Source organism: Myotis daubentonii, chromosome 19, assembly GCF_963259705.1.
Source record: "Myotis daubentonii chromosome 19, mMyoDau2.1, whole genome shotgun sequence".
Taxonomy (NCBI): domain Eukaryota; kingdom Metazoa; phylum Chordata; class Mammalia; order Chiroptera; family Vespertilionidae; genus Myotis; species Myotis daubentonii.
Window position 1 is genome coordinate 28,847,591 of NC_081858.1, and position 70,128 is coordinate 28,917,718.

General features: G+C 60.3%; 1 protein-coding gene across 1 annotated transcript; it reads right to left on the bottom strand.

The window, feature by feature from the left end:
• Nucleotides 1-2,345: 2,345 nt before the first annotated feature.
• TMEM132D (transmembrane protein 132D) lies at nt 2,346-53,778 on the bottom strand. Its single transcript, XM_059677095.1, has 9 exons — nt 53,742-53,778; nt 51,506-52,379; nt 47,059-47,205; nt 27,187-27,370; nt 9,463-9,606; nt 6,013-6,218; nt 5,518-5,791; nt 4,881-5,072; nt 2,346-3,803 (listed from the first exon to the last, which is right to left on the bottom strand). Exons 1-9 carry the CDS (start codon nt 53,776-53,778, stop codon nt 2,622-2,624), a joined length of 3,240 nt encoding a protein of 1,079 aa, XP_059533078.1. The 3' UTR covers nt 2,346-2,621.
• Nucleotides 53,779-70,128: the final 16,350 nt, after the last annotated feature.

Genomic DNA, 70,128 nt, shown 5'->3' on the forward strand with positions numbered 1-70,128 from the left:
GGAGAATTATTTCCCTATTTTAAGAAAAGGGGAGGAGTTTGCGCTCTGGTGTGGGAGGACAATCTGGGTGTCCTGCCTGGAGGTGACGGCAGCAAACCCACCGGATTCTGTCAGGGATGCTCAGGTGTGAGCGCCATTTTGCCAGAGTGTCTGAACTTTTAAGAGGCTCACACATCCAGAATTTTTCCTCTTTTTTTGTGTGTGTGAAATGGGCAAAGTGCCAGCTATTGACTTGTCCTTTCTAACACTCACAGCGACCCGAAAGTGACCTTCTTTGCAATGACTCCCCTACTAGCTGCAAGGTGCAGAGAGCGGGCCTGGGCCTGTCCTTGTCGCAGACCGGCACACAGTAGGTGCTCAGGAAGCACCCCCGGGAAGAGGCGCTACTGTTCGCACCTGGCGAGCACTGGGCGCGCTGCCCTGTTCTATGGACCCGTCCGGGCTGCGTTATCTGAGGAACCCGAAGTCCAGCCGTTTCCACGCGGACAGTCACCCGGGCCACGGACACACACAGGATGGAGCGATGTCCGGGCCGCAGCCGGAGGGAGGCCGGGGACACCCCCGCCCCCCGCCCCCCGCCCCCCGCCTCCCGCCGCTGTGGCTCTCCGAACGCCATCCCTCAGCTGCGCTTAGCGGAGCCCCTTCATTTATCTGTGAACCCGCAGGTCCCGAAGGAGCCGCTGGGAGCAGGAGGGGGCGGTCTGTCATCCCCCCTCGCGGTGCAGGGCGCGGGGGTCATTGCCTGGCGCCGGACCCTGCAGCCGGAGGTCCAGCCGCGGAAGCCGCAGCCGGGCGGCCCTGGGGACCGCGGGAGGGAGGCGGCCCCTCGCAGGGTCAGCCGCAGACACGCCGGGCGGACTCTGCATGTGCAGCCGGAGGGTTTATAATACATGTTACACCTGTGACCTGGGTCCGACACATTGTTTCTGCTCCCAGATTGGAGGGCGGGAGGGGGGGCGCAGCGGCTGCGGCAGGAAACGAACAGCAAGTGGATGAGACGGGAGGAGCAGGGGGACCGGGTCACCCAAAGGGGCCACAGTTACCCCCCAGGCGGAGGAGGTGAGGCTGCAGGGGAAGGGCCTGGGGATGGGGCGGGGGGTAGCGCCCGTGGGGGGAGCAAGCGCAGGGGGTCAGGGTGTGAGCACCTCTCCCAGGGGAACTCAGCTACAGGCAGACAGAGAGCGAGGGCGGTGGGGGGTGGGAGGGAGACTCAGAGACACGGAGGAGAGACTGGGGGAACTGGAGAGGGAATTGGAGAGAGAGAGACAGCGACAGAGGAAGGCGGAGGGAGACAGCGCTGATGTGAGGCGTGGCCGGACCTGCTGGGCTCCTCCCCCGCCCCCAGCCCTCGCATCTGCCGGACAAGGACTCACCCCCTCATTCCCCCTCCACCTCGGTGGGCACAGGCCTCGCCTCTGACGGACGCACAGGTGTTCGGGGCCACCGCAGCCTCGGACCCACTGCAGTCCGCCCGCTCGCTCTCCAAGGTCACGGGCCGTGTGTTCTGCCCGCGTGCCAGGGGGCAGTGGGCACAGGCTCCCTGCCCGACCGCCTTACACACCCGGAGTCCCAACCCAACCCTCCTCCCCTGCACACGCCACACGGACGCCCACGCCGGCGTCCACAGCCCCGGCCAGGGACCTGCCGTCACCGCCCGGACGTCACAGGGCCGCCCTCTTCCTTCCGGAGAACCAGGGGCCGAGCGTCAGCAGGGACCCTCGCGGCCACTGTCCACCCTCAGACCAGCTCCTTCCGGGGCAGCCAGCCTGGAAGGCTGCCCGGGGGCCTCCTCGGGGACCCCCATCCGGGAGCCCACAGAGACCCCGTGAGAACTGCCCGCTGCCCACAGGGACCCGGCCGGGGAGAGGCTGGTGCAGGGAGGGCGCCGCTGAACTCGGTGCGGCGGCTACAGGAAAACCTCGGGTCTCTGAACCTGAGTGACGTTCTGGGCCCGCGTCCCCAGGACAGGGGAGGAAGCACTGACTCGCCGGCACGGAGGGCTCTGTCCGTCTGTGTGTCTGTGTGTCCTGGGCACCAGTTAGAAGGGGCCGTGGCCCCCACGCGCCCCGGTGCGCCACTGCCCGGCTCTGCAGATCAGCCGGCCACTCTGGCCCTGCCTTTGGGCGGTGATAGCCTGTGGTCACGCCTCCCAGGGCCGGCGGGGCCACGCTCATAGCAAGACGTGCCCCCCAGGTCCCGCCACCCACGTCCCCAGCGACCACTTCCGCTCATCCCAGGTCAGCGTTCCTCCCTCATCCACACCCTGAGCGGCGGACCCACGCGGACCTCACACCCGACCCCCTGATTAGAGAGAGGGGGGGGGCGCCCGTCCCTGGAGGCTCGCAGACGCTCAGAGATCCAGGCTGTATTTCTCTCCCCAGTTTCAAACATCCTGCCACGCGTGACGAGCGCCTCGCCACTGACCCTGGCCGTGGGGACACGGGCGTCCAGAGGGACCCGGCCTCCGGGTGGACCAGGGGTGTTTCCTGGGACTCTGTTGACAATGTCACCGGGGTCTCGTCCTGTCCTTCCTTCCTCCCCCTGGCGGGGCACCCTGGCCGCCCCTCCCCAAAATTAAAGGCGAAAAGGTGAGTGAGAACCACTGTCCGCGCGCGTGCGCGCTACACGTCATCCCGGAGGATCCCTTCCACGTAGCCGAGTGGGTCCTGCTCCCCAGGGTCCAGAGCCCGGCAGACCCAGCCCGAGTCTTCCTCGCCGCCCGACCCTGGGGCGCCCGCGGGGCCGCTGTCCTCCGGGGAGGAGATGGAGGTGAAGGTGGTGAAGGTCACCCTCCTCCTCTTGGAGGTGGGGGACGCGGGAGGCTCGCTCTTCCCCTCGCTCCTGGGGGCGCCCGCGGCGGGTCCGGACAGCAGCTGCCCGTTGGCGCTGTTCTGGGTGCTGAGCAGGAACTTGCTCTCCTCCAGGTCCAGGCCCCTGTCCGCGGTGCTGACCGTCTCGTCCTGGGCGAAGCGGAGGCGGCTCTCCAGCAGCTCCGCCCCCGGGCTCAGCCCCACCCAGTCGTGGGCGTGGCTCAGCCCCTCCTGCTCCTCTAAGGGCAGCTGTTTGCGCCGGTACCCGAGGGCGAAGGTGGCGCAGTTGACCAGGAAGACGAGGATGGCCAGGCAGAAGACGCCCAGCAGCGCGTACATGCCGATCTCCAGGTCGCTCAGCCCCTTGGAGGCCTGCGCCAGGTCGCTCGGGTCCGCGTCCGCGTCGCCATGGCTCCCGGGGAGCTCGGCCTGGGCTGGGGCGCCGGGGAGGCGGGTGGGGACGGTGTGCAGGCTGCCCCGGCCGTCGGAGAGGCTCTCCCAGCCCTGGTTCCTCCGCAAGGCCGACCTCTCCGTCGTGGGCGCTCTCCCGCCCGCGGTGCCCACGGAAGCGGACGCGCCGCTGAGCGCCTGGCCCTCCGGCCCGTCCCAGGCCGGCGGGGGCCTGCGGGGCCGCCTGTCGCCGCCGGGGGTCTCCAGGTGCGCGCCCGCCCCCGCGCGTCTGCTGTCGCTGGCGTTGGGGTGGGCGTCGGTCTGGCCGAATTTCACCCTCACGGCGGCGGTACCCGCGGCCAGCACGCTCTTCCGCTGGGACTTCTGGCAGGACTCGCTGATGACCATCTCCACCCTGACCAGGGCGCCCTGCCCCTCGGATTCCGCCACGAGGACGGGCCACTGGGAGGCGGGGTCTTGGCGGACGGAGACCACCTGCTGGTCCGCGGAGGTGGCCGCCAGGGAGAAGTCTCCCCCCGCGTAGATGTCCAGGGGCGTGACGGCGCCGTCGCTGAACTGCACCCAGCAGCTGAGGGCCGCCTCCTGCGGGGGAACGCGAGTCCGTCAGCGCGGGCGCCAGGCTCAGCGAGCACCGGTCACGGACACGGCGGACGGACGGCATGACCGCAAAGGAAATGCGTGTGAGCCGTGTGGAAACAGGAGGTGCGCAAAACTCAGAGCAGGAAAGAAAACTCACTCCCACGCGAGGTGAAGCGGAGGAAAACCACCAATGACGGCCCAGGGCGGGGGGGGGGGCCGGCGGGAGGCACCCCACAACACGAGGCCACCACCTGCGTGCGCAGCGAGGTTCACCCAAATCCCACGTTCCTCCCAAGAGGCAATGCGTCTCACCTCTGGGGAGCGAGGGGTCTCCCGTGTGCAAATCCTGTTAACAGCGTGACCTCTCCTGCACCGTGACCTCACCTGGGTGTGCCCTCACCTGGGTGTGCCCTCACCTGCACTGTGCCCTCACCTGCACTGTGCCCTCACCTGGGTGTGCCCTCACCTGCACTGTGCCCTCACCTGCACTGTGACCTCAGCTGGGTGTGACCTCACCTGCACTGTGGCCTCACCTGGGGTGTGCCCTCACCTGCACTGTGACCTCACCTGCACTGTGACCTCACCTGCACTGTGACCTCACCTGGGGTGTGCCCTCACCTGCACTGTGCCCTCACCTGCACTGTGACCTCACCTGGGGTGTGCCCTCACCTGCGCTGTGCCCTCACCTGCACTGTGACCTCACCTGCACTGTGCCCTCACCTGCACTGTGACCTCAGCTGGGTGTGACCTCACCTGCACTGTGACCTCACCTGGGGTGTGACCTCACCTGGGCTGTGACCTCACTTGGGGTGTGACCTCACCTGCACTGTGACCTCAGCTGGGTGTGACCTCACCTGCACTGTGACCTCACCTGGGGTGTGACCTCACCTGGGTGTGACCTCACTTGGGGTGTGACCTCACCTGCACTGTGACCTCACCTGGGTGTGCCCTCACCTGGGGTGTGACCTCACCTGGGTGTGACCTCACCTGGGTGTGCCCTCACCTGGGTGTGCCCTCACCTGGGGTGTGACCTGCCCGATGCGATCCCTCCCCCACCCTGCGGTGTCCCGGCCTCTGTACCTGGCCTGGCCTCTGCAGAAGCTCCTGAGCCAGGGCTGTGGCGAAGATGGCCCTGTTGCTCCCTGGGCTGAGCTGCAGGGAGAGCGACAGGCCTGCCACCACCTGCACCCCCAGGTCCGTGACGGTGACCTTCTCGTCCAGCACCGTGACGGTCTTCTCAGCCAGGATGGCGTCCGACAGGGGCGACAGGATCTGGAAACAGAGCCGCATGACAAGCGGAAACGGTGCTTTCTGGTGTCTTCTTCCCAAAACTGTGTCCTGCCTGACAAGTTCCTGTCTTTTTAAACAACAGCAAGATGGGAAGGGCTGGACAGGGCGAAGCGCGGCCCCTGCCCCACCACGGAGATGACCTGCGTGGCATTCAAGAGGTGGGGGGCGCCCAGCCGGCGTGGCTCCAGGGTTGAGCATTGTCCTGGGCACCAGGTGGTCACAGTTCCATCCCATCTCGGCACTTGCCCTGTTGCAGGCTCAGTCCCCAATAGGGGCCGCGCAGAAGGCACGATGCTCTCCCTCACTGATGTCTCTCTCTCTCTCTCTCTCTCTCTCTCTCTCTCCCCTCCCCCCCCTCTAAAAAACCAATACAACATATTTAAAATACAAAGAAAAGAGGAGCGTCCTTGATCTGGGGACGTCTTACCTGGAGGGTAGTCATCCCGAGCTCCTGGCCCACCAGGACCTGCCCCCCCTGCAGCCGGGCGATCCGAGGGTCCTCCACCTGCATGAACCCCTTCACCAGCTCCGTGATGTCCACCTGCCAGTCGGAGCCCAGCAGGTGGGCCAGGGGGCCCCCAGGCTCAGCTGATTCGGCCACAAACTGAGTCAGGACGCGCACCATGGCGTGCTGGTACTGGAGGGCGCAGCCCCGACCCCGCCTCTCCTCATCTTCCTCTTCCTCGCTGTCCCGAGCTGGCCTGGCAAAGGGTCAATTCCGTTTAGCAGGTCCTGACTCGTTGGGCCAGTGGTCATGGGCTGTGTGCGGAGGGCAGGGCTGTGCGTGGGGGCGGGGCTGTGCGGAGGGCAGAGGGAGGCAGTGGCGCCCCAAGTCGCCCCCCCAACTCGTCCCGGCTGCCTGTTCCCACTGAGCCCCGCACACTGACTTGGGTCCCTGCCGGGGTCCCCACGGACACGCCACCTGCTGTCGGGGGCGATGGGCACCCTCCAGCCCTTGATCTGGTTGAGCTCGGCGTCCGAGACCTCGATGTGCAGCGGGAGCCGGGGCGCCCACACCGTCATCTCCAGGGGGGCGCTCAGGTGCTGGTAGGTGAAGGTCACCACCGCCCCCACCTTGCCCTTCATCTCCTTCCCGTTGACGAAGACGTAGTCGCAGCGGTCAGACACCTGGGGGGTGGGGTGGGCAGGAGGCCGTGAGTTCCCATCGTGGCCCACGGCCCACGGGCACCAGGTAAGGCGTTTCTCTGGCCCGTGTCCTGGGGTCTTTCCCGGGAAGCCTCCTGCCAGGGGGCGTGGCTGGGGCCCGGGACTCGCTGCCCCCTGCTGGGAGGGCAGGGTAGCCCCCCTCCCTCCCCCCCAAGGGTGGCCGGGCACCCAGCACATCCTGGGCCGATGGTCCCCGCGGGAGCGGCGGGCAGAACGCCCGGTCCCCACCGACCCCTCTTCTCCTCCAGCCCCTGGTCGCCCCGCTCATTCCAGGGTTCAAGGCTCCAACCCGAGATGAGCTGGAGAAACGCAAGGTCTGGGGAGCCGCTGAGACCAGCTCCTCCCTCTTATTAAAATATGACCCGTTGTTGCCCGGCCGCGTGGTTCAGTGGTTGAGCGTCGGCCTATGAATCAGGAGGTCAGGGTTCGATTCCCGGTCTGGGCACTTGGCCGGGTTGCGGGCTCCGTCCCCCGTGGGGGGCGTGCAGGAGGCAGCCGGTCCATGATTCTCTCTCCTCACGGGTGTTTCTATCTCCCTCTCCCTTCCTCTCTGAAATCAATAAAAAAATATTTTCAAGAAATATGACCAGGTGTGCGAGCCGAGGGATTTATTCGCTCCCACTTCACAGTGCTGACGGCGGGAAGGGCCGTCCTTTCAGGCTCCCCACCCCTCCCAGACCCCGAGGCGGAACCACTCCGACGGGCACGGCCGGGCACTTATGAGAATTTAATGCCATCTCCTTTTTTCTGCGTAAATGCCGCACGAGTATAAATCTTAGTTAAATATCGCCAATACTTGTGGGGAAATTTATGTTCTCATGTTTTGCTCTTTTTTTTAAGAGCTAGAGCTAAGGATATTAAAATTCGTCCCCCCTCCCCCCCTTTGAATTGAGCCTCCAGGAATATTTATTTGCGTCCGTTTCTCCATCTAGGCATCGCCTCTTCGAAATTAGTTTTTATCCTGGGCCGAACAACAAGTCACGTGCACAACAGTGACAGGGAAATGCGTGGCGACGGGGTACCTAGGGCTGTGCCCACGGCCCCCCTCGGCATCTGATTAGATGCTTCGCCCACGGAATCCTCACCGAGAGCCTGGTGGGGAGGCACCGTCACCCCATTTTCCAGACGACAAACTGAGGCACCAGGTCCCTTCGCTGTCAGGGACGCGTCCCGCTGGCTAATGAATGAGAGACGACTTTACCTATCTCTGTGGCGTCTGTTAGCTTTTATATGGACACTAGAGGGTGTTTCTATCTCTCTCTCCCTCTCAATTCCTCTCTGAGATCAATAATATATATATATTAAAAGCATCATATGCTGATTAGACTGGACGTCCTTCTAAATGACCTTCTGAATGAAGCCGGAGCTGCGAGGGAAGCCCGGGTCCCGGGTGCCAGAGGGAAGCCAGTGCCGGCAGCCGGGGGAAGGACGGCCTACTCTTGCACGAATTTTGTGCATCGGGCCTCTAGTCGATATATAAAAACGACAACAAAAACGTTCAGGCCAAACACAATGTGTGTACTGGCTACACATACGACCGGAGACCCTCGAACTTGCAGCCTCTGACTCAGAACACAAGCGAACCTCATGGTATCCTTCTGTTTGGGGGCCAGGGGAGAGGGGGATGCAGGAAAGGCCTTGGGCTTTTGGACCCGTGAACTGGCCATAAAAACATGGCAACAACAAGCTGACAGACAGTCTCCTCACACGGCCATCGTCCATCACGCCGGAGGCTGGGCCGTGACATACGGTGATGGGCGTCTGCACTGCAGCTCCGCGCCACCTGCCCCTGCTCGGGACACACGGAGGCCCTGTACCAGCACACCCCTCCCGCCCTGCCCCTGCTCGGGACACACGGAGGCCCTGTACCAGCACACCCCTCCCGTCCTGCCCCGGCTCCGAGCCACGGGGTGCTCCAGGCTCCCGGACTGTGCAGGGAGCCGGAGGCCGCGTTCCAGTTCAGTTAGGCACGGGCGCGAGGGCGGAAACCAAATTCTCCGAGACTCGTTTTTCTTCCTCTTCTCTCGTCCGGTTCCCTGCAGCAGCCGGCGTTCAGCAAAGGGCAGAAAGAACAGCCCCGTTCAGGGAGGATAGAGCGACAGCTCCCGCTCACCGGAAGCTGCGAAGGCAGGAGGTTCTCGGGGAAACGCATTTTCTCTTTAGAGGAAAGGGAGGGCATTCGCTGGGGGAATTGTCAGCCTCCTCTGCGAGCTTCGACTGAGGCTTTTTGGGGGGGGGGGCGGTCAGAGAACACTGGTTTGTGAATCACAGGTAGGGGCAGTAATTCCTACAGGAAACGGCTCCGGACGCGAGTTCCAGAGGCAAAGGAAGGGCCCTGTGGCTGGGGAGGGAGGAGATGGTGACGAGCCTGGGGGGGGCGGGGGGGAGGGGGGAGGGACAGGCACAGGGAGCTCCCTGGACGGGGAGGCGCTGGGTCCTCCGTCCTCAGGGCTTTAAGGGGGGACTTTCGGGGAGGCCCCAGGGGTCTCAGTGGGAGCACAGCAGCTCCCAGGTGTGTCCTTCAGGGTCGGGGTCTCCCCTGACTGGCTGGCGGCACCAGGTGCGGCACCGGTGACAACATCTTTACCAGGCAGCACCCCCCCCCCCACCTCCCAGCTTCCTCAGTTTACAGACCATCCTCGCGGGCAACACGGCGCCCCGTCCCCCTCACCCCCTGGAATCCGCATCCTCACTTTCAGCATCTGCTGCCATCGCATCCCAGAACCTTCCAGAACCTTTCGGAGCCCCAGTCTCCCCCAGGCACCAGGGTGCAGGGCACGTGTCTGCAGAGCCCACAGCACCCTGGCCGGGCTCACAGGACAGTCACACCCCGTGGGCGACACACAGTGGCTCTGGGATCCCCCTGGGAGCGGCCACGTCCCTGTCACCTGGGTCTGGCTCCCCGCCCGCCCCTCCCGGCCTGGTGAGGGGGGGCAGGAACCTCCATGGGGTGCGGGTCCCTGCGCCCCCTCCTGCTCCCCAGGGGCTGGGAAGAGCCCACGGTGCTGGCAGGTCGGAGCATCCGCCCTCCTCGGCGGTCTTGCACCCTCTGCTCTCCCCCCCCCCCCCCCCCACGGCAGCGAGATAAGCAGACGGGAGGGGAAGGGCCGGGGACACAGGGGTCCCAGCAGGTCCGGGAGCGGGGACACTGACATGGCAGCGGGTCAGGGTTCGGGTTCCGTGGGGACAGGGAGGCGTCACTTGCCTTGATGACGTCCTCGTCGGCCGACCTGCACTCCACGGCCCGCAGCAGGTCCGTCACGGCGCCGTCCTCCTCCACCGAGACCACCGTCACCGGCACGGCCACCGCCTCCCCCGTGAGGCCCGCAGTGTTCAGCACCTCCGCCTCCTGGAAGACCAAGCACAGGACCCGGCCGTGAACCGCGACCCCCGGTTCCTGGTTTGAAGCTCAGTCACTGAGCCACGCTGGCTGGCGCTGTCCCCCTTCCAATGGGAATGGAAAGGTGTTACCAAGGTTACCGGGCCCGCGGGAACATGTGACGTTGGGGAAAGGGTCGGTCACAGTGCACACAAGGTCCCCCGCCCCCCCCCCCCCAAGCCCTCGCCCTCTCCCCTTGGCCATCCGTTCCGCTCAGGCAACACTTTCTACGCGTCTGACCACGTCCCGAGGGTCCCCGTGAACCTGAAGAACAGGCCACAGTGCACGTCTGGGGACGCCAGGGTGAGAGCAGCCCCTGGGGCTCGGGGAGGACAGGTGCCACCTGGCCCCTCACTCCGGGCCGCTCTCTCTCCTCAGCCGGGAGGGGTAGGCTCTGGGTGTGAGTCCTCCATCGGCCACTGATCATGTTAACACTGTCCTCCCATCAGGAGACCGTGTGCTGGCCGAGGCTGAGCCTCGTTCCGGCCACATCTCCTTCCAGGGCGAGTCCCTTTTGGAGAAAATGGGGGTGGGGGGGTGGGAAGGGGTTGCACTCTTTCCTCCTCGTCCGCACGCCCAGCGAGGCGAGCGTTTCCCAGGCCCCCAGCACCGCCGCCCGCACAGGCCGCCTGAGAGGCCTCCTGGCCCCGGAGGCCGGCGCCGTCCGTCACTCATTCCCGGTCCGACTGAGCTTCATTGGGAAGCAGGTGCAGCTGCCTCATCGGCTCCGTAAGCCGGTGGGTGAGGTGGTCTCAGACCCCCCCCCCCGCCCCCCGGGAGAGCATGCAGCGCGGGAGGCCCGGCCTCGGCCGTTTTGTTTATGAACTCAGTTTTCATTGCGATGCTTTAAAGGTGGCGAGCAGCTAAGCCAGCGAGCCCAGCAGCCCCGGCGCCCCAGGGATGTGGTCCAATCAGATCTGTATTTACTGCTCGATGAGCTGCCCCAGGAGGTCCCCGGGCCAACGGCACCACAGCGTCAGACCTGCCCGCAAACACGCACCGAGTGGGGCAAGAGGACCCACCGGGGTCTCAGAAGCCACTTCCTGGAGCGTGTGAGTGAGGCGTGCATCGGGGGAGGGGTCCGCCCGACCGGGGGCCCCACGCCCCAGGCCGCAGCCCCCTCCTGACCCGTTAGGCAGAGGCGTGAACGAGTGGGAGACTAACCCCATGTCACCCCGAAGAGCGGGGTCTTTAAAGTGGAATTTCCACGGAAGAGAGGAAACCACACCGTCGCCGGCCTTTAAGTGCACGGGTGGGGCTGGCGGGCATCCCAGAGCCGGGGAGAGGGCGTGAAGGATGGGCCCCCCCTTCCTTTTTAATCCTCGGCTGGGCCCCCCTGGGTAACAAAACAGAAGGTGGAGAGAGAAGGTCAGAGCCCTCAAGGGCGGAGAAGAGGCTAACGGGCCTTGTGAGCCACCACTGGTCTGAGATTTAAGAGACGGGACATTAACCTTTTAAAAATATATTTTTATTGCCGAAACTGGTTTGGCTCAGTGGATAGAGGTCAGCCTGCGGACTGAAAGGTCCCAGGTTCAATTCCGGTCAAGGGCATGTACCTGGGTTGCGGGCACATCCCCAGTAGGAGATGTGCAGGAGGCAGCTGATCGATGTTTCTCTCTCATCGATGTTTCTAACTCTCTATCTCTCTCCCTTCCTCTCTGTAAAAAATCAATAAAATATATTAAAAAAAATAAAAAATATATATTTTTATTGATGTCAGAGAGAAAGGGAGAGGGAGAGAAACATCCATCATGAGAGAGAACCATGGATCGGCTGCCTCCTGCGCGCCCCACACTGGAGATCGAGCCCACAACCCGGGCCTGTGCCCTGACCGGGAGTCAAACCGTGACCTCCTGGTTCATAGGTCGATGCTCGACCACTGAGCCACACCAGCCGGGCTGTGCGCATTTTTAAAACACGCTAATCCTCGTGTCAGAAATAGCAGAGCCCGTGCTCCAGGCCCCGTGACAAGCGACAAGGACGGCGTGTGTGCGTGCACTCAGCTTGTACCGGGGACCGACCATGGTCAGCGCTGACACGGTTCTTACAGACAACGGTGCCTCCTTCCCGACCGCTACACGGCGGCCTGAGGGTGCGAGTGACGGCTGCGTGTAGGGGCCTCTTTCCGCCCTGGGTGTTTGCCCTTTGAAATCGGGGGGCGCCTGCCTGTCCCTTCCCCTACATGGCTGCTCCCCCTTCCCCCCTCACCACAGCACAAGGCATGTCAAATTGTCAAAGGCGGCAGAACCGCCCCCCGGCCGGGAGCAGCCGGGAGCAGCCGGGAGCAGCCAGTTTTCCGTACACGAAAATGAGAAATTAATTCAACTGGCCCGGAACGGACAGCGGGAACCGACATCAAAGGGCTGCTCCTGCTGCACTGAAGCTCAGTGTGTGGGCCTAGGAGTGGGTGTCTCTCGGATCGCGGCCCCAGCTCCAGAGGGACTGCTGGGGTGCGAGCCCTCTCCTGACCGGGCGGCCTCAAGCAGCTCGGCGGCCGGTGGCTGGGAGCCGGGTCTGATTATCTATGCCGGCAGCCAGCCAGCAACGTGGACCCGGGACCGCGGAGAGTCCAGAAGTCACCCGTGGGCCCGCCCCGGAATGCTCGATGAGTTTTTTCTCTCCTCCACCGGACAACTTCTTAATGATGTTGTCCTGAGGCTAATGCGAGGATGGATTTGCATGCCTCGAGTTCACGCTAATTAGGAGGAAGGGATGCAATTAAGATTGCTCTGGGAGGCGGGGGACGACCGTGAGGGGCTTTAAGCCAGTCGCAGTCACCCTGCAACACTGGCCCCAGGACGCCTGGCCATGGACGTGCTCGGCGAGTCAGCCCTCCACCTCCTGGTGGTGGGGTAACGGGGTGCGACCTTGCAGAGGGACAGGGCAGAGTTTTTGCTGCTCCCCAGCTGCAGCCTGTCTGTCTCTGTCTTCTTGGTGGACAGGGCCACGTCTCTGTGAGTCCCAGGCAGGCTGGCCCCTGAGGCTGTCCCCAGGCCTCACAGTCAGACGGAGAGGGGTCACGGGGACAGGGGTCACGGGAGCTGGGCGGAAAGGAAAACCATTCCAGACCCTGCAGAGTGGCCGAGCTCACGGACACTGACCCACTATCTCTGTGAACCTAGAGGAGGTGTGTCCAGCAGAGCAGCTGGGTGACCAGTCGTGTGGGGGCGACGTCGCCGTGGAAAGTCGCCCCCCCCCCAGGTGTGATCTCCTCCAGCATCGAGGTGCCCAGCTCGGTCCTCGCCCCTGAGCACCCCAGGTGCCCCTGCCCGCCTGACCTCTCCGCGGGGTTCCTCCCTCCACTGGCTTCGCCCTCAGCGTCCCAAACAGTACGCGGTGCGATGGGCCCCCGGGGGCTGCAGACCGAACCCCAGGCGCCACCACCCACTTTTCCTTCCCTGGTCCCCAGGGCGCTCCCGGCACAGGGTCCCCTCCCGTCAGCACCACGGACAGCGCTCCCCCATTTCCTCCCCGCCACCTCCATTGCTGTCACCTTCAATCAGCCACCACCGTGTCGCCAGGGTTATGAGAAAGCCCGCCTCGTCATGTTCCCGCTCGTTCTGGCCGCTTTGGGGAACCGTTTTCCCCAGGAGCCCCCTGGCGGCCTGAGCACACGGGGTGCCAGCTCCAGGGGGCGGGGTTGGCGCTGCCCACGCCCAGCCCAGCGCTGACTACAGGCACCTGTAGCTCTGACGTCACAGTTCACATGCCCCACCCCCAGTCCAGTGCTGACTGCAGGCACCTGCAGCTCTGACGTCACAGTTCACATGCCCCACCCCCAGCCCAGCGCGGACTACAGACACCTGCAGCTCTGACGTCATCATGTCACATGCCCCACCCCAGCGCAGTGCTGACTACAGGCACCTGCAGCTCTGACGTCATCATGTCACATGCCCCACCCCAGCGCAGTGCTGACTACAGGCACCTGCAGCTCTGACGTCATCATGTCACATGCCCCACCCCAGCGCAGTGCTGACTACAGGCACCTGCAGCTCTGACGTCAGCACGTGATGCGCACCACCCAGGGCTCACCCGCACCCCCTGTTGTCGGTGTGAGGCCCTTTCAACCACTTCCCACGGCAACAGGTCACTGCCCGTGGCCGTGTCCCCGCTGCTATTCCGTTCACACTGACAGCGCAACACGCCACCCGTGGGTCCTCGTCGGCGCCTCCGGGCCCCGCGTTTCCGGGCTGGGATGGGGAAATCCCGGCGCAGTCACCGAGCTGGGGGTGAAAATTGAGCCCCACGTGCACAGGGGCCACGCTCGGTGGCTGTCTCGTTCCGAGCGGGACCGCGAGGGGGTGTGGCTGCCCCGCGGGATCCTCTCCGTGTCTCCCTCCCACCATCGCTCTCTCTGGTTTTACTCATGAAGCTGGGGTGCGGCCGAGGGCACCCCCCGCCCCGGCGGAGTTCAGTGGCCGGAGGGTGTCCGCCCCTCCGCCTCCCTCACCCCGGAGTCAGGTGTGTGCGCAACACAGGCTCGGAGATGCGGATTCCGCTACACCCACGGCGCCACGCGACTGAGGACCTGGAGCATCGAGACGAATTCATAAAACGGCGGCAGAGAAATAAACACACGCCCACCCCGCCCGGCCAAGCAGGAAGGCTGCCGCCAACGGGAGCTGGAGGGGACGACCAGGGAATTACAACGAGGCACAGGAGCATGCCGCGGGCACTTGCGAATCAGCCGAGGTTTGCACATCCAAGGAACTGCCCTGAGACATGGCCCGTCTTATGACGATATTCCCAGAAATGGTGCCCACTGGCTCCTCCGGTGCCCACTGGCTCCTCTGGGGCCGCGGAAAGCTGGTCTTTTCGGGCTGGTTCAGTTCTGGAGAACGGACGCCCCTGCCCACTCCCCAGGCTGGAGGACATGCATCTGGGCTCGGCTTTGATGTGCGAAGCTTGCGCCTTGAGAAATCTACGTTTCTCCAACACTTGCCGTCTAACGGTCTGCCACCCGGCCGCTCTTGCCTGCCCAGTCACTAACTCAGTCTTGCTTTACGGCTTCCTTTCCAATCCGAAGCCCATTTCGCGAAATTTCCCATTTTTCTCTAAAACTCTGTGAGGTACTGGCCGCACACACGGGGTCAGAAGCGCATAAAGAGCCCTGACTGGTTTGGCTCAGTGGATAGAGCGTCCGCCTGCGGACCGAAGGGTCCGGGTTCGATTCCGGTCAAGGGCCTGTGCCTTGGTTGCAGGCACATCCCCAGTAGGGGTGTGCAGGAGGCAGCTGATCGATGTTCCTCGCTCATCGATGTTTCTAACTCTCTATCCCTCTCCCTCTCTCTCTGTAAAAAATCAATAAAATATATTTTAAAAAAAACACGCATAAGGAATATGCTGGGAGTGGCGCCTTCTTAGGATAATCAGGTTTTTAATGACGGACAGACATACAGGGACTGCTCTGATGGTGGGCGAGTAGAGCGATTTTTACGCACAAAGGCAATGGGTGTGGGCGAAATCCGTTACGGTGCACTGCGTGGGCAGGCACACTGCGGAACATTCTGGTAAGAGTGTCTCTCTTTGTCGCCTGAAAGGGCTGTGCAGGCTCCTACAATGGTTCAAGTCCATTACTCAGGCTCCATAATTAGCCGGCCAGAGAATCTCGTTAGACACACATTAAGTGTGTGGTTAAGCCATATTGCAGACACTTGACTATAATAAAACGTCCAGTCAAATTAAAACTCAAATTTATGGCCGCTCTTACTTTCCTGGAGAACAGAACCCTGGATTGAATTCTTTCTTTTTTTTTTTCCTCCACAAAAGAACAGCCCTGGCCATGCTACGCATCTCATAACCACTTGGTTAGGTAGAAGTTACATAAAATGGAGTCAACTATTGTAAATGTATAACTCGACGCGTTTGAATAGAGTCAGACGGTTGTGCTGATATCCCCACCCACCGCCCAGGCTCAAAACATCCCATCAGCCCCTCGCAGTCCCCTCGTGCCCCCTGCACGCATGTGGCTTGTCCCTCGCGATCCATCACCCTTCCCGGACGTGGCGGGTTCGGTTTGACCAGATGTTGCGAATCGCGTCTGCACGGCTGTCCGTGAGGAATGCTGGCCGACAGTGTCCCGTCTTTAAGAATTTAAACAAATATTTTTTTATTGATTTCAGAGAGGAAGGGGGTTGGAGAGAGAGAGAGAGAGAGAGAGAGAGAGAGAGAGAGAGAGAAACGATGATGAGAGAGACACATCGATTGGTTGCCTCCTACACCTGCCCTGGCCAGGGCCCAGGATTGAGCCTGCAATCCAGGTATGTGCCCTTGACCAGAATCAAAACCAGGACCCTTCAGTCTGCAGGCCGACGCGCTATCCATTGAGCCAGCTGGCCAGGGCTAGGTTTGTGATTACAGAATAAATGCACAGCTCTGAGGTTTAGAACGTTGAGTTCACCTTGAAGAGCAAGACCTACTGACTCTTCAAGGTCAAGGTGCTGGCTGCTGTTTCTAAGACACTTCCCGCTCCACACAGGCCTCCCTAAGCCAATGGCCTCCCCCCAGAACTCCGCCCACTGCTTTCCCGTCTCAGAGAAGGGCGTCCACCCAGCTGCTGGAGTTCCCAGCCCAGGAGGCTCCCAGCCACCTCCTCACCCCCCTCCCCATCACCGTGTCTGTCCGCCCCCCTCTGAGCCGCCAGCCCAGCCCCTCTCTCCACAGCATCCCGCCCGTCCTGCTCCCCGAGCCCCTCGGCCAAGCCGCCGTCCCTCCTGCCCGGGTTTTGGCGGGAGAAAGAGCTCCCATGTGGCCCACCCGGCTGGACCCCACTCAGGAGCCTGTTCGCCCTGCAGCCAGAAGGGCCCTCCCTACCGCCCGGGCCAGAGTCTGGGGTGCGAGGCCCGTCACCCCGTCCTACTCTCTGGGCACAGATGTGGCTGCTGAACACATCGCTCTGCAGACCAGACCCGCGCAGCTGGGAGGGGCCGGCCTTGGGCTCGTCTCCGCGTTAACATCTGGGCAGATGCGATCCCCGTTGAATGCAGAGTCTATTAGAGCCTCTAATGGGATTCTCTCGGGCACGAATGAGGGGGAGAATGTCAATCCCGCACAGCAGACGACTCTTGATTAATTTTTTTATGGGTCAGCTCACCGCCGACGGGAGACATCTTAGATAATGACTTGTCCTGGGACCCACCCCTCTCAGGTTCTGCACGAAGCTCCGGAATGTTCTCGCGGTGGTTGATCTTGTTTGGCTGAGTCCACGGAGCGGGGACCTGGCTAGGGTTTCCATCTGGACCCTGAGCAGCCCCCCGGACGAAGGGCCGGGGGCTCCCACGTCACAGTCACTTTTGCACGAGGACGGGGACCGCCGTGCGCAGGGCGGGGCCTGGGGAAGTCACGGCCATGGGCCTCGGACAAAGGGCAAGCATTTCACGCGTCTGAGCTCAGGGGAGTGGCTGTGGGGACTGCAAAGGGACAGGAAGTGAACTGGACCCGGGGAGGCAGAAGCGAGCTCGCTGAGGAAGACGGTTAATAGGCATGTGGCTCAGGGGTCGGGCATCGGCCTAGGAACCAGGGGGTCGCGGCTCCATTCCCAGGCAGGGCACAGGCCCAGGTTGCGGGCTCCACCCAGTGTGAGGCGTGCAGGAGGCGGCCAATCCATGATTCTCTCCCATCATTGATGTTTCTCTCTCTCCCTCCCCCTTCCTCTCCGACATCAATAAAAATATATATAAAGAGAGAAAGGGGGGGGCGCTGACGGCCAATGTCCCCCATGAACCTGCACAGGATGCGGCGAGGGTTTCACGGCCGAGACCTGCCTCCCGTGGCCGCGGGGAGGGTGCCGTCACTCGGCCGGTGGTGACACGCACTCACTCCTTCGCTGGAGCCCGCGGCTCTCTCGCGGCCCAGAATAAAGTATTTACTCGCTAACCTATCCTTTCTGCCCGTTAAGCTGCTATCAAAGGAATGAAAGCCCCACAGGCGCCGACATGGCTTTTCCTAGTAACGTCTCTTTTTTCTTCACCGAAAGGGCCTTTTAAAAGCCTTCTGAGCAGCAGCTTTCACTCTCGCTCAGACTGCCCATGAGCCAATCGCGGACGCTGCCCCTCTGGGAGTCGATGAGCAGATTTCCCTGGGGAGTGTCCGGGTTCTGCCCACTGGTGTTTTGCTAACTCTCTGTGGGGGGGTTAGTGTAGGGGTCCCTCTGTGTGTCTTGCTTCAGAGCATGGAGCGGGGGGGAGGGGGGATGTATTTTAAAGGATGACATTAGCCCTGGCCGGTTTGGCTCAGTGGATAGAACATTGGCCTGCAGACTGAAGGGTTCCAGGTTCGATTCCCGGTCAGAACACAGGCCCGGGTTGCGGGCTCCATCCCCGGGGGGGGGGGGGGGCGGGGAGGAGGCAGCTGAACCGTGGTTCTCTCTCCTCATTGATATTTCTATCTCTCTCTCCCTCGCCCTTCCTCTCTGAAATCAATAAAGATGTATTTTAAAAAATAAAGGACGACATTTACAAGGAGCGCCTGGGCCAGCGCCCGGTCTCCTCCCGGCATCGGCATTCCCCCCGCGTGCGATGCCGTCAGCCGCAGACGCTGCGGGACCAGCTCGCGCTGGGGTTTGGCGGCTGACAGACATTCCCTGCGTCTGGGGGACCGCAGCCTGGAAATCTCGCGGGGCTTCCTCTTCAGACCTTGCTCTGTGGTTCCCCGTCCTTCTTCCCAGAGAGAGCAGACAGCCCGGCCGGCGTGGCTCAGGGGCTGAGCATCGACCGATGAACCAGGAGGCCAGGGTTCGATTCCCCGTCAGGGCACAGGCCCGGGTTACGGGCTCCATCCCCAGTGGGGGGCGTGCAGGAGGCAGCCGATCAGTGATTCTCTCTCATCACTGACGTTTCTATCTCCCTCTCCCTCTCCCTTCCTCTCAGAAATTAAGAAAAAAAAGACAGGAAACAAAGCTGGAGTGCGAGTCACCCTGGGCGACCGCAGGGCTGTGGGACAGAGGATGGACACACGTCGCCTGGAATAGCTGACGTCACACTCGTTCCCGGGAGAGTCCCGGGACGCGGAGCCACACCACTGGGCCACACCAGCCGGGCTGCCTGTGCCATCCGCCTAATAGCTACGATGACTCCCTATCTTGGTGTCGCCTGCTAGAGTTCCTGTGCGTCTGTGGCAAAGTCTTTTCACGTCGAGTCAGAAGAGCTGATCGCAGCGCATCGACCCTGAGACCCCGAAGCCGTAGGGGGCCGCGTCTGGGGACGTGTTTGCCGAAGGACACGGCGTCTGAGCGCCTCTCGCTCGGCTGCGGCCCAGGCGTCCCGCGTCCCCTTCGGCGGCGACATGACCTCATCGGCCCTGTGATCTCACCCCGTAAACTTGACGCTGTGGGTCCGGAGTGTCCCAGCCCCGGGGAGTCTGTGCTGCAGGTGGAGGGAGACGGCAGGGAGAGACGGGGGTGAGACCCGGTCCCGTCTCCCTGTGCACAGCAGACACCGCTGGGGGCCCCCAAAAGGGCTCCGTCTGACAGGAGGTGACACCCAGGGCGAACCCCTCGGGGAAGCGGCGAGGCCTGCGGAGCTCGGTCCCCGGGAAGCTGACCGCTGTCTTCTCTGAGCCGCACTGTCTCCCACCCCAACTCGGCCTCCGGCGGCAAACTGTTCGCAGATCGGCTGTTCTCCTCCCTCCCCCCTCCCCCCTCCCCCTTTTCCTCCCTCCCTGCGCCCTTAGGTAAGACAGCGACAGTGTGCCCGCAGCCCCTCACGCCCGCGGGGAACTCGGTGCCCGAGACACACCTGCTCAATCAGGGGTGTGTGTGTGTCGCGTGGGGAAAAGATGCACCTTTTTATTTATTTTTTAGTTACTGATTCCAGAGAGGAAGGGAGAGGGAGAGAGAATCATGGATCGGCTGCCTCCTGCACGCCCTACACTGGGAATGGAGCCCGCAACCCGGGCCTGTGTCCTTGACCGGAATCAAACCTGAGACCCTACAGTCCACAGACCGACGCTCTAACCACTGAGCACACGGGCCCGGGCGTATTGTGTTTCTTATTATGATCATACAAAGAAGCAATAAGCCCTCCCCCGGGCTCCGTGGCAAGACTCGGAACCCCGTCACGGGGTCGGCGCTGAAGGACGACCTGGTGTTTTTCGCGACCTCATCTCCCTTCTGCACGCTGGGCCCCTGGAGGCCGGCCCGGGAGGCCCCTGGCGTGGGGCGTGAAGCGCGGCCGTGGGCCCGGATTTACGTTCTTGGCGTGAACGTGCAGGCTGGGCCCATCCAGTGACGCCAGGCCTGCCCTTCCCGGAGAAGGATGCCCGGCTGGCCCCGGAGGCCGGCAGCGCGCGGGGAAATTAGCCTCCAGACAGTGCTAATCACGCTCTCCCCATTAGCGGGAGGGTAATCGAGCCACTCAGCTGCTCAGTAAAGAAACCCCCGCTGGCTCCGTAACGGGAAGCGACAGTGTTTAATGTTGTAATTAAGACGCACCAGTGTAGCCGGTAGACGGAGGGGAGGAAGTGCGGTGCGCACCGTGAATTAAGAGACGCGAACGCTCCGGGAACACCCCGGTCGGCCCTCGATTTACAAGGAGGTGTTTCGTGGGGCAGGTGTGAGGGCAGGGATGTCAACAGCCCCGAGGCGAGCCCTGGCCGGTGTGGCTCAGTGGGGAGAGCGTCAGCCTGCGGACTGAAGGGTCCCGGGTTTGATTCCCGTCAATGGCACGCGCCTGGGTTGCAGGCTCCTCCCCGGCCCAGGCCCTGGTCTGGGCACATTCAGGAGGCAACCAACTGATGTGTTTCTCTCGCATCGATGTTTCTCTGTGTCTTTCCCGCTCTCTTCCACTCTCCCTAAACATCAATGGAAGGACATCCTCGGGTGAGGATCAAACAACCAAACAAACAAACAGCCGGATGTGTCCAGTGCTGAGTAGCACTCACCAGGCACACGCACCCTGGGACCTCACAGAACTGGCTTACTGCTGCAGACACAGCTACACCCCTCTACTCCTGTTCACAGGGCAGCCAGAGACAGTATTTGTCTTTGTCCAAAACAAGCAAACAAGCAAAAAGAAAATGAAATGACTCACTTTCACAACACGCCCTCCGTAAGACGGGTGGGCGATACCGACACCCACTCCAAGGTGACCTGGAGAGCTACGGGGTCAGCCCCCACCCAGCGGGGAGCAGGGCTCTCCCCCAGAAACGACCCATCTGGGCTGCTGCTCGTGGTGGAAATAAATATTACTTTGTGTCACGTTGGAGATGCACAGCAGAGAGAGAGAGAGAGAGAGAGAGAGAGAGAGAGAGAGAGAGAGAGAGAGAGAGAGAGAGCTCGCCATTAGAGCCGCTAACTAACACTTGTTACAATTCCCCGCGGTGCCTTCCGCAGGCAAGGTCCTCTGTAAATGCCACCACGAACCTCAGAGCTCAGCCAGGCGGCCCCCGGCCAGCTGTCGGCCAGCCTGACCCACAGACAAGCTTCTGTTCAGCCCTTGCTGCCCCTCGACAATGTCGTCTCAGGGTCGCGGGTGGGAGAGCTGCCCCGCGTGGTCCTTCCGGCATAAACACGGGCCTGGGGTCGGCAGGGCGCTGGGCTGAGTCTGCCTCAGGTCTGTCTCCTGCCACCCTGGCCACGTCACGAGCGTTTGCTAGCATCCCCTCCTGTGAGGGGAGAGATGGCGGAGAGAGAAGCCACTTCTTCCGGTTGCCCCGTGAGGAAAGGCCCGCAGCTGAAAAGAGGTCGGGAAACCTCCGTTCTGTCAGCCCGGCCGGCGGGGCTCAGGGGTTGAGCATCGGCCTATGAACCAGGAGGTCCCAGTTCGATTCCCAGTCAGGGCACAGGCCCGGGTTGCGGGCTCCATCCCCAGCGGGGGGCGTGCAGGAGGCAGCCCATTCATGATTCTCTCTCATCACGGATGTGTCTCTCTCTCCCTCTCCCTTCCGCTCTGATATAAATTATTAAAAAGGAGAAAAACCAGCGTCCGCATGACAGCCCTTCTGTGCTTTACCCGATGCCACGTTTCTAATCTGTTCAGAGTTCACCTCTTTCCAAAGAAGGGATCGGAATAGAATTAATCGGTGGAGTGAGATACCCAGGACTGCACTCCATGGGGAACTGCCGAGGGGGACAGCCGTGGCTGCTGCACCGGGAAGGGCTCTCTCTGCGCGGCCAGCTCGCGGGGGAGCAGGGGGCTGACCGCCCAGGAAGGCAGTGGCTGCTGCACAGGAAGTAATGCGTTTCCCGACGCCTCTGCCCGTCTGTCGCCGTCATGTCTTTGGGAGCGGCCCTCTAGCATTTGCACTTTCTGAAGAGCTGTCTGCATACTGTGCTGGTCAACAGCCTAGACTCCGTTTCTTTTCTTTAAAACAATATTTTTTAAAATTACTTTCAGACAGGAAGGGGGAGAGAGAAGCATCAATGATGAGAGAGAATCATGGATCAGCTGCCTCCTGCACGCCCCCCACTGGGGATCCAGCCCACAACCTGGTCAAGTGCCCTTGACCTGAATGGAACCTGGGACCCTTCAGTCCACAGGCCGACGCGGGCAGATGCTCTATCCACTGAGCCAACCGCCAGGGCCCAAATTCTGGTTCCACAGTAGAGAGGACTGGCTGGGCCCTCCGTCTAGTCAGAGCCTGACTCCCGCCCGCCTCTCAGCTGGGTCACTGGCGGGGGGGGGGTGTCCTCAGCTCCGCAGGCCCCCACCCACCTGTGCAGCGGGGGACAGCGTGGTCCCCGCTCCCCGGGGTCGCTGTGGGGACGAAAGGCCTCAAACAGGAGGGCGGTGCGGAGAGCCACGCCTGCCACCTGACCCAGTGGGCACTTGGGGCCCGGGGCCTGCCCTTTGGGGAACACAAAGCCAGACTGAGTCTCGGAGCAGAGAATTTTCTCAAGGGCTGTTCACGGCACTTGGTTCCGAAGCTGCGGCCAGGAGAGCCCTGTGCTCTGGAGGGACCGCGGCCGTGGGAGGCCCGGGAAGCAGTGAGGCCCCTGGCATCTTCGTCAGCGGCCGACACAGGGCGGGAACGCCCTGGAGCGTCAGCCGCAAAGGAGCCAGGAGGCTGCTGTCCCGCCAAACAGAAAGAGAAGAAGGAGTCTCCCTGCGGAAGCCAGGAAAGATGGCCGCCCTCCCTCATGCGGGGGCCCTTTCTCACGTTCTGATCCCGGCGGGTGACTGTCGTGTTACCTGTGCCGTCTCCACAGCTGACGGGACACTATGACCCAGTGTGACCCGCCTCTCAGACACACGTGACGCCGGGGTGCCTGGCCCGTGGCCCTGTGCCCCCCCCCCGGCGGGGGTGCCCCTGGGTGCCATGCAGAGAGGCCGGTGGGTGGCGGGTGGCGCACATTGTGGGCAGCAGGCGACCCCCAGCCGGGGCGGCCCGGAGTCTCAGTCCTGCGGGCGCTGAGGACGAAGGCAGGGGCGGCTGGTGAAAGGGACGTTCCTCTCCCAGAAGCACAGAGGCGCGTTGGGCTCAGGCACGTTTATTGAACATGCGTTTGTTCCATCAGAAGCTTTTCAGGAGCAAATTACATGGTTATAAAACGGTGGGTGCGCTTCGTGTGCTGGGCTCGCAGGAATGGAATATTCCACCGAGTCAGAGATCGGGGGCCCTGACCGACGAGATTTAAGATGCACGTGAGACGAGGAGGAAAGAGGCTGCCTACTGCCAGGTTCCTGTCAGCCTGAGAGCCACGCGAGCAAAGAACTCGGTGTGCAACTAACTGAGTCAGCGATGGGCCTGGCCAAGCTCCCCGCGTTGCCTGGGTGATGGAGACGCTCCCTCCAGCCAATGGGAAGAGGCTTCGCACAGGGCATGCGCAGTCGGCGGGGTGATGCACAGCACATGCGCAGTCGGCAGGGTGATGCACTGGCGCTGGGCTACCTGCACTCTGGGAGGGCGCCGAGGTCGGGAGAGGGGGGAGGGGGGGTCCAGACAGTAAGGTGAGCCCAGGAAGCACGTGGAGGGCGCCGAGAGGGATGTGCTGAGCCGCGCCTCCCCATCACCCTGGGTGTGGCTCCTGGGGTGTCATCTCCACCAGCCACGTTAACAAGAGTGCATCCGGCCACTGGCCACGGGTCTGCTGTGCTCAGGGGCATCTCAGGGCCCCAGGGCAGGAGGGCCAGGCGTCGGGCTGCAGGAGGAAGAAGGAGCATTGGAAGAGGGGGCTGGGAGGCGGGCGACTGGGAGAGCTCTGAGGTGCGCGTGCTCGCCCACCAGTGTCACCTGGCAGGAAAGCCTCCAGATGGGACCTGGGGCGGCCCTTCCCGGAGAGAAGCGCACGGACGGGCCTCTCTGTTTTTGCTTAAAAACCGTCTCCAGTTCCTAAATCTGCAGGGTGGGTCTGGCACACAGGTCCGCACTCTCCCGTTCCCGACACCTTCGTCACCGGCCCCTCCGGGCGCAAGGCCTCTGGTTACGGTCAGTTATGTCCATCCGGACGCTGCCGGGCCTGACAAGTTCTATCCGGAGCTGAGAACCCAACTCAAGTCTAAGCATAAGCCTCCGCAGATCAGTGGATTCGGCCTTGCGCCAATCAAAAGGTTAGGATCGCCCGGCTGGTGTGGTTCAGTGGTTGAGGTTCGACCTGTGGACCAGGAGGTTGTGGTTCGGTCCCAGGTCAGGGCACAGGCCCGGGATGTGGGCTCGATCCCCAGTGTGGGGCGTGCAGGAGGTGGCTGATGGATGATTCTCTCTCATCATTGATGTTTCCATCTCTCTCTCCCTCTCCCTCTCTGAAATCAATAAAAACGTATTTAAAAAAAAAAAAAGAAAAAAAAAAAAGCTTAGGATCCCCTGTGTAGGGAACCAGGAAGTAGAGGGGCGGGGCGTTAGCGCTGGGCGGGCACAGCCTCCCGCTGGAGATGAGAGAAGTTTCTGGAGCTCTGAGATTGCACAATAGCGTGGGCATATTTAGCGTTAATGAACCGCACAGTGAAAGGCGGTGAACACGGCCCCCTTCGTCTCGTGGCTTTCAGCACAATGCTCAAAAAGGATTTTAAATGACAAAGTCATAAGAATTTGAATTCCCAATCGGAAAAGGAAATGGGCTCAGAACAAATGTTTAAGAAGGAAATTTAAAAACATATAATGGAACCAAAAGGGGGGGGGGCGAACCAAGGCAGCGCTGCGATGTGAATTGCCTGTAATCGTCCACTCTGGAGCCTGAGTGCTTCTTGCCGGCGCCGCGCAGGGCAGCGGGGCATTCTCCACCGCGGGGAGGCGGCCGGAGGACGGTTACCAACAAATGTTACAGCGCTGCCTGTCCTATGACCCACCCCCTCTGACTCAAATTTACGTCTGCAAGTTTCTCCCCGACTCCATCAGGGAGGTGTGCAAAGATGTTTGCTCAAACACAAACCCCGGGGTGTTCTGTCACAGAAAACCTCTCGAACATCGTGAGCCCGAGTGGTGGTACCATGGAGACACGTGGGGAGCTTTCTGGTTGGGCCTGAAACGAGAAGTCACCTGCCTTTCTTTCTTTTTTTAAATGTGTTTTTATTAATCTCAGAGTGTGAGAGAGGGAGAGATAGAGACATCAGCGATGAGAGAGAATCATCGATCGGCTGCCTCCTGCACGCCCCACACTGGGGAGGGAGCCTGCCACCCGGGCCTGTGCCCTTGACCGGGAATAAAACGATGACCTTCTGGATCATAGGCCGATCTCAACCACTGAGCCACGCCAGCCAGGCGCCTGCCTTTCTTATTTCTGCTCTGCAGACATGGACATGCTGGCCACACCCCAGTGGCCACCTGGGGCCACAGGGTGACCTTGAGGACAGGGTCCATGCCCTCCCTCGGCTGCTGACGCAGAAATAAAGCTGGGGCCTGGGCCTCGGGGGGCACCGTGCCGGCCCTGCACCCCATCCTCGGGAGTTTCTGTAGTGAAAGCAGCAGCCGATTTGCCCTGGAGCCACTACGGCCGGTGGGGTGGACTGGATTGGACTGGACAGCGAGGGGCAGTTCCCAGCTCGTGCAAGGCTCGACGTCGCCTCAGCCAAGGATGCTCCTAGCCCTGCCCTTACACAGCCCTGCACATCCCAGGAGTCATAGCAGGGAAGGGAGAGGCCTGGGGGAGCAGCTCCCAGGCCCGGGTGAGAGCAGGGGTTCCCTGGGGTGTGAGGAGCAGGGTCGGGGACGGGCCCGGAGCCTGAGGGGCATCCCAGGCAGAGAAGGGCTGAGGCAGGACACAGACCGAGCTCGTCAGACCAAAGGTGCCGAGGGGAGCAGGTTGAATTAATGACTTATTCGAGACAAACGGTCTTGTCTCGGTGGTAACAGACCCACTGATGGCCCCCACGGAGGCATCACTATCACCCGTGAAATGAAGGACCGGGAGGCGCCTTTGCAGTGAGAGAACAGAGAGGGAGCGCCCTGTCCACGGATTCCCCGCCCCCACCAGCGCGTTTCCCCACGGACAACCTCACCTGTCGTCACTAGGCAACCGTCATGGCGCCTGTCACTGAGAGAGGAACTCCTGGCGGCCTCTCACCCCCGGGGAGTCACGCCTGTCAGCATTTCCCATCGGACGCCAAGGGGACACGCCAGGCGGTGCCCACAGGCCACCACGCGCGTCACTGTCACGGGAAACGCGCGGTGACGGGAGGGGGACCGCTCTTCCCACAGACACCGCTGTGTGGTCCCCGGCCCCAGGGCTGGTCCCCGGGAGGCAAGCCCATCCGTGTGGCACACACACCCGGCGGCAGACAGACTGACGGCCTCAGCCTTTCCGATTGGACACACGGCCCACACCGATGACCTGGGGGCGCCAGGAGGGGCGCAGCCTGCAGCGTTTGATTAAAAAGGGAGTTCCAGCAGGAGTGAGAGGACGCTTCCATCAAATCAAGATCTGAGGCTTCTCTTGGAAAACCAGGAGATCCTAACAATTCAGAACATGGGCCTCCTGCAGGGCAACTGGGCAGGTGCCTGCCACGCCCCCCACGCCCCGCCCCCGCCACACCATGCCACACCCCCTCAGCCACGCCCCCGCCACGTCGTGCCACGCCCCCTCAGCCACGCCCCCGGCACGCCTCCCCTGAGTGTCGCTCACAGGCTCCAGATGCTTGGTCTCTGCAGGTGCGTGTGTTTGAGGCCCCTACGCAGTCACATTGCGGGATGCAAACATCCCGTTATCGATGCTTTCCGGATAACGGGAGGCCCAAACCTAACACCTAGAGCAGCGGTTCTCAACCTGTGGGTCGCCATCCCTTTGGGGGGTCGAACGACCCTTTCACAGGGGTCGCCTAAGACCATCGGAAAACACACCTATAATTACATATTGTTTTTGTGATGAATCACTGTGCTTTAATGATGTTCAATTTGTCACCATGACATCGGGGGTCACCACAACATGAGGGGCTGTATGAAAGGGTCGCGGCATCAGGAAGGTGGAGAACCACTGGCCTAGAGTTTGGTTATTTTCCTCATAAGGAGCTGTTATTCCGCTGTAGGGTAAGACCACTTTGCGAGTCGGCTATTTGCAGCTGACGTCAGGGTGCCGCGGCCCCCGCCTCCCCGTTTCCCACGGACACCTCCGCCCACGTCTGGGTCACCGGGCGGAGCCTCCCGTCCCCGCGGCCCGTGGGGTCGGCCCGGGGACATGCTCACCATGGCCAGGGGCACGATGCCGACCAGGTCCTTCTGGCTCACGTAGATCCTGGAGACGCCCAAGTCGGATGTGATGTCCCCTGGATACTCCACCTGCCACGTGACGAGCTGCGTGGCCGGCGGGTCGCTGGGCGCTTCGATTTCCACGTCAATCTGCATGACTTCCTCCGCGGCGCCGGTGGCCCTGGGGGGAGGGGAGGGGTTCTTAGGTCGGGGTGCCAGCTCGATCCCCAGTGGGGGGGGGGGACAGGAGACAGCTGATCTGTGATTCTCTCTCATCATTGATGTTTCTCTCTCTCTCTCCCTTCCTCTCTGAAATCAATAAGAATACAAAAGGTGGGTTCCTTCCCGCCCCTCCCTCACTTACAACTGCTCTTATGCTGACCTCTAGCCTGTTTCCCATGGACGGGCATCAGTGACCTTTGAAAGAGGGGGTGTTCTCAGTGAGAGAGGCCCCAGCATTTCAGGGTAACAGAGAGAAGGGACTAACGGGGGGGTGGGGGTGCAGAACCAGGAGACGCGAACGGCCGCTGTGCGGGAGCAGGAAAAAGGGCACAACTCTGTTTCCCTGGCGCTGTCCCCACCCCCATCCCATCCCCACCCCCCACCCCCCGTGGGATCGTGTCTCCCCCCCACCCCCCGTGGGATCGTGTCTCCCCCCCACCCCCCGTGGGATCGTGTCTCCCCCCCACCCCCCGTGGGATTGTGTCTCCGCTCGTGAGCTGGAGCATCTGTGGGGGATGAAAATAGGAAGGGAACGAAGCTGCTCTCAGCTCCACGCCCTGACATTTCCTTAAACACGTTCGCTTGGACCTGGAGAGCTACTTTATTTTAAAACATTTCTTTCTGTTGGGAGGTTTTTTTTCCTTTAAAAGGAATTCCATCTGCACCCACAGACACACTGGCTTTCCTGCCAGGGCTGCCGACGCCCCAATCCCTCCTGTCTGCCCACAGGTGATGGGCGGGTGGGGGTGGGGCTCAGAGGCTCCGGCACCCCATGGAGCCCCGCCTGCGACGGGGGCAGGGCGCAGCCTGGGGTGGGGGGGCTGGCGAGGCAGGTGGGCCCCTCCCACCTCTGAGCTGGATCAGCTGCACGTGGTACATGTCTCCCCTTGGACTTTGTGCTGGAGAATTTCTCATTAAAATTTCTCCTCTGAACCCTGGGGGTGGGCGGGGGGGGGGGGGGAGGGGGCGGGCAGCTCAGTTGGGTGGAGTGTCGTCTGATACACCAAGGTTGTGGGTTTGACCCCAGTCAGAAGCAGCCAATGGATGATGCATAAATAAAGGAGCAACAAATCGATGCTCTTCTACCCCCCCCACCCCATTTCCTCTCTCTCTCTCTCTCTCTCTCAAATCAATTTTTAAAAATCATCTCTGGTCCGGCCGGTGTGGCTCAGCAGTCAAGTATGGACCCATGAACCAAGAGGCTGCTGGTTCGATTCCCGGCCTGGGCGCAAGCCCGGGTTGCTGGCTCAATCCCTCGTAAGGGGCGTGCAGCCCACTCATCGATGTTTCCATCTCTCAATCCCTCTCCCTTCCTCTCTCTAATATCAACTTAAAAATATTATTTTAAAAGTCTCTGCTACTTCTGGCAGCCCAGTGCCTCTTCTTCGGCCGCCCCCTCCACTTTTATCCAGCTTTAAGAGCGACACTAAGAGGTATTTGTCCATCAAGACTCCCTCTTGATCAGACATGTGAGCAGCAGCTCCCAGGGAAGTGATGGAGATGAAACCCTGCGCGTGTTGACACCGGTTTTAGCGCGTGGCCCCGAGGGAGGCGCCAAGCCCCAGGGGACGGATGGCCGGTGGGCTGCCCCCCAGGTGTCTCCATGACAGCGAAGCGACCTGTGAAACCTTCAGTGCCTACACGGGAACTGCCAGCTCAGCGCTGGCGCAAGGAGGGGGCGGGGGGCGAGACGGCGTCTCTCTCCCCAGCCGTGGTCTCTGTGAGCGGCGGCGGCGGCGTTGCTGGAGGAGAGGTTCTACACGCCCGTGAATATGCAAACAAGATGACTAATTGATCGTGGTGATAATTGCCACGTCTCCTAATGGCTTTCTCTACTCCCACCTGACATGACAAATGCAAGCCCCGGGAGGCTCCGGTGTTTAATTCTTTTGCGATGAAACGTAACTCAAGCGTGTCCGTGGTGAGCCCTCATGCCGGAGCGGGCCCTGTTTCTGTGGGCTGATCGGGGAGCGCCAGCGTGAGCAGCCCACCGGCCTGGGCTCGACACACCGCTGTGCTCCTGCCCCCGGGGCTGCGGGTTCCAGGCGGGAGAGTTAACCTGCTGGTTGAGGTCACCAGGCCGTCAGCTAACTTCTTGGGATAAATGTCCCCGGTCCCGTTCAGCCTGTGGTCTGAACACGCTTAGAGACGAACGGCAAGCCAACGTCGCCTTTCCGGTTTGGGGCCCGGCGGGCGATTTGCTAAAAAAATCCCGCAAAGCCGCCGAGAAGGAGGTTTTCATGGAGGAGTTTGCTGTTCGCCTCCAGGCAGAGGAGGCAGGATACCCGCCCTGACGTCGTCGCAGCCCTCAGACGTCCACCCAGGAACCTCGGGGGACGTGTCACCGACACGCGATTTTACAGCGCGGAAGGCCGTCTGGCCAACATCAACTCTCCCCGGACGAGACGCCGGCTAAAGGCCCTGGGACGTCCGGCTGGGAGAATGGGCTCCGGGTGAATCACAGCCGGAGAGAACCCTGAGGATGGTACCCGTTATGTGACCTAATGGTCTCCGGGGGCCTCTGGTTTCTCAACCTGAAAGCGGGGCTCAGTGGCTGAGCGACATCCCGTGCACCAGGGGGTCACGGTTCGATTCCCGGTCAAGGGCACAGGCCCGGGTAGTGGGCTCGATCCCCAGTAGGGGGCGTGCAGGAGGCAGCCGATGGATGGTTCTCTCTCATTGATATTTTTATCTCTCTCTAAAAATCAATAAAACGTATTTTTTTATAAAAAAAAAAAACGTTTTAAAAGTGATCAATAATTGCAACCATCTCCTGGAAACGTGGCCAGGCCTCTGAGGATGTGTGCGGGGCGGGGATGGGGGACACAGGGGATGAGGGAGCCCTGACCAGCCTGGGGGTAACCCTCACACAGCCAACCTGGGGCTGTGCAGCTGTGGGGGACGCGACCTGTGCCTCTGGATGGACCGTCCAGTGCCGGTGACGATGATGAAGGGGGTCCCCCTTCGGTGCAAAGCACTTAGGCCTGCGCAGCCGCAAAGCCGGCGAAGGGGTTTGGGGAGGCATCGCCTTAGGATGAGCTCCCGGTTGAGCGGGGTATTAAGCCTCAAGTAAGTTGTGCTTAGAGTTTGGGGAGCGATGGCGATGTCAGCTGCGAGTTCAGCAAAGTTAGTTCTTTCCTTTCTCGTCTAGCACTGGGTTCCGACCTCTTCACGGGACCCATTGGCCCGGGGAGCGGCGCTGTCCACGGTGCTGAGGTCACGGTAGGTGCGGGGTGGCGCTGTCCACGGTGCTGAGATCACAGCGGGTGCAGGGGAGGGTGGCGCTGTCCACGGTGCTGAGATCACAGCGGGTGCAGGGGAGGGTGGCGCTGTCCACGGTGCTGAGGTCACAGCGGCTGCCGGGGCGCTGTCCACGGTGCTGAGGTCTCAGCGGCTGCAGGGCGCTGTCCACGATTCTGAAGACACCCCCGCCCAACCCCGCAGAGCCTTGGCTGGAGAAAGGGCGCCCCACGCCTCAGGGGCCACTTTAATGAAAGATGCGAGAGCGCCCCAGCCGGTGTCGCTCAGTGGATAGAGCGTCGGCCTGCGGACTGAAGGGTCCTGGGTTCGATTCCAGTCAAGGGCACGTACGTACCTCGGTTGCAGGCTCCTCTACGTCCCAGGCCCTGGTCAGGGCGAGTGCAGGAGGCAACCCATCGATGTGTTTCTCTCACATCAATGTTTCCATCTCTCTCTCCCTCTCCCTTCCTCTCTGAAATCCACTGAGCCAAGCCGGCTTTCAACACAGCCGTCGCCACCGCTACTCTCGCCACACTTTTCCGGTGGCGACTGGGAAGCCATCGGGGAGTGCAGGTGACGGGCGCGGTCCGCGGGATGAACTCTGAGCTGGAGCAGGCGTGGGCGCCGAGCAGTGCTGTCGCTCACGGAGGGCCTTGGGCGCCGGCAGGAGGTCATCGCCTGGAGTCGCGGGCGCTCTCATCACTCAGGCCTCCTGGGCCTGTGCCTTTAATTCAATCAACGGCTCCGTTTAATGGACCTGATGATGGGCAATAAACGGCGAACAGGCGCCATCCTGGGGAGGCTTCCGCTCTGACCTGCGATTAAACGCCCTGGAAACGCAGGTTGGCCCGTCGGCTCCGCATCTGAATGTGGCCGCGACTCGGCTGCCAGTCACACCGACGCAGACACCCACCGGCGGTGAAGTAGAGGCTTAGTTTGTGCTCAGTAGGGATGGGAACCAGGAAACCGTCTCTGCAATGTTTCCAGAGCTGCACCTGTCACCGGGGTGGCAGCAATGACTAAAGGCCTATGAGTGAGTGAGTGAGTGAACAGCTGAATGAGTGAGTGAGTGAGTGAGTGAGTGAATGAATGAATGAATAAGTGACCAACTTGGCGATGAATGAACAACTGGATGGATGAATGACAGGGCACTTGGATGGACAAGTGGAAAACACAGCAGCTGAACCTGAGAATTCCTCACAAAACCCACGTTACCAGAAACACCTGTGGTCGCAAGGACACATGCCGGTTCCCTGATTCCTGTCAGGGCCCAGGTGAGTTTCTGCATAAGAAACATGCTGCAGAACACCTTGTATGAGAGGCGGCGGGCGGGCGGTTTTCTCCAGAAATTGAGGTGCTAGAGAGGGAGGAGTATTTTGTGCGTGAATGCACCTCACGTTACGTCAGCCTTCTGTACTGACTGTTTAAGTAGAAAGATGTACACACGCACACACACACCACCCGCTCAGGTGCGCACACGGACAAGCACGCAGGACAGCACACGCCGATCACGCGTGGCCACGTGCACGCTTCACGGCATCCTCTCGGATGAGATGTGAACGCTTCCCGTCTTTAGCCACTTCTGTTCCAGCAACAAGCCCAGCGTGTGAGAGGCCCCGTCGCGCTGCGGGGGCCGAGGCCCCGGTGGGTGGCTCACTTACGGGAATGAGGGATCACCCCTTCCGGCACCTCGCGAAGCTAATGTGTCGCCAACATTAGGCAGCGCACCCACGCGGCTCTAGCGTCTATAAAATAAGCATATGGAGTGTGAAAAGTCTGGGCACCCATAAATAGCCACACACATATTGGAGCACCGTGTTACTTCCTGTTTGTATGTTACGGGGCTCAGCCCGGGCGCTCGGGAATGTGCAGAACAGAGTAAACACCACGCACGCGCCTCCACGCAACACAGGAACGCCGCGCGGGTGGCCGGTCGGCCGGGACGCCGAGGGTGCCCATAGTCACACGGACAAGACGCCGGCGGGCTGGAACATCCGTTAACCCCGGTCACGCTGCGGGCGGCTTCTAGGACACATTTTTGGTTTTGATACTTTTTTAATTTTTAAATACTTTTAAAAAATACATATTTTGATTGGTTTCAATAGAGGAAGGGAGAGGGAGAGAGAGAGAAACATCCATGATGAAAGAGAATCATGGATCGGCTGCCTTCACTCGCCACACTGGGGACCAAGCCCACCATCCAGCCATGTGCCCTGACCGGGAATCGAACCCTGACCTCCTGGTTCCTAGGTGGATGCTCAACCCCTGAGCCCCGCCGGCCGGGCCTGACTTGCTTTTGGTCCGGAATCGTGTAAGACTTGTTTGCGATCGTGCGGCCGCTGGTTCAGGAATAAGGGTGCGGTTTTTGCTCCGCCGCATCCCCACCCCCATCGGCTGCAAATCCCCGTGATTCCAGCTCCGGCCGCGGCGCAGTGTCCCTGCGAGGGAGGCGGTGTCTGCAGGATGCTCGCTCCTCCCCAGGAGCTCGGCCGCGACCCGCCCAGCAGCAGTTCTTCTGGAAGTCTCTGTCCTCCCCAGCTCACAGGGCTGGAGCACTTTCCCCATAAGCAATTAAACCCAGCGTGATGTAATTCTTCCTTCTCCCGCACTGCTGTTTCAAAAGTTATGCATTTAAAAAAAAAAAAAAAACACACCATTTTGGTACGTGTTCAAACTCAAATGTCACAATGCAAAAAAAAAATGTCTTCAGGACTTCCACACAAGAATTCTCCTCTCTTCTTTGTCTGCAGAATAATTATTTCGGGGGAAAATGTGCCTTAGATTTGTTCGTGTCAATGTCAGAGACATGAATTAACCCGAAACTTTGAACTCGGAACCTTATGTTCTCCTATCACACAGCCATTGGCCACAGGTGGCTACTAAGTGCTGAAATGTGGCCAGGCCCGGCCGGGGTGGCTCAGTGGTTAAGCGCTGACCCATGAACCAGGAGGTCACAATTCAATTCCCCGTCAGGGCACAGGCCCGAGTTGTGGGCTCCATCCCCAGTGTGGGGCGTGCAGGAGGCAGCCAATCGGTGATTCTCTCTCATCATTGATGTTCCTCTCTCTCTCTCTCCCTCCCTCCCTTCCTCTCTGAAATCAATAAAAATATGTTTTTTAAAAATGTGGCCAGTGCCGCTGAGAGGTAGGATTTTAAATTTAACTTAGTCTTCAGCGGCCACAGGTGTCCAGCGGCATCCACACTGGACAGCACAGTATGAGTGGGGTTTGTTTGTTTGTTTGGTTAATCCTAATCTGAGGATATTTTCCCGTTGATTTTTTAGGGAGCGTGGAAGAGAGAGGGAAAGACAGAGAGAAACATGGATGTGAGAAACACACGCATGGGTTGCCTCCTGCACGCGTGGGACCAGGGCCTGGGCCGGGGAGGAGCCTACAACCGAGGTACATGCCCTTGACCGGAATCGAACCCGGGACCCTTTGGTCTGCAGGCCGACGCCCTATCCACTGAGCCGCACCGGCCAGGGCCACAGTATTGACTCCCATGTCACACCAGCGAGAAGCAAGGGGAGAAGCACCACGAGGGTTTAAAAATACCGGGTTTATTTATACCGGCCTCGCGGGGCCCACGGGGGACGCCCACGGGCCCGCCGGCGAGCAGGCGCATCTGCTCCCGGTTTGCCGCTCCGCTCCTCCCGACAGGTCCCCCCGGGTTCTCGTTTCAAGCTCCCCCACCCCCGTCCTCCTCCCGTCCCAGGGCCGCTCGCCGTCCTCACCTGACCCACACCTGGGTGCCCGGCCCACTCCCACCCGCCTGCACCTGGGAGCCCTCCGCCCCCGGCCCCCGGCTTCCGGCCTCACTTAGTGGAAACCCAGTGCCTCTCCTTCCTCCTCCCGACTCCACAGCACCCGTCCGGGTCTGAAACGGCGTCTCTGCTTTGTGCTTACGCTTATTTTGTTATGAAAATATATTTTTATTGATTTTTTTAGAGGGAGAGGCTGGGAGAGGGAGAGAGAGATAGAAACATCCATGATGAGAGAGAATCACGGATGGGCTGCCTCCTGCACGCCCCCCACTGGGGATGGAACCCACAACCCAGGCCGGTTCCCTGACCCGGAATCGAACCCTGACCTCCTGGTTCATAGGCCGATGCCCCGCCACGGAGCCACGCCGGCCGGGCTGAAAAGGGGTTCTCTTCATTACTGATCAGGTAAACGCAGAACGAAACCCAGAGATAACATTTCCCCCCTCAGATGAGCGAGGAGCAGGCTCCCATCCAGGCGGGGAGGGGGTGGGAAGTAAGCGCCTTTACAAGTTGGCGTCAGGAAAATGAATTGGCTCAAATTTCAGAAAATTAATCTGGGGCGTCAGTCATTAAAACCCACCGATTCTCTGACCCGTAAATCTCACGTTGGCATCAATCTTCGGAAATAAAATCTCCGGCGTCGGAGGGTGTGTGCAGAATTATTCATGGTGACGACAATATCTGCAAGGCACTATCCATTCTGGTGGAATAAATTATGGTAAAACTAGCCGGTTGGTTATTATGCAGATATTCAACAAAGAAAGCATCCAATCGATAGGTATTGATCTTGAAGAATATACAGGAAGTATTTTCAGGTTAAAAAAAAAAAAGTAAATCTCAATTTATTTATTTTTTAAATGCCCCACACTGCAGACATTTAGGCAGGCGTGGCTGGCACTGGAGGTCTGAAATGATACCGTGTTATAATTTCCCTTCTTCCTCTTTTGCATGAAAAAGTGCTGTGCAGAGGGAATCAGCCTGGCCAGTGTTGCTCAGTGGTTGAGCATCGACCGATGAACCAGGAGGTCAGGGTTCGATTCCCGCTCAGGGCACAGGCCTGGGTTGCGGACTCCATCCCCAGTGTGGGGTGTGCAGGAGGCAGCCGGTTCATGATTCTCTCTCATCATTGATGTTTCTGTGTGTCTCTCTCTCTTCCCCTCTCTCTCTCTCTCTCCCTCTCTCTCTCTCTCTCTCTCTCTCTCTCCCTCTCCCTCTCCCTTCCTCTCTGAAACCAATAAAAAGTATATATATATTTTAAAAAAATAAAATAAAAGCGAGAATCAAACCAGGGATGGGGAGAGCCACCGGGACAGCGTGACCGGCTATGCTGTGGTCTCTCCGCCGGTGATGCCCAGAGGGCCTGCCCTGCCTCCTCACAGAAAGCTCTGTCCTCCATCGCATTGCGGCGGCTGGCTCACCAGGCACCTGATTCGTCCAGAGTGAGGCTGGCAAATGGATGGCACTCAAGAGCTGCACCGGGTTGACCGGTCCTGGCGGCCCGGAGCCGCGTCAGGGCTCAGGGAAGAGTGTCACAGTTCGTCATCAGCGTCTCCCCAGGCGGGGGTGGGGGTGGGGGCGGGGCCTGGCGTGGGAGTTGGCCAGCAGGCCGCCCACCGACTTCTAGGTGCCCTTGGCGACAGACCTGCTGTGATGGGCAACGGAAACACTGCGTCCAAGAGGGGAAGGAGCCGGGACGGGAACGTGGCTTGATACCTAGAAACGCCTCCTCAGGTGCACGGTGATGTCTGATGGTACTTACAGGGATGTGCACGGACCAGCAAGAAACACACGTCACCGCTTTTGACAAGGACAGGCCACTGCATCTTAATTTTCAAAAATAGGTTTCCAATCATCACAATTTCAGGCATGAAATTCAATTCATTAAAGATAAACAGCTCATAAGCATGAGCTTCCTTCAATTTGAAACAGCCTCATGGGGAAGTCTCCTGGGCAGCTTTGGCTGAGGAAATATTTGACATATTTGGGAAATTACCTAAACCTATTTTTCCTGCTGGTTTTAAATCATCTCCTCAAAGACGTACTTTTCTCTATGAGTATGGTATTTGTTGGGTATTAAAGACAGTTCGATGATGATGATGATGATGATGGTGATGATGATGATGGTGGTGATGGTGATGGTGGTGATGATGATGATGATGGTGATGATGGTGGTGATGATGGTGATGATGGTGATGATGGTGATGATGATGGTGGTGATGATGGTGATGATGATGATGGTGGTGATGATGGTGGTGATGATGATGATGGTGGTGATGATGGTGATGATGGTGGTGATGGTGATGGTGGTGATGATGGTGATGATGGTGGTGATGATGGTGGTGATGATGATGATGGTGATGATGGTGATGGTGATGGTGATGATGGTGGTGATGGTGGTGATGATGATGATGATGGTGATGATGGTGGTGATGATGGTGATGATGGTGATGATGGTGATGATGATGGTGGTGATGATGGTGATGATGATGATGGTGGTGATGATGGTGATGATGGTGGTGATGGTGATGGTGGTGATGATGGTGATGATGGTGGTGATGATGGTGGTGATGATGATGATGGTGATGATGGTGATGGTGATGGTGATGATGGTGATGATGGTGATGGTGATGGTGATGATGGTGATGATGGTGATAATGATGATAATGATGATGATGATGGTGATGATGGTGATGGTGGTGGTGATGGTGATGATGGTGATGATGGTGATGGTGATGATGATGATGGTGATGATGGTGATGGTGATGGTGATGATGGTGATGATGGTGATAATGATGATAATGATGATGATGATGGTGGTGATGGTGATGGTGGTGGTGATGGTGATGATGGTGATAATGATGATAATGATGATGATGATGGTGATGATGGTGGTGGTGATGGTGATGATGGTGATGATGGTGATGGTGGTGGTGATGATGGTGATAATGATGATAATGATGATGATGGTGACGATGGTGACGATGGTGGTGATGGTGATGGTGGTGATGATGATGACGGTGATGATGGTGATGGTGATGGTGGTGATGGTGATGATGGTGATGGTGGTGATGGTGATGATGGTGATGATGGTGATGGTGATGGTGATGATGGTGATGGTGGTGATGGTGATGGTGATGATGGTGATGATGATGGTGGTGGTGATGGTGGTGATGGTGATGGTGGTGATGGTAAAAGGGATTAAGCAATTGGTCAGGCTCCAACATGCTTGTGTCATTCGTCCCCTTGCTGGCTCTCCCTGGCAGAATGTGCCGTCTAGTTTAGAGATCCATGTCCTCTAACCAGCTGTGTGACCTTGGGCCATCGCCCTCCTCTTCCTGAAGCTTTGTCTGCTCCCGTGAGCTGGGGAGATGAGCCAAGCCTCAAGGAAGTTCGTGCGGATGATAAGCCCCCGTGCGGGGCACACGCTGAATCATCCTTCCTGCTCGTGCTCACATGTACTTTTGCTGAAATGTCTGTGTCTCATGTGGGGTGAGAACAGGACGTGCGGATGGCAGGAGGCCAGAGACTGAAAAACTCGAGGAGGAAAAGGCTCGGGCCCGGCCGCACCAGCATCCCTGCCCTTGTCCAGATACGACGCCGAATCCAAGGAGGCAGGGCCCTTTCTGGTCTGATCCGGCTCATTCTGACTCACTGTGCCTCCCAGCTTTTGTAAGAAACAAGGTGAAATTAAGAGTACAATTTTCCCCCCAATTTTCTGCAGGAGGAAAATACAATAATGGAGCGTGGGGTGCCAATGCCACCGGTTTTGCTTTTATTTCAGGGAGCGCTTTCACGGTGGCGGCTGCATTCACCGACTTTCCAGGGGCGACGTCCCGCGGAGCCAGCCCGGCCACCCTCCCCCCCTATCGCTGCTCTACCGCTCAGCGCTCTTCGTCCTCTCTGGGATTTTTAAAAAATATATTTTTATTGATTTCAGAGAGGAAGGGAGAGGGAGAGAGAGATAGAAACATTAACAATGAGAGAGAATCATGGATCGGCTGCCTCCTGCACTCTCCACTCTGGAGACCGAGCCCACAACCCGGGCCTGGGCCCTGACGGGGAATCGAACCCTGACCTCCTGGTTCCTAGGTCGACGCTCAACCACTGAGCCACGCTGGCCGGGCCAGGCTTGTGCTTTTCATGGAAACGCATAAGGTGGACATTTTCTCAGGGGGAAGCTCTTGTTTCTCCTACCTGGGCCCGCATATTCCAACCCCAGTAACCCCCAGACAGGGACAGACTGAGGGAAGCAGAGAGAACACGGACAGGGCCTCAGGGAGGAACCTGAAGGAAAGGAGACGCCTTGCTCACGTCTTAAACAGGGTGAGGAGTTTTAAACACTGAAATGGCATCACAGACGAAAAAAAAAGCGTTACAGTCGAGTGGCAATGGTCACGTCCGTGTGAGGGAGACAACGCGGTGCTGGGGCCGGAGCTTTATGGCTGCCCCCGCGGAGGAAATGATCCGAGAGCCACGTGGTGAATGAACACTTCGCTCGCCACCCCAGTCGCCGGCCGACCGCTGGGGGTCGAGCACGCCACACCCGGTTAACTTCACGGCGGCACTAAATCCTCCTCTTCGTTACACAGAAACCGCCTGTGCAAACAGGCGCCGCGATTAAACGCTGGCCGCCCTCGGGACACGGCCGTAAAGAATTCTTTCGTCCAATTAACGCCTTCGAATCGATTATGAGCGGGACTCTGAGGACGTGAGGTCAGCGGCGGGGCAAGGCCGGAGAGAGTTAACCCACCGGGTCCCAGGCGTCCACGGAAGCAGACTCGTCCTGTCACCGCGCACAGCACGCCCGTGTCGGCCACTATTTTTTTCTTTAAATATTTTTATTGATTCAGAGAGGAAGGGAGAGGAAGGGCGAGAGAAACATCCATGAGGAGAATCATGGACCAACCGCCTCCTGCACCCCTCCCACTGGGGATGGAGCCCGCAACCCGGGCCTGTGCCCCGACTGGGAATTGAACCCTGACCCCCTGGTTCACAGATCGATGCTCAACCCCTGAGCCACGCCGGCCGGGCTCTGAGATTCTTATTTTAAAGGGAAACCGAGTTCAGCTGCATCACCCCTTTCCCAGGACAGTGGGTCGGGCTGCGCTGGACAAGAGCTCTGGACACAGAGTCCTGCCCGGCATCGGCTTCTGGGTGACCAGGGCCACCTCCAGCCGAGGGACCTGGTCAGGGTGCCCACCCCTCCACCCACCGCTCTCCGGGCGAAGACGGGGTGTTCGCAGGACTGTGCCTCGGACTCACGTGGCCAGAGACTGACACGTGCGAGTGAGCTACTCAGCACCTTCCCCAGCACCGAGGGAGCGCTCAACGAATAATGACGCGTCCCTGCTGCCAGTCAGGCCTCGTCATTTCCCGCACGCCCGACCCCCTCCGACGGCGCAGGCTGACCGTGCCCCCCGCCAGTCACCGCCAGCCCCTCTCTAACAACCGTTTATCTAGCCGAGCCTCGACTCCTCATTGCTCCCGTGGCAGCCGTTATAAATGCGTTACCACCTGTAACAGCTCTTGCCAACGATGTCCATTCATCAACTCACTCCATCAGCGAACATTCATTAATTACGTTCCCCGGGGAGGACACGGGGCTGCGGGCACGTCCGAGCTCCGCAGGGAACACCGGGCGGCCATCCAGCCGCGATGAGTTATGGGCTCCCCCGTCCCCCCCCCCCCCAAGGCACTGTGCTCGCCCCTGTTCTCTCTCATTATTCCCCGAGCCTGAGTGCCCGTCCCCCCTCCCTCCCTTGTGGCGGAAACTCCTGGCCATCCTTCAACACTCAGCCTGCATGTCACCACCTCCGGGAAGTCTGCCCAGATACACCCAGGGCCGCAGGGACAGCACAGCTTCTGCGAGGAGTCCATGGAGCCTATTGCCATGACTGGTACGTACGCCTCCCCCTTTCGATGGATACAAGCCCTTAAAGGCTGGGAACTGTCCGCGGTGCTGAACGGGAAACCTGGCCGGTACCAGGTACGGAATAAAAATGCACTTTCAATGAATAACTGAGGATGAAAGTTAAAATATGCGCCCGTCCTTATAATCCGACGCAGGAAGTAAGCAAGGCTTTTGTGAGTGCTTGGATGGAAAAGACAGAAACACAAATCTGGCTTAGACCCCAAAATAATAGTAAGTTTACTGGAGTCAGTTCCTAAGAAATTCCAATGGTCATCTCCATCCAGACCCGGCGGAGCCCAGGGTTTAAGCTCTGTGGTCAGGACGTGCTGGGGGCCTGCTTTTCCACGTGACACCCAAACCCCTTCCCGCCGTCAGCTCTCACTGCGCCTCTGCACCTGGGGCGGCACCAGGAGACGAGAGGGACCTCTCAGGGGCGGGCAGTGCTGGGCACTAACCAGGCTCCCCGTGTCCTGGCTGCTGCCTCCAGGGGACCTGGGCGGGCAAGCGAGTGAGAAGTGGTGACCGGTCGCTGTCAGTGGCACTCGGACTGCAGCCATTCATGGCTGACCACGTGATGCCGTGGACTCATGGCTGACCCCCCTGCTCGCCGTGGACTCGTGGCTGACCCCTAGATGCCATGGACTCGTGGCTGAACCCCTGCTCACCGTGGACTTGTGGCTGACCCCCTGCTCACTGTGGACTCATCGCTGACCCCCCTGCTCGCCGTGGACTCGTGGCTGACCCCTGCTCACCGTGGACTCGTGGCTGAACCCCTGATGCCGTGGACTCATCGCTGACCCATGACGCTGTGGTGACCGGAGACGCAGAAGGGGGAAGCCACACCCCGACCGCGCCCGATACACTCGTCAGCACTCATCACTGTGAGGAGCTGTGACAGGCGCTGGCGCAGATGTCAGTGAGCCTCATCCCTGCCCTGGGGGGGGGGGGTGGGCGGGGGAGACAGTCAAACCACCTGGGGTCCCCACCACCCCTCAGAGGCTCCGGGCGGCTGCCCAGGCGGCAGACCTCCCGTCCGAGGCCTGGGTTTTCGTTTCCACCCTTTCCTGTTCCCACAGCGAACCCCTGAGACATGGATCACCGACGCACAGGCCCACAGCGTCCCCGCGCTGGTCTCGGCGCCTGCACGTCCCCAGGCCCCTCCGGCTGCCTCCTCCTCCCGTCACGCCTCGTAAACCGCATTCCCGTGGGCCTGGAACTCCTCACCCCCGACAGCCGTGCTCGCCGATCGCTCCAGCCCTGGTGCTCCCTGCGTGGCTGTATCTTGGCGTGAGATAAATCACAGTTAACGGCGCGCACGCCTGTAAAACCTGGCTTCTTCCAGATGGAAACAGATGTTTTGCTGTCTTCTCTTTTTTTAAACTTATTTTTTTAAATTTATTTTTCAATTACACGGGACGAGCCACGGCGGCGTGGTTTCCAGGTGGTGCCTGCGCTCACGTGGCCCTAACGACAGGCCCGGAGAGTCCCCCTCTGACACGGAGCCCCACACCTCCCGTCGCCTGACGTGTTCCCTCCCCTCCCCTCCCTGGTGAAGGACACGCCCCTGAGCAGGGACCTCGAGAGCCAGGGAAGGAGCACAGTTCACGCCCCCACGACCCAGGACGCTGCCCACAGGGCCGTGCAGGGAGCAGCCCTGGCTGGTGGCTCAATGGTTAGAGCGCTGGCCCGCCTGATGGGGTTTGAGAGTTTGATTCCGGGTCAAGGGCGCATCCTTGGATTGCAGGTTCCATCCTGACCCCAGGCAGGGCGCGTGTGGCAGGCAACCAGTCAATGTGTCTCTCTCACACCCATGTTTCTCCCTCCGTCTCCCCCCTCCCTCCCTCCCTCCCTTCTACTCTCTCTAAAAGTCAGTGGGAAGATACCCCCAGGTGAGGATTCACAAAACACCGACCACAGAGGTCCCCGGAATGGAGACACCCCGGGGTGAGGAGAGCCGGGTCCTCGCGGGAGGCGGGGCTGAGCGGAGCGGCCGGCTTCCCGCAGGCTTCCCACCGGGTCACGGTCCCCTGGAGCCCTCACGCGGCTGCTGAGCGGAGAGGGTAGTGACCGCGATTCCAGAGGGATGGGGCTGCCTGCCTGTGCGCGGACGTGAGGCCCCGAGAACCCCGGAGGGACGGACGGGGAGACACCGGCCGGATCCACCCTGAGTCGGGCACCTGGGGCCTCTGGACAGACGGCTCGTGAAGCGAGGTATTGATCCCGGCTCTAAATTTGCGGCTTTGACAATAAGAGCGATCTGTTGTGAAACAGCCGCACAGGATGAGTGCGTTTGGGTTATTAACTCCCAGACAGATTCCCGGGGGCTGCGCTGCTCGGCTCGCAGGGCTGCTCTGCGGAGCCGCTGGGCGGTTTCCGGGAGTTTACTTTCTTTTTCGGTGGGTTATTCTGGGCGATGGCGGTGCCTGGAGTGGGAGGTCACGGAGAAGGGCCTCAGGTCCTCCCAGTGATGACAGCATGAGCGGCCTTTTTGGGGGGAGTGGGGGTCCCCACTTTGTGTCAGGCACGTCACCAGGGTTTCGCTCACCATTCCTAGTTGGATGCGTCCGCCTGACGATTCTATGTGTTGGGCATTTGAGGGGTTTTCAACCTGCATTTCTAAAAATATTTTGTTATTGATTTCAGAGAGGAAAGGAGAGAGAGAAGCATCAATGATGAGAGAGAATCATGGATCGGCTGCCTCCTGCACGCCCCACACTGGGGGTGGAGCCCGCAATCCGGGCCTGTGCCCTGACCGGGAATCGAACCCTGACCTCCAGGTTCATAGGCTGACGCGCCACCACTGAGCCCCGCCAGCCAGGCTCGGTTCTGTGTTTTTAAAAGTGTGTCGTGAGCCCTTGACTTTACTGCCTCAACTGCCCGCAATGTCTCCAGGGGCAGGAGGTTTACCGTTTCCTCCAGCGCCAGGCACACGCCACGGCCACGAAATGCCTCCTCCCTGATTAGCATTTTTGCTCGACAGCTTTGTTTGCTGTAAAATGTCACCCCGAGAGCTAGAAAGGTCGCCTGTTGGAGGGACAGGTACCTGGCTCGCTGGGGATTTGACCAGCAGGGTGTTTACTCCAGGTGGTCGGACAGGCTTCCTGTTGCTTTTCTCAAAGGCTCCAATGTGGTCGCTTGCAACTTTGTATCTCAGCTTGTCGTTTGCAACTTTGTATCTTAGTTTGTTGTTTGCAACTTTGTATCTTAGCTTGTTGTTTGCAACTTTGTATCTCAGCTTGTTTGCAACTTTGTATCTCAGCTTGTCGTTTGCAACTTTGTATCTCAGCTTGTCGTTTGCAACTTTGTATCTCAGCTTGTTGTTTGCAACTTTGTATCTCAGCTTGTTGTTTGCAACTTTGTATCTCAGCTTGTTGTTTGCAACTTTGTATCTCAGCTTGCCGTTTGCAACTTTGTATCTTAGCTTGCCGTTTGCAACTTTGTATCTTAGCTTGTAACCAAGTGACGCTGACCTGGTGGCTTATAAATAACAGACATTTATCTCTCGGGGTCTGGAGGCTGGATGGACATCTGAGATCAGGGTGCCCATGGGGTCGGGACCTGGTGAGAGCTCTGGGTGACGCCACCTTTTTCACGATAAGCACCTTCCCAACCACATGGGATCGCAAAAGCTAATGCCTCTCAGCGAATACAGGGACTTCCAGAGTTTTCCTCACACGCGTGTGTCATGCTTACCTGTGTACATGTGAACACAGACCTACTATGATGTGAAGATGGATATAGCGACAGAGATAAAGCTATAGAATGGATACATAGATGCGGACATCTTTTCCCTGCAGGGCTTTTACATTGTTTCCCGTTTGCAGAGGTCACTAGGGCTGCACATGTATGTGCACACATGTGCACATGTATGTGCACACATGTGCACATGTATACACGTGTGCACACCCACCTACACAGATGTGCACACATGCATACACTTGTGACACGTGGACACAGGTGAGCACGTGCCTGCATGGCGCACGCACATGAACACACTCATGTGCACACACACGTGCACACATGCCTGCCTGCTCACACGCACACACAGTCACTGGAGTTGTGAGTCCAGAAATTCCCGTGAGACACGCGGCAGCCTCGGTTCTCTACGTGCGATGCCGTGTGTCCCACGGGTGGCTCTGCTCCCGCGGACACTCTCGGTCACTGCGACGAAGGACGCGCTTTATCTCTCCCTGCGACTCGGTGACATCACAGCACAGACGTGGCTGTTAGGCTGTGGCTTGTGCCGCGTCCGCAGCTGCAGCAGGACAGCCCGGCGCTCAGCGCGGAGGCGGCTTTGGCGCTCGGGGAGCCACTCAGAAGCGAGGACTCCCCGCAGTGAGCCGCGTGGCAGTAACTCCCCGCCCGCCCGCCCGCGGAGAGCGGCTGCGGCATCGTTTCATTCTAACACGGTGCCCGCCGGGAGACGAGGCCCTAAGCACCAAATATACGGCGGCAATAGAAGCGGAGCGGCGCCGGGTAAATCAAGGCGAGGCCCACGCTCCCGCTGCCTGGTGACGGGCCTGCAGGGGCGGCAGGACGCGGTAAACGGTCCGCCCGAGGGGTGATTTCCTCTGGAATTGGGCTCATAACTCCCGTCGCTGAGCTGCCGCGGCCTCCCAGCTCCGTCTGCGTTTCTAACGGAGGCAGGACCGCGAGCAGCGGGGACAACACACGGGCTCCTGGGGGTGCCAGGCCCGGCCCCTTCGATGCCTGCACCCCCTCCGCACACCCCACACCGCCCCCCCAACCCCCGCAGCGTCTCACGTGTGGGTTTTCGGGCAGCTGCCCCGTCTCACCCATCGACACCCACGGGGACTGGGCATTCCCCCCACAGGGCCCAGCGGGTCTCCCCGCCGCGTTCCCTGCGTCCGGCCCCTCCGGCCCGCGTTGTGCAGGTGGCGTGTTGCCGTCGCACAGGTTGGCACTCGAGCCTCCCGCCCCCTCAGCGTGACGTTTTCAGATCCTCCCCACGCTGCCCCACGTCATAACCGAGCCGGGCCCCCCCTCGCGATTGCACCGGTTCTACCCCATGACGCACCGCCTTTCAGAATCCACCCGCCGCTGGACGGACACCTAGGCTGCTTTCAACGGCCGCCTATTTAAAGGGGCAGCGATGGCCCGGCCGGCGGGGCTCAGGGGTTGAGCATCGGCCTCGGAACCAGGAGGTCACGGTTCAGTTCCCGGTTGGGGCACAGGCCCGGGTTGCGGGCTTGATCCCCAGCGTGGGGGTGTGCAGGAGGCAGCCGATCCATGGTTCTCTCTCATCGTGGATGTTTCTCTCTCCCTCTCCCTTCCTCTCTGACATCAATAAAACATATTTATAAACTAATAAAAATGCAGCGACAAACACGCTTGCTCACTCTCCACATCTGGGGTGAAGCCTTTACCAGAGGCGATGCCCCCAGACCTGGGACCTCAGGGTCACGTGCAGGCACGTGTGTGACACGTCGGCCAGGTGTCTACGGACACAGCTCCACGGGGAGTGAGCGGCTCCCAGCCCCCCCCACCCCCACACCCCAGGGAACCAGAGGTCCCTGCAGCCCCTCATTCCCAGGAAAACACTTTATTATTTGCATCCTTTTTGTGGCCAATCCGATGAAGGGAAACGTATTGGAGACAGTGCCTCGCTCTGCGGCGTCCCTAATGCGGAAGTTATTAAAATGCGCCCGAGAGAAAGTGCTTCTGACAGATCATACGTCTAAACACAATGAGGAAAGCCCGGCTCCCGGCTCCCGGCTCCCGGCTCCCAGCGGCCGATGCGCTCCTCCCCGCGCCGGGAGCCTGCGGCTGAGACTCGGGTAATGAAGTCTCCTTCCTGATCTCGGCAGCCGTGGCTGGTGGGGGGGGGACTGCACACGCCACAGGGGACGCGGGCCGTCACGTTCATCCTCCTGAGGCTGTTCACAGACGGGGGCCGCGCTGGGTCACGGCAAAGCGCGTGTCTGTCCGCAGCCGGCCCGTCTGGTCTTCGCAGGCCCCGTGGCGCCGATTTACAGAAGATGGGGTTCCCTCTCGTTACCTCCCGGCGGGAGGCGAGACGGTGGCGGCCAGCGAGAAGGAAGCGTTAGGCTTCCTGAACCTCATATGCGGCCCTTCCCTCTGCGGGGAGAGCCGTTCAGACGCAACGTCACGCGTTACAACCCACGAGAGCATCTTTTTAAAAAAATACATTTGTACTGATTTCAGAGAGGAAGGGAGAGGGAGAGAGAGAAACATCAGTGATGAGAGAATCCTGGACCGGCTGCCTCCTGCACGCCCCCTACTGGGGATGGAGCCCACAACCCGGGCCTGTGCCCTTGACCGGGAATCGAACCCTGACCTCCTGGTTCCTCTGAGCCACGCTGGCCCCCACACTCCGGGTCCCGTTCACAGTATGAGCTCCACACCCCGGTCTCTGCCGAGCCACCAGCCCGACCTCAGGGGCCACCGCCTGCCGTCTGCCTCCCACGGTCGCCCCTCCCAGCTCCACACGGACCCACGTTCACGAGGGGGGTTTTCAGAAACACTGAGCCAACGCAGGCAGAACACCAACCACAGAAATCCAGCCCCCCTCCTTCCCGGGAGCCCGGTCTCCCACTGACCTCCTGGGCTTAGGCGGGTCCCAGCGGTGAGGAGGCTCCGCCCACCGTCCCTCCGTCTTACCTGGCAGCGTCCCCAAGACGGTGACACCCACCGAGGACCCACGTGGACCTGGGGCGGGGAAGCCACTTCGAGCACAGTGAGGAGGACTCACCCGGGTGCTGGGCCGGGGGACTTCCGGCGGCAGACGATGACGGCGGGGGCCGCCTTTCCGGCCCGGTCCACGCTCGCCTGGACCTCCCAGACGGCCGGGCTGCTGGCTCTGACCGCGGCGATGCGCACGCCCCTCTTCACCTTGGCCCTGCGGAGGGAGACGGGAGGTTCGGCTGAGCCCGCTGGGAGCCGGGTGGCCGCTGGTTCCGGGGAAACATTGTTGCCCGGCAGGTGATACAATGTAACCTGTTTGATACAATGTAACCTGTTTGATACAATGTAACCGCCTCCCAGCGCATCTGCCCCGTCCCCCGGCTTTTCCTACTTTTCACGGAGGAACTAGGACAGCACGTGACCCGAGCAAGTGCCACGGGTGCAGAAGCGCAGGCGTGCGCTAGCGGGAGGGCTTGCGTGTTTGTTTGTTTTTTAAAAACACATTAACACCTGGAAAGCCCGGACTGTTAAGACCAAATAGAAAAGGGGAAATGACTTAAACATGTGCAAGTGCAGCCCTAGCCGTGTGGCTCCGTGGATAGAGCATCGGCCTGCAGACCGCAGGGCCCCGGGTTCGATCCTGGTCCAGGGCACATGCCGGGGTTGCAGGCTCCTCCCCGGTCCAGGCCCTGGTCTCGGCTTGCGCAGGAGGCAACCCATCGATGTGTGCTGCTTTAGCCCGTGAGGGGCCGAGCGTGTGTTGGGGTTAATCCCGCGGCCGCCATGTGACTCGGGGCGCGAACCCTCTGGGTTTAGGGGGCACCGGACGCTGCAAAGGCCCCGGACGGAACCGCTACAATGTATCGCCGATGAGATACACTCACGCGAACCCGGCTCCTGGGCCTGACGCCGCGGACACAGGCGGCCCCGTTGGACCACAGGGCTCGCAAGGCGCCATCTCCGGAGGTTTCTGCGCTGGCGGCGCTGGGGAGTGATTGTCGCGGAGTCTGCGTCCCCGGGGCATTTTAAAGTTGACATTTAAAACCTTCCCTCCCTCCTTCCCGAGCGGCAAAGGTGGAGTTTCCGGCTCACTGTAACTATTGACATTTTAAAATTAAACTGTTATATCGCGCTTCTAAGAGTTTGGCCGGAATCTAAATACCAGGGCGGGCTTGCCACCCTCCGCGATGCGTCCTTAAAAAATTCAGACAACCTCTTCTTCTCCAGACGCGGAGTGAATATTCATTCACTTATTCATTTATTTTTCGCTGTTAGCTTGCAGACCCGCTCTATGCCTGTCTCAGAATCCTACCCCGTGCAGCCTATTTCTGTGTCCGACAGTCCTTATCGATCACTCCGCCACACTTGTCTGCAGCAAAGACACGCACACAATTCGAATTTAGCTTTCCCTGGGCCCAGAAGTCTCTACGTGCAATTATATTTTTTAATTTTTTAAATATTTTTAATTTTTATTTTCAGAGAGGAAGGGAGAGGGCGAGAGAGATAGAAACATCAACGATGAGAGAGAACCATGGACCGGCTGCCTCCTGCAGGCCCCCTACTGGGGATCGAACCCGCAACCCAGGCCTGTGCCCTGACCGGGAATCGAACCCTGACCTCCTGGTTCCTAGGTCGACGCTCAAGCGCTGAGCCACGCCGGCCGGCCAACATGCACCTGTGAACACGGCACCTACAAGCAACAAGTGTCTTGCGTTGCAAGCGGGGCCCCCGGAGACTCGATGTCTGCGCGGGGCTGTCCCTGCCAGTGGGGCCGTGTGGCCTAATTACACACCGGCGCCCGCAGCCCGTCCGCCGCGCCCGGCTCTTTTCCCGAAGTGCCCCGTTCCCCGGGCGCCGTCTGTCTCGGGTGACTCCCCCTCCCCCGCTCATTTATTTGATTTTTTTAACTTCAGCCAAATTGCCTTCATTTAAACCCAATTAACTTGGTGAAAAGCAAGGCATCACCGTGATCCCACTCGCTGAGCTGCGTTCTCTCCATGTCCCGCCGCCAGCTCCCGGGGCGGGTGTGTGAGCATGAGGCCGCGGGCACTGGCTCAGCGGGCTCCGCCGGCAGGTGGCGAGGAGACCGCACAACCCTTTCTCTGACGCCGGCGGAGTTTCAGTCCTGCTTCTCTCCCTCATTTAAGCCATCAGGGATGTTGCTAAATTACACCTGAGTGCACGGCCCTCAGGGGAGAGGGACGCATCGGATATAAAAACCTGGCCTCGCCCTGGCCGGTGTGGCTCAGTGGGTAGAGCGCCGGCCCACGGACTGAAGGGTCCCCGGGTTCAATTCCCGGTCAGGGCACAGGCCCGGGGTGTGGGCTCGATCTCCAGTGGGGGGAGGGCATGTAGGAGGCAGCCGATCCATGATTCTCTCTCGTCATTGATGTTTCTCGCGCTCCCTTCCTCTCTGAAATCAATAAAAATATATTAGAAAAAAACCACCTGGCTTCCCTCTAGAAAGGCGTCCGGAATGAGCTGTATTCCATTCCCGCCCAGAAAGAGCGCAAGGCCACCCGCTCCCAGTCCCTCTCGCCCATCCAAACCGACTTCCCCTTTTGTCCCCAAACCTGCTCTTCCGCCCAATGGCTGGGGTCGCCTTTCACTTCAAGTTCATTCTTTCCAACTCACCAAGGAGCCCTCAGCCTTCGGCCGCCCCCAGCACCGGGCACCTGCCCCCGCTCCGGCTGCCGGGGACCGCGCCTGCCCCGTCTGGACCGTTACTGTCACAGCTCTGCTCCCGCCACGGCCCTACTCCGGCCCCTTCCCGTCTACTCTCCACAGAAGCCCGACCATCCCCCCCAAACACGCCGGGCCGGCCCTGCCCAGTGCTGGGTCTGCGCCGCCAGGAGCCAGGCCGCGAGGCGCTGGGAGAGTTTAGGAAATTGCACTGCACCTTCTCGCAGCCATGGGGGGGGGGGGGCAGCCCGAGAGGAGCCCTCCCCACAGCTCGGCCCGGCCCTGTATCCACCCCACAGTGTTCCCCGATACGCAGACATTATGGGTCCACCCCCTGGGGGTATTCTGAAACCAGGACAATCCCGAGTTCTCAAGAGACGTGACCAGGAACCGAACCGTGACCTCCTGGTTATAGGTCGACGCTCAACCGCTGAGCCACGCCAGCCGGGCCGGCCGGGCCTGGGTGAGCTTTTAAACCCACGTGGAAACCATGTCGGGTCCCACTTCCCGGGGTCAGGACACAGATGTCACCCCGCGGCCCCTGGGGCCCCGTCAGGACCTGCTCCGTGACCCCAACGCCCGTGCCAGATGGCGGCCCATCCAACTCGGCCGGGCGCCACGGGCGAACCGTTCAGCGGAACCTAATGAGCCGAGGCGGCGCGTCTCCCGCCTTCTACGATCCAGAGAGGATCGCACCCACGCTTCTCCCTAAAGGACACGCTCGCCTTCCCGCCCCGCGTCTGGCTGGCGCTCAGGCGGATCCCGCCCCGCGTCTGGCTGGCGCTCAGGTGGATCCCGCCCCGCGTCTGGCTGGCGCTCAGGCGGACCCACGCGGCGGCTGCAGGCTCCTCACACGCTTTGCTCTTTTCTCTCGTGAACGCCCAGTGCTGCTTCCAGAGACAAACAGGCGGCTGTCCCCCTCCCCCCTATCCCCCCTCCCCCCCTCCCCCTACCCCCTTACCCCCCCTCCCGGCTCTCAGGCTGGACGGACGCCATCCGCCCCAGGCCAGGCCCACCCGCCTGCCACTTACTTATTTTTTAATTTTTTATTCGATATTCTGTTGTTAATCCTCACCTGAGGATATTTTTCCATGGGTTTTTAGGGAGAGGAAGGGAGAGACAGAGAGAAATGTCGATGTGAGAGAGGCACAGCGACTGGTTGCCTCCTGCACTCGCCCCAACCAGGGCCCCGGCCGAGGAGGAACCTGCAACCCAGGTGGGTGCCCTTGACCGCAATCGAACCCAGGACCCTTGGGCCCGCAGGCCGATGCTCTATCCACTGAGCAACACCAGCCAGGGCCACCTGCCAGCGATTTAACTCCAACTGTCAAGGGGCCCGGCTGGGCCACGTTAGCCTGGGGGTGCCTGACACTTGCCCAGGGCACCCCCCCCCCAGCTACACAAAAGGCCTCACGTGGGTGCCCCGGCTGCTCCGTGACAGCCTAGACCCGTGGTCGGCAAACTGCGGCTGGCGAGCCACATGCGGCTCTTTGGCCCCTTCAGTGTGGCTCTTCCACAAAATACCACGTGGGGGCGCGCACGTACAGTGCGATTGAAACTTCGTGGCCCGAGCGCAGAAGTCGGAATTTTGTGGAAGAGCCACACTCAAGGAACCAAAGAGCCGCCTGTGGCTCGCGAGCCGAGGTTTGCCGACCACGGGCCTAGACCATGGGTGGGTCAGACACCTCCACCGACAAAGGGACACCCGCTCAGATCAAACGGCCTGACTTTGCAGGGAAAACGGGGAGCCCGTGCACACAGCTCCCCCAACCCCCTTGGCGGGGGCGCCTCAGAAGCCACCTGCCCCCCCTTGCTCCCCCCAGCGCACTCACCTCAGGGTGAACCGGTCCCACGTGCAGTTGCTGGAGACGGAGACGGGGAAGGTGAGCAGGTCGCCCGGCCGCGCCCTGCGGGGCGGGTAGTGGACGGCCACGCGGTCATCCAAGCGCAGCTCCCGCAGCGGCGGCGGGCGGGGCGTGGGGCTGAGGAGCACGCTGCCGATCCTCCGCAGGGGCGGCCCCGCCTCGTCCCCGCCCCCGGCCCCCGGCTCCGCCCGGACGCAGTCGCCGCCGTCCCCGGGGCGCAGGTCCCCGGGGTGCACCGTGTAGTACAGCTCCACGGGGCTCCCCTCGGCCGGGCCCGCGGGCCGCCGCCTCCCGGCCACCACGGCGGGGGCGCTGAACCAGGCGGGCGGCAGCCGCAGCTCGGCCACGCACAGCCCCAGCGCGCCCCGCGGCCGGCAGCCGGCCCGGACCTCGCGCGTCTCCCGGAAGGCGAACACCCGCAGGCAGGGCAGCGGCTCCGCGGGGCCCGGCTCGGCCCAGTCCCGGCCCAGCACGTGGAACAGGACCTGCGCGACCGGCCGGCCCGGGTCGATCTTGTCCTGCAGGATGTGGGCCCGCAGCTTCCAGCCCAGCGGGGGCGCGCCCGGAGGGCCCGGGGGGCCGGCGGGCAGCAGCAGGTCTCGGGGCACCGCCTGCTGCGCGGAGAAGGGCCCGTAGCGGGCGCGGAGCACGGGCGGCCGCCGGGCGCGCAGGACCAGGAAGGACTCCACGCGGGCCTGCAGGCTGGCGTTACGCATCACGTCCTGGTTGGCCTCCCGCAGGAAGAAGGCGGCGTCGGCGTCCACGCGGAAGCTCACGGGCAGGTAGGTGGGCAGCAGGGAGAAGCGCGGGGCGCTGTCCAGGAGGCCGCGGCCCTCGGTCACTGCGGGGAACGCAGGGCATTAGAGGGGGCAGCCGCGTCTCACGCTGTACCCCAGACCTCCGCCCCCCACGCTGTTCCCCGAAACCGGCTGTGGGCCACCATCCCCCAGGCATGGTATGTGGTCCTGTAGTAATGTTCTGACTTCCGAAAGTCGCACGTTGTTACAAAGTTGCACTGTTGTTGCAAAGTTTGCAATGTTGTTACAAAGTTGCAACGTTGTTACAAAGCTGCAATGTTGTTACAAAGTTTGCACTATTGTTACAAAGTTGCGATGTTGTTACAAAGTTGCGATGTTGTAACATCGCCCGTGGCAATGCCATGCTGTAGAGACGTTGTAACGCTGTCATGTCTAACGCTGTCACGTCTAATGTCTTAGGGCCACGCATCACTGCTCTCTGCAGGCTCAGCCTCTGGATGGCGATGCATCGGCTAGAACCACCCGGGTGCTCACCCGGGCAGGTGAGCTTCCCCCACCCTCTCCCCCTGCGGAACCAGGGACACCTGGGCCAACCTCGATGGCTTCCATTGTGACTGCAAGAAGCCCTCCGCGGTAACCATGGGGAACTGGGATGGAAAGGGGGTTTATGACTTATGGGCCCTGCAGCACACGGGCCAGGTTCTGCTCTTCTTGGGGTCGAGGGTGGGAGCCGGGGTTTCGGGTTCACTGTTCGTGCATTTAAGACGTGGGGGGCAGTTTAAAGCACAGGAAGAGAAAACACGTAGCCCCAGCGGTCAGTGATAGACGTGACCATGCCCGGCCGGCGTGGCTCCGTGGTTCAGTGTCGACTTAGGAGCCGGGAGGTCACAGTTTAATTCCCCGTCAGGGCACAGGCCCGGGTAGCGGGCTCGATCCCCAGTGTGGGGCATGGAGGAGGCAGCCAATCCATGATTCTCTCTCATCATGGATGTTTCTATCTTTCCCTCTCCCTTCCTTTCTGAAATCAATAAAATAGATAGATAGATAGATAGATAGATAGATAGATAGATAGATAGATATAGATAATTTCATTCTACTTATTAAATACCAAGATGGCCTTCGCCCAGCAAAAGGGCACCTGTGGTTACGAAGAGGGACTTCCAAGAGGAACCCCCATCCCCCAAACTCGGGTCCTGGGACGCCCAGGGAGATGGTGGCAGAGTGTCACCCCGTGGGCCTTTCTGCCGCTTCTATTTTCAAAAGCCCTCCTACTGCCCACGGCAGCTGTTGCCAACCGAAGGCCCGTGAGCCAATTCTGGCTCCAAAGCCTGTTTCACTCCGTCCACTCTGCGTGCCATTATTTAAAATCCTAATTAGGTCTTCATGCCAATATTTATCAAACAGATTTCACACGAAAAGCTGGACTCTGGGCTTTTCTTCCACACGTTGCAAGATGTGAGACATCTGCGAGCCCATCGCCATATTGCGACCGGCCACCGAGCTGTACCCTTGGGGTGGGGGGGAGGGGCGGGGGCGGGGACTCACTCCTTGGCCGCAGTCCCCACCCAGCCCTTATGCCTGGTTTACCTCACATGCTTCCTCTGCAGGCATTGGCTCATCTCTAGGCTGTAAGGTTGTTCACAAAGTAGAGATTTTAAAACAATCACTGCGGCTCAGGCCGGCGTGGCTCCGTGGTTGAGCGTCAGCCTATGAACCAGGAGGCCAGGGTTCAATTCCCGGTCAGAGCACAGGCCCGGGTTGCGGGCTCGATCCCCAGTGCGGGGGGCATGCAGGAGGCAGCCGATCCATGATTCCCTCTCATCATGGATGTTTCTCTCTCTCTCTCTCTCTCTCTCTCCCTCTCTTCCTCTCTGACATCAATAAAAACATATTTCATTTAGAAAGTGACATTTTAAGAAAACAACCCATCACCCCCGATAACCTCCGAGGGCCGCCCATCAGGGGACAACGTCTGCGGCATTTCTACAGCCAATAATGCACTGTATTGATTGGCTATTACGGAACAAGCTAAGAAGATTAAATGACTCCTGTATTCATTTAAAAAAAAAATCTTACTTAAAAGGTCTCAGCTATAACATTCCACCCAGGGGCCAGGGGGATCAATGAAATCAGAGATCTCCATGCTAATCCTAAGTGGCCACATTAGTCCTGGCTGAGGAATAAATGGAATTAAAATAACTATTGTCTGTATTGTCTGCCTTTGGAGCAGACACCTCCCACCAAAGGCTTCGAGGGAGCGGACTCCTTTGCAGGAGAAAAGACGAGGGAAATGGAGAGGAGCCGGAGGGGGGAGGGGGAGGGGGGAGGGGGCGGGGGGCGGGGGGCGGGGGGCGGAGAGAGGAGAGAGCGGTTCGAGGAAGCAGTGTCTACGTGATTGCAACAACATACACCCCCCATTCCATACGCCGCCTTATACTTAAGGGGCCGGAGGTTACAGCCAAGGGAAAGCCCGACACATTGTAGCCAAGTGTGGAAACACTCGAGAGGCAGGATAAACGGTAACTCTGCCTCCACTGAAATCAGAGAGGGCAGAGGCCACACGCTGACCGGACAAGCTCGGGGGAGGCCTGCCGGGCGGCCTTGCAAACTCAGACCTAAGTCACCACAAGGGACGGTCTGAGATGAACGGCTTTTCCTTGAGAAGCCGTTTATGGCGGGTGTCACGTCCTAGGCCGGTACCTTCCCCGACAAAGGCCCAGCTTTGCCTTAACTGAGCCCACTGCCTCTTTGCGTCCACGACAGCGGTTCTCAACCTCCCTGACGCCGCGACCCAGTCATACAGCTCCTCGTGTTGTGGGGACCCCCAATTTCATTGTGACACATTGAACATAATTGAAGCACAGTGATGAATCACAAAAACAATACGTAATTATAGATGTGTTTTCCGATGGTCTTAGGCGACCCCTGTGAAAGGGTCGTTCGACCCCCAAAGGGGTCACGACCCACAGGTTGAGAACCGCTGCTCTACGATAACATATCGTTTGAATGTGACAGTCATTCTCCTTCCCCCCCTCACCCCCCCCACCCCCCCCGGACCCCTCACCGCCCAGGCACCGCTCTGCTCCCCAGAAACCACACATCCCCTCCTTGTCACTGAGCTCACTGTTGACTGTTCACCATCCTGCGCCCTCCTGAGTGGAAGAAGCAGGTGTCTATCATTTTACTTTTCATCCAATCCCAGAGGCCCCCCCCTCACACCCCCCCCCCCCCCGCTGTGCTTTCTCCCGCCTCCCTCATCTATCGCCGATGGGTCCATGTGACCCACTTACATCTCCTCTTTTGACTGTGATGCATAAAACAAGGTAAAAAACAAACAAAAAACAAGCGTTCTCCGGAGCATTATCCCAGTCCTTGGAGATTCTGCTTCACAGCAATTGTCGGCAGTTTGGCTCAAATAAACTCACAGAAATTCCTCACAGGTTTGGGGTGTTTTTCACGTTCACACCGGAAATCGGGCCTCGCGCCGCCCGTCTTCAGTAACTCGGCGAGACGTGCCGTCGCCCTCACTTACTTTTTACTTGTTTGGTTAATCGTCACCAAACGATACTTCGTCCCTTGCTTCAGGGAGAGTGGAGGCCGGGAGGGGGAGGAGAGGGGCCTGAGTGATAGATTACACATCCGGCGCCTTCACCAGGCCCTGGGGAGTCGAATGAGGACAGAAGGTGTCGCCTGAAGGTGCCGGCTCCTCCTTCCTGGTGACGGCGTCCGTTCCTATCCGAGCGGCGGCCGGCGTGGCCATCACTCAGGTCAGCGCTGGCCTCGCCGACTCCAGGGGCCGGCCCTTCATCGCTGGGGAGAGACACGCCGATTGGTTGCCTCCCACAGGCACCGAGTCGGGGGCCTGGGCTGGAGCCTGCAACCCGGGAACATACCCTTGACCTCGAATCGAACCCGAGACCCTTCAGGGCACGCCCATGCTCTAACCATTGGGTGACACCAGCCAGGGCTGATTTCACTTGCTTTTAAAACCAGTCCCGTCCTGTGGGGGCGAGGGGTGGCTCCTCAGGAGCCAGGCGCAGAACTGGGGGGGCCGGGAGGGGGAATTAGGAGACTGAGGGGAACAAAGCCGACAAGCCCTGGCCCCGGGCGGGGGCGGGGGGACTGGAGACGGGAAGATGCCATCAGATTTGAAAGCCGGGAAGGAGGGCGGGAGCTGCCAGGTGTGGGGGCGGGCAGGCGGGCGCTTTGTGGTGCTGAACAAAGAATGTTCCATTTTCTCTCTCGATGCAGACGCGCTGTTTTGTGTGTGTGTGTTCACAGGCACGTAAGCCCCGGTTGCCGGGAGCAGAGAGAGCACGGTGTTCAGTCCTTCGGTGAAGGGCGCCCAGGTGCGGCGGGCAGATGCGGGCAGATGCTCTGTGCCCCACGGGAGCAGCGGCCGGGGGGAGGGGCTGTATTGAAGGGGCTGGGGCGATGCAAACTGGGGGGGGGGAGTATTTTAACTCACACTGGACCTGCCCCTGTAAGACTTTTTTTCTTTCTTTCTTTTTGGTTAATCTTCACTCGGGGATGGTCTTCCATCGGTTTTTAGGGGGAGTGGGAGGGAGAGAGGGACAGAGGGAAACATCGATGGGAGAGAGACACACTGATTGGCTGCCTCCTGCACGCGCCCCGCCCAGGGCCCGGGCCCGGGAACCTGCCACCCAGGTGCGTGCCCTTGACCGGAATCGAACCCGGGACCCTTCAGCGAGTGCCCAAGAGGCTGAATATTGAAAACGTCGCAAGAGGCAAGAGCCGGACGGTCCCCTCCAAACGTCCAGGCCCTTCAGGGCCAGCAGCTCCGCGTTACTAGATCCGGAAAGAAAGCAGCAGGACCCCGTCCCCCGGCGGAACCCGAGTGGTTAACGGGGAGGCGGCGGCGCACGGGCCCTGGGCACGGCCCCTCAATCACAGACGCCGGTAAAAGCTCCAGACCGAGCCCGGGCTCCCGCCAATCAGGAGGCACCTTTACTTAAACAACTTCGAATCGTTCGAAATGCTTTCTTTTCCTGAAAAAATAAAATAAAATAAAGGTAGACAGACAAGTTAATTGAAAAAAGACGGACGGCCCATCGCCGATCGCATGAAATGCCGCGAGTCCTGGAACGACACAATAAAAGCCATCAGTTCCCGCAGAAGGGAAGGCGAGCGGACGTTTCCTTTCGCACCAGGGCCGCGTGCGCGGGGCTATTTATGAACCCGACGATCAGGCGCGGGGCGAGCTGGGGGGCGAGCTGGGGGGCGAGCTGTGGGGCGAGCTGGGGGGGAGCTGGGGGGGAGCTGGGGGGCGAGCTGGGGGGGAGCTGGGGGGGAGCTGGGGGGCGAGCTGGGGGGCGAGCTGGGGGGGGAGCTGGGGGGGGAGCTGGGGGGCGAGCTGGGGGGGAGCTGGGGGGGGAGCTGGGGGGGCGAGCTGGGGGGCGAGCTGGGGGGCGAGCTGGGGGGGGAGCTGGGGGGCGAGCTGGGGGGGAGCTGGGGGGGGAGCTGGGGGGCGAGCTGGGGGGGAGCTGGGGGGGAGCTGGGGGGCGAGCTGGGGGGGAGCTGGGGGGCGAGCTGGGGGGGAGCTGGGGGGGAGCTGGGGGGCGAGCTGGGGGGCGAGCTGGGGGGGAGCTGGGGGGAGCTGGGGGCGAGCTGGGGGGGAGCTGGGGGGCGAGCTGGGGGGCGAGCTGGGGGGGAGCTGGGGGGCGAGCTGGGGGGGAGCTGGGGGGGAGCTGGGGGGCGAGCTGGGGGGCGAGCTGGGGGGGGAGCTGGGGGGGGAGCTGGGGGGCGAGCTGGGGGGAGCTGGGGGGCGAGCTGGGGGGCGAGCTGGGGGGCGAGCTGGGGGGGGAGCTGGGGGGCGAGCTGGGGGGCGAGCTGGGGGGGAGCTGGGGGGGAGCTGGGGGGCGAGCTGGGGGGCGAGCTGGGGGGGGAGCTGGGGGGGGAGCTGGGGGGCGAGCTGGGGGGAGCTGGGGGGCGAGCTGGGGGGCGAGCTGGGGGGCGAGCTGGGGGGGGAGCTGGGGGGCGAGCTGGGGGGGAGCTGGGGGGGGAGCTGGGGGGCGAGCTGGGGGGGAGCTGGGGGGGAGCTGGGGGGCGAGCTGGGGGGCGAGCTGGGGGGAGCTGGGGGGGGAGCTGGGGGGGAGCTGGGGGGGAGCTGGGGGGGGAGCTGGGGGGCGAGCTGGGGGGGAGCTGGGGGGCGAGCTGGGGGCGAGCTGGGGGGGGAGCTGGGGGGCGAGCTGGGGGGGGAGCTGGGGGGCGAGCTGGGGGGGAGCTGGGGGGGGAGCTGGGGGGCGAGCTGGGGGGGAGCTGGGGGGGAGCTGGGGGGCGAGCTGGGGGGGAGCTGGGGGGCGAGCTGGGGGGGAGCTGGGGGGCGAGCTGGGGGCGAGCTGGGGGGGAGCTGGGGGCGAGCTGCGGGGGAGCTGGGGGCGAGCTGGGGGGCGAGCTGGGGGGGAGCTGGGGGCGAGCTGGGGGGCGAGCTGGGGGGCGAGCTGGGGGGGAGCTGGGGGGGAGCTGGGGGGTGAGCTGGGGGGGGACCTGGGGGGCGAGCTGGGGGGCGAGCTGGGGGGGAGCTGGGGGGCGAGCTGGGGGGCGAGCTGGGGGGGAGCACTTTTAACTCTTGATTTGCCCCGTTTTTTTCTTTTGTGTGTGTTTTCTTTACTTAAATAATTTTTTTATTGATGTCAGAGAGGAAGGGAGAGGGAGAGAGAGAGAGAAACATCCATGATGAGAGAGAACCATCGGTCGGCTGCCTCCCGCACGCCCCCCACCGGGATGGAGCCCGCAGCCCGGGCCTGTGCCCTGGCGGGGAATCGAACCCCGACCTCCTGGTTCACAGGTCGACGCTCACCACTGAACCACACTGGCCAACCGGTAGACTTGTCTTGACCTTGCCCTGACCTTGGGCTTTATTCTTCGCCCGACACCCTCCCTGCCCACCAGCCCTCCATCACCCCTGAGGCTCCGGGGCCGGAACCCCCTTAGGTTAGAGCTGAAATAAAAGCCGGCCCTGGCTTCTGTGTGTGAAAGACCGAGGCCCACTCAGCCCTGAGCCGGGGCTGTGTTCACAGTCCACTCGCTTCAAGGACGGTTTTCTGTGGGAGGAAGAGGGGAGATGTGAGGGAAAGAGCAGGCCAGGCGCTCCACCCCCAGCCTGTGCTCAGAACTTGGGGAGTTTGGGGGGTGGCGTGGGGGGGAGCAGGAGGGAGACAGAACCCCTCCCCGCCAGGCATGCTGGGAGGTCCTACCACAGAAGGGATCCGAACCCGAAATCTCCACGTGGGATCCTGGGCGTCCAAACCCACTGGAGGCCCCGCTGCACGCGGCCGGGAAGCCAGAGAGCCGCCAGGGCCGGCCGCTCCGTCAGGAACTTGGAGAAATCGCGGCACCACCACTCCGGGTCTGGGGGCCCCGGGGAAGGACAGGAGTCCGTGTCCTGCGGGAGGTGGGGGGCCGGGCGGAGGGCCGTGGAGCTGCGTGAGGTCTGGGCCGCACCCCAGGCAGCAGACCGCAGACCGAGCTCCCGGAGAAGCCGCCCGGGGACTGGAGACCGACGCCCCCGGGACCCGGTGTGTTTAGCGGGGGGAGGAGGCCCTCCCAGGCCCGGACTCGGTGCCCCCCAAGGGGAGGAGAGCCGCCAGGACGTTCCCGGGGGTGGAGCCAAGCCACAGGGCTTTCCCGACTAAGGAGCTTGCGCCTCCCTCCACCACGAAGCCGCCGGCGAGGCTCAGGGGCTGAGCACCATCCGTGCACCAGAGGTCACCCAGACGTCACCGGCTCGATTCCCCGTCAGGGCACCTGCCCCGGTTGCGGGCTCCATCCCCAGTGGGGGGCGTGCAGGAGGCAGCCGGTCCATGATTCCCTCTCATCACTGATGTTTCTCTCCCTCTCCCTTTTCTCTCTGACATCAATAAAATAAAATACATGTTTTAAAAAGAGGAGAGTGACAAGCAGGCCCCGTGCACGGCCGCGGACGCCGTCATCGTGTCCGAAGTGACGCGCGCCGTGGGAGGGCATCGGGCAGCGACCCACCACGCGAGGCCTTTCCTTTCTCTTTCCTTTTTTCTTACGTCGCCTGCGTCGGCAGAGGGGCCGGGGTCGCGCTGAGAGGTTGCCGGTTTCGTTGGCTCTGACTGCGTCTCTGTGGTTCCAAATACCATCCCCAGCGCCAGTGACTCACCAGCGGGCGTCGCAGCCAAAATCCTGCCCCGAGCGCCAGGCCCTGGCGGGGTGCCACCTGCCTCCTCCGGGTGCGCTGTCTCCCCGGAGGCTGCCAATCCTGCTCCTGCCGCCTCCCTATCTCCCACCCTCGCCCACTCGCCAGGTCCCCTCCGTCCGCCCGCCCAGGCCTCTCCGCCCCTCCCCCCCAGTCCGCGTGTCACCTCTGAAATCACCCCGTCCCTCTAGCCACAATCCCCCTCGCTGTGTGTTCCCTTTCATGCAGATGGATCGCGCTCCAGCTCTGCAGGAAAGACTCCACCGGACTCCCAGCCCGAGGACAACCTCACACGCGTCCACCCGGAACCCCCACCTGCCCCGGGCCTCCCCCTTCATTCTCCCCGCCACCCGCCCCTCTGAACCCCACCATGTATTGATTTCAGAGAAGAAGGAAGAGAGAGAGAGAGAGAGAGAGAGAGAGAGAGAGAGAGAGAGAGAGAAACATCAATGATGAGAGCCCTGGCTGGTGTGGCTCAGTGGATAGAGCGTCGTCCTGTGGACTGAAGGGTCCCAGATTTGATTCCGGTCAAGGGCACAGGCCTGGGGTGCAGGCTCCTCCCCGGCCCAGGCCCTGGTTGAGGCGCGTGCAGGAGGCAACCCATCGATGTGTTTCTCTCACATCGATGTTTCCCTCTGTCTCTCCCTCTCTCTTCTACTCTCTCTAAAAATCAGTGGAATAATATCCTCAGGTGAGGATTAACAGAAAAGAAAAGAGGGAGAGAGAGAAACACCAAGGATGAGAGAGAGTCATGGGTCGGCTGCCTCCTGCACGCCCCCCACTGGGGATGAGCCCACAACCCGGGCCTGTGCCCTGACCGGGAATCGAACCCTGGCCTCCTGGTTCCTAGGTCGACGCTCAACCACGGAGCCCCGCCGGCCGGGCTCACCGTCTCTATTTTATGTTTTGTTACGGACGCGGGTCCTCCAGCCTCAGAGTCCTGGCCTGTGTGCTCCCTCTTCTCTCTTCCTCTTCAGGGGCGCCGGCCACGCCGTTTGAATCTCTCCCCCGTTTGTCTCATTGACCCGGAAGCCAGGACCCCTGGATCAGAGGCTGGGGGGGAGGGGGTTCGGGGGGGGGGGCGCCCCTGGGGAGGCGCCCGGCCTGGCGGTTGTCTTCTGCCCGGTCATCTCGCCGGCGGGAGTCCCGCAGGAAGGGGCGGGATCTGCCCGAGGACGTCTGTGTCCAGCTCCCGGCCCCCAGGGCCGAGCACAGAGAAGCCGCCTGTGTTCGGGGCGCCCGGCTCTCACAGACCCCGTCTGTCCGGCCTCCGCCCGCAGCGATGAAAAGGGCCCTGTGTCCCGGTTCCTCCCGTCTGGGCGCAGCCAGGCCTCTGGGCTCCCCGGCGCCTGCGTCGGCCTCCCCCCGAGCGGCTGGGCGGGGTCCTGGCTCAGGAGCCCTGGCCGGTGGGGCTCAGTGGATGGGACGTTGGCCTGCGGACTGAAGGGTCCCGGGTTCGATTCCCGGTCAGGGCACAGGCCCGGGTTGTGGGCTCGATTGCCAGTGTGGGGCGTGCAGGAGGCAGCCGGTCCATGGTTCTCTCTCATCCTCGATGTTTCTCTCTTTCTTCCTCCCCCTTCCTCTCTCTCTAAAAATCAATAAAAATATTTTTTTAAAAATACCCACCAGCCACAATCATGTTTTAAAAGGGACCTTATACCCAACAGACAGGTGCCCGCACGCTCTAGTAATTGTAAAGGCCGTGTGTGAAAACACGTCTCATTTCCCAGGTGGGGCTCCCTGCTGTCCCAGCATGGACACATTCTGGGGGAGGGACACTCCGTGTGCACACACATATGTAGAGACGCAGATACATAGATGCACACATGTGTGTGTGTATGTGCGTGTCTAAGTACACGCACAGAGTTTACATGCTGAGCGCTCTGTGACCTGCCTCCACACGAGAAAATGGGCCCCTCGGTCACGTAAGTAACCTGGGTCCGGGACTAGCGAGCCCGACACTGAGCTGTGATGACCTGAGCGGGGGGTGACGGGAGTGGGGAGCCGGGAGACAGGAGTGGGGAGCCGGGAGATGGGGAGGTTCACCCTGTTCCCACAGACGCCAAGGCCTGGACATCACACTCCCGGGCGGGGCGGCTCCTAAAGCCAGTCATTCCACAACCCGACTTCCCTCCCGGGAACCCCGACAGCCCAGGCAGCGGGGTCACCCCAGGCTCCTCCGGCCCCTGAGCTCCAGGGGCTTCCCCTCAGAACCTTCCGACGCTGTTTGGGGGGTCCCTTCAGAAGCTCGGCCCTTTCAAGAAAGATTAGTGCCCCCCCACACCCCCAACCTCCCCAAGCCCCACCTTTCTCTCCCTCTCTCTCTGTTAATCCTCATCTGAGGATATTTTTTTCCATTGATTTTTAGAGAGAGGGGAAGAGAGAGGGAAAGGCAGAGAGAGACATCGATGTGAGAGAAACTCATCAGTTGGTTGCCTCCTGCATGAGCCCCAACCAGGGCCCAAGCCGGAGAGGAGCCTGCAACTGAGGTCCGTGCCCTTGACCAGAATCGAACCCGGGACCCTTCAGTCTGCAGGCCAATGCTCTAGCCACTGACCCACACTGGCCAGGGGTCTCTCTTTTCTAAAAATATGTGTGTGTGTGTGTGTGTGTGTGTGTGTGTGTGTGTGTGTGTGTCTTGATTTCAGAGAGGAAAGGAGAGGCAGAGAGAGAGAGAGAAAAAAAAAACATCGATGGTGAGAATCACTGATGAGCCGCCTCCTGCACGCCCCCAACTGGGGATGGAGCCCGAAACCCAGGTATGTGCCCGGGAATCAAACCGTGGCCTCTCGGTCCCTGAGCCAGGCCGGCGGGGGCCTGAGCTTCTCTCTCGGTTCCTCCCCTGGGACCAGCGTGGGCATGGGGGGCGACCAGCCCGCTGAGCCTGGCTCCCCGGCCCCCGGCCACTCATCATGGGACCGGAACACGGGCCCTGGCCCCGCACACATCACAGGGAGACGGCAGCCCCCCTCCCTGCCCCCCCCCCGCCCCGCCCCCGGCCGCTCACACCATGTGAGCCGCTTTGGCAAAATGGCTTTAATCCGTTCCTTCCACACCGCAGCCTCCTCGGTGATAAACACGTTTGAACTGGATGCGGAGGGAGAGACGGTGCCGTCTCGCTCATGCGAGGCCTGGCCTCCTAACGAGACACAAAGTAACGAGAACAAATTGTCGGTCTGTAGCTGCGGTTTGGATAATGGGCTTCACAAATAACTTGCTCTCTCCGGGGAGAAGGAAAGAAAAGGGAAAGGGAAAAACCACGTCCTCTCCACCCGGGGGCCGCCCCTCCCTCCGCGGCTTTTCGTGGCGTCGACCGCCTTGAGAAGGAAATAGATCCGTGATTAGCGGCGGCGCCAGTCGCCGGGTCAGACCCTGGACGCCTTTGGTGACGAACAGACGTGTTGAAGTGCCCGCCGCGGGCCGCCCATTCCATCCGTGTAGGTCGCGCTGGAGAGCGGCCACCGTCGCAACCGGCGGGGCCCATACGGGGTCCCGCGGGGACCCTGGGCCGTGGCCCCTGATTCCAGGCGGCACTCGCTCCAGCCGGAAGGCAGCCCGCCTCCTGGGGTGTCGGGGCAGGTCCCACCGGGTGAACGTGAGCGGTTCGTCGGCCGGAGGAGCAGGGAGAGCAGGACGCAGAGCTGAGCACACAGAGGCCAGACCGTGTGTGTATGTGTGTGTGTGTGTGTGTGTGTGTGTGTGTGTGAGAGAGAGATGTTGCCTGGATTTCAAAACTTGGCAATGAATCCAGACTTTCAAAAACAGGGTTCGATTCCCGCTCAGGGCACAGGCCCGGGTTGCGGGCTCGGTCCCCAGTGGGGGGCGTGCAGGAGGCGGCCGGTCCGTGATTCTCTCTCCTCATGGATGTTTCTCTCTCTCCTCCTCCCCTCTCCCTTCCTCTCTGACGTCAATAAAAATAGAATAAAAAACAGAACACACAGACAAATAAACCCTCCGTGTGGGACAAAACGTGCGTCCTGCAGGGCCCCCGGGCCCCCTGAGGGGTAGTCTGGTCTTGGCCGGCCCAGGGCAGCCACCAGCCTCTGACTCCCGTCCTCAGCGTCGCTAAGACCCGCCCGGCAACATCCTGCGAACACGGGGCGGCCGCGGGGCGTCACCGAGCAGCCCTGGGGGGCCCTGCCCGTCCGCGACGCCTCATCACTCGCGGGAAGGGCCAGGGGTCCCCAGCTCCACGCGGAGCACCCTCCCACACAAAGAACCCAACGCGAGGCCATCGGACAAACAAAACGCGGGCGGAGGTTCGACGCCCTCTGCCAGGCGCCTGTGCTTCTGAGCAACTCGAGACGAGGGGACTCGTCAAAAGGACCCAGCGACACGAACAAGTAAAGGGCGCCCCAAAATTCACGCAAGATTTGAATTTTGCGTGAGCATTAACAACAACAACAACAACAAAAAAGCCTAATGTTACTTGGTTTATTGAATCAGATTCTAATATCTGTTGCCCTTTGACGTCAATCCCTTCCATTTGATCAGCATCACCCAGTACCAATGATGGCCCAGGAGCAGGGACAGAGAAGACCGATGAAGACCGCGGTTTGGCGTACGTGCCAGCAAAGCCGTGGAGGCCATTGACCCGCTGTGCTATTCCATACATAACCCTAGACTGTGTCCTTTATGCACCAATAAAAAATTTACAATTTTTAATTATAAACCTGTGTTTTCTATCAAAATTACTCCTTGCGTGAATTTTGGGACAACCTTTAAAACAAAACAGGAAACACATCCATCAGGAATTGCCTGCCTCGAATTCCCAGGAGCCTCCCCTCCCGACGACACTGCGCCCAGGCCCAAGCCCAGACAACCGGGGCCCCTCTGAGCGCGAGCCCATCGCGGCTTGAGAGTCTGCAACGACCGGAATGGACACAGTTGCCCGCACGCCGGCCGCGGTGCCAGGAGGATGGGACTCAGCCGCCCGCAGATGGGGTAGATGCCAGGCTCTGGAGAAGCCTGGGGAGTCGTGTGCGAGTCGCCGGAACCCGGGGACGATCGGAGGGGCCCGAGATCTCCACACCAAGTCGATGCCTGGAAGGGCGCTGTCCCAGCAGCGAGAGCCCGGACCCAGGCGTGGTTTTACTTTTACGCATTTCGGGATACGACGCAGCGCGGAGGGGGTTGCTCTGCTCCTAGCCTTGAGGAGCTTAAGCTCTTGTACATTTTTTTTTAAAGAACATATTTATGGATTTCAGAGAGAGGAAGTGAGAGAGAGAAACATCCATGACGAGAGAGGATCATGGGTCGGCTGCCTCCTGCACGCCCCGCACTGGGAATGTCGTCTGCAACCCGGGCCTGTGCCTTGACCGGGATCGAACCGGGACCTCCTGGTTCCTAGGCTGACGCTCAACCGCTGAGCCACACTGGCCGGGCCCCACAGGCATTTAGGCCCCTCCTCCCTGTGAGCTGTTGGCACCCAAGTTCCCAGCGCCGGCACCATGGAGGGAAGCTCGCTCACACGCCTGGCTTGCTCTTCTGACATTTTGCTAAATTAAATGTTAAGCCATCGCTGCCCTGGACGGGGACATCCTTAACGAAGGCATTAGAGCAAGACCCCCGTGGAGAAAGGTGCTTGGGGAGGGGCCTGCGTGTCCCTGGGAGAGAAATGTTAGCTCCTAACCCCGCTCGTCGCCCCAATGAAGTGCCGCCCGAGCGTGCAAGACAGGTGTGCAAACCTCCTGAGCGTGCAAGACAGGTGTGCAAACCTCCTGAGCGTGCAAGACAGGTGTGCACACGGACAAGCGCATCCACTCACGGATGCAATGTGTCCAGGCCCCCGGCTCCTCTCCCCGAGTGATTAAAAACATCATCTTCCAAAAGCAACGCGGATGCATTTGTTTACATTAATGCTAATAGCTTGCTAACGAATGATAAATGTATGCTAATTTATTCCCGGGGAGACAAACTGTGCCCCGAAGACAGGAAGACAGACTCGGCAAATGAGGAGTCCAGCGCAGGCGCATTAATTAACGATGTTCTTTCACTGCGGGGAAGATCGTGGTATGCAAATGATATGCAAAGCATCCACTGTAGCCACGCCCCGGCCAGGTGGGGGCCAGGTGGGAGCCTAGAGGGGGGGGGACAGGGGTTCCAGGCAAAGGTTCTGCGAGGCCCCCCCCCACGCCCCCTTCGCTGTGGCTCCGAAACCCATGCCGGGGCAAGAGAATGTTCTAGAGCCTGTTCTCGGGCACGGCTGACATCGGGAGGGTCCGTCTTCGCTCCTCACACGTCAACAGAATTAATAAACGCCCGAATGTCCTGTTTTGCGCGTTTAGAAATCATTAGGCCCCACTGTTTCTGCGAATTTGGAGGTGATCATCGCCATCACTCATGTTAACGGCTCTCGTTTAACCCAGGCCGACGCGGCTCGAGAAATCTCGGGGCCTCCCCGCGGCCTGGCTTCCCCTCCCGACAGCACAGCCACCGCCCTGTCGGGGGACATGTTGGCCCTCGGATTCCATCCTGAGACCTGATGTTTGTGGCAGAGACCATAGCCCGGACCCACAGCCTGACTCCAGACCTCAGTCTACTTTTTTAAAAATATTTTTTTATTGATTTCAGAGAGGAAGGGAGAGGGAGAGAGACAGAGGGAGACAGAGACAGGGAGACAGACAGACAGAGACAGAAAGGGACAGAGAGAGGGAGAGAGAGAGACAGAGTATCTGTGTGCACACGCATGTAGCATGTAACAGCGACAGAACACACACAGTACGTTAGCAGGGTTAGCCGTGATCAGTCTCGAACCTGCGTGTTCCCTGCTCTCGGCAGAACGGTCGGAAGGGGTGACAGACACTGGACTGCCCGTCGCGGAGAAGTGGCTCCTGCCACCCGGCCCTGAGGTTGTCGCTGAACAAGGACTTGGGGTGAGCGGCCGCCGTCCTTCCCACACAGCCAGCGCCCGAACCCGCAAAGGCGAGCGTGCGTGCATGTGCCTGTGTGCACGTGTGAGGGTGTGCACGTGTGGGTGTGTGCACGAGCCTGTGTGTGTGCATGTGGGTGCGTGCATGTGTGCATGTGAGTGTGTGTGCCTGTGTGCATGTGTGCGGGTGTGTGCTTGTGCCAGTGCACATGTGTGCACATGTGAGTGTGTGCGCGTGCCTGTGTGTGCACATGTGGGTGCGTGTATGTGTGTGCGCATGTGAGAGTGTGTGTGTGAGAGTATGTGCCTGTGTGCATGCTTTGTGTGCGTGTGTGCACGCACGTGAGAGTCTGTGCATGAGCCTGTGTTCCTGTGTGCCTGTGTGTGCGTGTGTGAGAGTGTGTACATGCGTGTGTGTGCATGTGAGAGTATGTACATGTGCGCGCGCATGAGTGTGTACGTGTGTGCGCGCGTGAGTGCGTGTGCATGTGAGAGTGTGTACATGTGTGTGAGTGTGTGTGCATGTGAGAGTGTGTGCACACGCAGCACTGGCTGAGGCCTGTGATCCTGCACGGGCACCCTCTGCCTCTCAGAGTGCACAGACGTCCCCATCAGCTCTTCCTCGAGCAAACGCGGGGCTCACATAGCAACCAGGCGACCGCGCTCTTTTCCTCGTGACGTGAAAGCGGCCCCACGACATGAACGTCAGAAAGGGTCCCTCCCGGCGCCCGAGGACAGAGGAACCACGGCCCTAGGGGCTCCCGGCCCGGCCGAGCCCGGCGGAGCACAGCCACCCGTCGCCGAGCGCCAGGCCAGGCGGTTTCCCTCGAACTCACGGGCCGCGTCGCTGCAGCGGCTCACGGACAAACCAAGGCGACGCTGAGCAAACCCAGGCCCTGGTCGCGTCCGCGTTTTGCAAAGCAGAGAAGGAGACGCAGATAAAGAGAGGTGTGGGGGTGGGGGGTCCATTCTTCACCCAGAGGGAAAGGGAATGTGTTTCCAAGACACTCGCTAGGAACGAGAAAGGTGACTTCGCTGCCGGCTGGTCGGCAGTCCCGGCGGGAGGAGAGGGGTCTCGGGGGAGGCTGTGTAATTTACACAGCGCGGCCGGCGGCCCGCACCTCGCAATTGCTCGCGGCTCCCAGCCCGGCCTGGTCTGCTTGGAGTGTGTGCATTTGCGGCAAATCTTTCCAGATAATTTCCTCATCTGACATCTTCCAGGAGACAATGCGTTCTCGGGGATATTGCTTTTTAATGGGAGAGAAGCCTGGCCGTGCCCAGGCCCAGGCCTGGGTGCTACTTACAAGGGGGGGATTTCAGTGCCAAGGCACGTGCCAACGGATGCATTTCAATCACTGGGTCGAGCCCTGGCCAGTGCTGCTCAGCGGTTAGAGCGTCGGCCCCGGGACCGAAGAGTCGTGGGTTCGATTCCAGTCCAGGACATGTACCTGGGTTGCAGGTTTGTCCCCAGCCCTTGTCGGGGGCACGTGCGGGAGGCAACCAATCTCTCTCACTCTCTCTTCCCGTTCCTCTCTCTCTAAAAAATCAATGGGAAAAAATCCTTGGGTGAGGATTTTAAAAAAGAAAAATTACTAGGTTTACAACCAAAATGCCTTCCACAGCTTTCTGTAGTAGAATCAGGTGAGAAGAAATCGCTCTTCAGTTTCCACTAGAAGGTTCTATGCTCTTCACGGAAACGGAACGGAGAGGAACCCGCTCAGGCCTGACGGACAGCGATGTTTCTCCCCGCAAAAAGCTCTGGGTGCTTTTGATTTGCTGTCAAGACATTTTGTTGTTGTTGTTAATCCTCACCCGAGGATATTTTTCCACTGATTCTTAAAGAGAGTGGAAGAGAGGGGGCGAGACAGAGAGAGAGAAACATCGATGTGAGAGAGTCACATCGATTGGTTGCCTCCCACACGCACCCCAACCAGGGCGGGGGAGGAGCCTGCAACCCAGGTCCGTGCCCTTGACTGGAATCGAACCCGGGACCCTTCAGTCCGTGAGGTCAGCTAAATTAAGCTATCGGGCCCATACCCCGAAAATGTTGGTTTATATCCTTCCCGTACTAATAAATCCCCTAATCCTATCGCTAGTACTAGCAACAATAATCTCAGGCACTTTAATCGTCATAACAAGCTCACACTGATTTTTAATCTGAGTAGGATTTGAAATAAATATACTAGCTATGATCCCACTACTAACAAAAGAACACAATCCACGATCTACAGAAGCAGCAACAAAATATTTTCTCACCCAAGCCACAGCATCCATACTCCTTATAATAGCTGCAGTTACTAATTTATTATATACTGGTCACTGATCAATTATAAAATTAATTAACCCGGCAGCATCAGCTATGATAACAATAGCCCTCACAATAAAACTAGGACTATCCCCATTCCATTTTTGAGTACCAGAAGTAACCCAAGGAATCCCATTAATATCAGGATTAATTCTACTAACATGACAAAAACTGGCACCTCTATCAATCCTATATATAATTACACCTCTTATTAACATAAATCTTCTTCTAGTCATATCACTGATATCTATCGCAATCGGTGGCTGAGGTGGATTAAATCAAACTCAATTACGCAAAATTATAGCATATTCATCTATTGCACACATAGGATGAATACTAGCCATCCTAACATACAACCCAACTATAACCCTATTAAACCTTTATCTATACATTCCAATAACAATTACTACCTTTATATTACTAATATTAAGCTCAGCAACTACAACAACCTCACTATCCAACATGTGAAAT

Bases quoted from the DNA above. Each gene is read 5' to 3' on its own strand.
- TMEM132D (XM_059677095.1), bottom strand. From the start codon at position 53,778: ATGGCGATGGGCTCGCAGATGTCTCACATCTTGCAAC. The intron at 5,792-6,012 runs GTGGCGTGTCCG...ACCCTTTGCCAG, and splicing joins CCCATCGCCCCCGACAGCAG to GCCAGCTCGGGACAGCGAGG. The intron at 5,073-5,517 runs GTAAGACGTCCC...CTCTGTTTCCAG, and splicing joins TCGGGATGACTACCCTCCAG to ATCCTGTCGCCCCTGTCGGA.